This window comes from Manis javanica, chromosome 3 (genome assembly GCF_040802235.1).
Source record: "Manis javanica isolate MJ-LG chromosome 3, MJ_LKY, whole genome shotgun sequence".
NCBI classification, from domain to species: domain Eukaryota; kingdom Metazoa; phylum Chordata; class Mammalia; order Pholidota; family Manidae; genus Manis; species Manis javanica.
The window spans coordinates 101,034,077-101,095,024 of NC_133158.1; the positions used below are offsets into that span (position 1 = coordinate 101,034,077).

Below are 60,948 nucleotides of genomic sequence, written 5' to 3' on the forward strand. Positions count from 1 at the left end.
AAGTCTCCCAGAATCACATACTAGAGAGATGAAAAGCAGGAGCATTTATGCATCACCTCTCATTACTCATTGTTTGAGGGGGTATTAACTCCCAGGGATGTTGACTTCCTCACATTTACAAGCTGATGTACATGACCAAAGTGAGCCCCCAGAATTATCACTTCACTCCAGCCATGGCTAAATCATAGATGTGGCTGAGGAGGCATGAAATAGGCCACCAGATTCTCTCTCCTAGGGACATGGAATTGGAATTCAGAATCTATAATTGGTTGGTGGCACTAGAACAAGCAAGAATGGTAGGACTCTACAAAAGCCATATTAGAAACAAGATTTTGTCCTGAAGAAACACAACATACAACACTATGAATACAAATAAAGCATAATAAACAGACATACAGAAGATGCAAAGAGTAGAGAATATTTTTTCCCAGACCTGTAAGAGGAAGACAGGAGGTCTGCTTTATGGCCTTTCTCCTCTCAGTTGTCATGGTTGCCACAAAACCCAACTATCCACCTCTCTTGATATCTATAGGACAACTTTATATCCTCCCAATAAGTTCCTCTTTTTGGTTTGTAGCTCAGAAGAAACTGGAGTGTGTATATGCTGCCTAATTGATGGTAGCTAGGGAAATCCAGGACCATTACTGCCAGATTTTATAAGATGGGCAAGATAACTGAACCTTTATTAAAATCTCCCCAATTATAAGTCATGTCATACAACTGAAATGTTTTAAAGTACTCTTCAGGTTAATCACATCTGTGCAACAGATCTGGCCTTATGGCTCTAGGTTTAACCTGTGTCACATTCCTGGAGACGCCTCTGCCTCCAGGCTCCTGTGCTTTCTTCAAAATACAAAAATCCAACCATCTTGTTGTCCCTCATGTGAAATTCAGCCCTTTCATTGATTTCTACAACACAATCTCTGCAAGAATCTCTCACAAAAGAAAAAATATTGTATGACTCAATTTATATGAGGTTCCTAGAGTAGTCAAAAGCATACAGACAGAAAGTAGAATGGTATTGCAAGAGTTAGAGGGTAGGGGGTGTGAATGAGAATTTTGTGTTTAATGATTACAGACTTTCAGTTTGGGATGATGAAAAAATTCTAGAGTGGAATGATGGTGATGGTTGAACAACAATGTGAATGTACTTAATGCCACTGAACTGTACACTTTTAAATGGTTAAAATTGTAAACTTTATGTTATGTGTTATTTCACCACCATATTTAAAAAAATAAAATTAAATAAGATATAAATTATATGTGTATTTGTGGGAAAAATTGTAACATTTCCAGAATATCTCGCCTGGCTTTAGTACATCTGCATATCAGTAGGCATTCAGAGGTGGAGAGAAGTATGGCTTTAGTACATTTGCATCTTTCCTCAGGGGTGGAGAAGTTCATCTCCATATCAATGGGTAATTACCTGGATAAGGAGGGCTTATCTGAACCAGAGATGTGAGGGGACTGCTGGTTTTGCTGCTGCTGGAGCAGGAGAGAGAGATGGGTCAGACTGCAGTTTTGTAAGCAATAAATGGGTTTTAAATTTTATTTCTCCCTATGACTGATTTCAGTTTTTAGAGGTATTTTGCCCTGGGATTTCCTTTCCCCAGACTAACAGTATTATATATAAATATATATTCTATTTGTATATTGTATACTATAATTATATATTATATCATATTATATATCATATATTATTTCTCTATATAAATTTATATATTTATAAATTACATAAATTAAAATAAAAAAATCTAAGTTGTGAGTTCAGTGGAACTTATTGAAAGTTTTGGGAGATTTCAAGGAGGACTCACAATACACAAAAGGCAGTCTTCTACCCTCCTCTCCCCTTCTTTCCCCTTCTGTCCCACTCACCCTCTCCTCCCACTGCCCTGGGCATACCAAGTTATGCCTCTTTTATTACAAAGATCATTATTTTTCTAAATAAAGATACTTCTATGTAAAGAAAATTCTGGTGATTGCTAATTGAAAAATAAAAATTTCTCCTCCCTATTAAATATTAGGTTAGACTGATTAACTTTCTGATTCTTAGGGACAAAAATTATCTCTGACTAAAGCGTAAGTACTTACACACATATATTCTAGTAAGAGTGAGATGATCTTTCTTAAGACAAACTAAATCTATGCATGTGTGTATTATCCTAAAAAAGGTGTAGCATAGTGAATGGGACCTATCACACATTAAAATTTCCATGCCTCTGAACTATGTTATAGAGAGAAAAGGTGAGATGTTAGAGAGATATTAAAATAGAACTTTCATCTCTGGCTTCTAAATTGGCAGTGTATTAGAAAAACATGCCTGGATATCTGAAAACAGCAGAAAGGAGAGCTGCTGCCTCTCTAATTTAATACCAAACTCCCAGGAGTAGTTTACTGTCAAAGTTTTATCATGTATTATGAAGAGACGTATTGGCAGCCTTCCATGAGTTCCATATAAGCTTTTATCTCTTCCCTAGATCAGGTCATGTGACAAATAGCTAGATCCTTACATAGGTTTTTACTATCCTTTTAGCAATACACTTGGTGATTGAATAGAGACCCATAAATCTAGCCCAGAGTTACGACCCCACTGGGGTTTATCCTGTTGATCCCCAACCATCTACCACACATGTGCATTAACATTTTTTAAAAGCTCTACTTAAAGGTCTCTTAAAAGCTTTCTCACATATACACTAGAGTTTTTGAAGCCCTTTTTCTTTCTCAATAACTGAAAATAGTTGTTATCATTAATAATAATTAAAAAACAGAAGATGACTAACTTTTATTCTGCATCCAAATTCCATAATATATTATTCAAGCAGCAACAAATGCCAAAGTTATTAATAGGTGGTCCTGATTAATTCTAATTCTTACCTAGCCCTATAGAATCAGAAAATAATCAGTATTTGAAGACTGGTTAAAAATCAGCTAATCCAAGGGGATTACAAATTGTTCATCTTTAGAGCAGATCTGGTTTATAGAGAGGTGTTATTTAGAACACAAAATCTTTTTAAACCTCTGGAATCATTTACCAGTTTAAATCGTGAAGACTGCACGTCGATATTTAAGGGCTAGTGTTCCCATGTAGTGAGGACGGGCTGGAGCCTGGAAGCCCCTGTCGGCTGTGGACAGGACACATGATCTCCACTCTGCCAGTCTTCACCAGGCTGCGTGGCTCTCACCACATGCTTTACTCATCTAAGTATGCTGCTTGGACTTTCTGGGTATTTGAAATATTGACTTGTGTCATTTTAGAAATTAGAAAATATGAGATTGAGTACTGAAATGACTCCCTTAAGAGTGAATAGACAGTGAGTGACAAAGGTACCAGATGACAAATCTTGTGTCTACACAAATTTCTTGTGGATGCTAGACTTCAGTCTTTGTGAAATGCTATAGGACACAGTTTGAGGAAAGCTGTACTATATCACTTCTTTTAAAATGTTTTTGAAGTTTCAATAATTTGTTACCTCTGTTTATATCTAACCCAAGCTTCAATTTAATTAATGATGAAAAATAATTAGTTCTGAATATCTAAAATAACTAGTCTAAATCTTACTCAATATTATATTCCAGCAATCTTATAGGTTTTAGTTATGGTTTTGAATTTCTAAATGACAACCTTTGTTTAGAATTTTTAATCTAATAAACTTGACACTAAAAAAGAAAGCATTAATAAGCAGATGAACTGCACATCTTTTCTGTATCTTGAGCCATTTTAAATGATGACTGTATGTTTTTGTTTTATATATGTTTTTATAATGTGAAATTTGTGTCTATCTGCCCCATTGTGTTGGAAATACAAGCTTACCACCTAGACAAAGAAGAAAGAGACAGGAAGAAAAGAAAAAAAGTGAATGCTGAGGGGCCTGTGGTTGAACTAGACCAAAATTCTCCATTTTTCTCTGCAGATCTATTCTCTACTCCAGGGAGCTGACTTATATCAAGATTTCCAAGCCTTCTGTCTTCTAATTGGCTTCTACCAATGGAAATCCCTAGTAGGAGAGTTTATGGATGCCAAGAGAGTGAAACTAGTGCATTTATTTATCTAACTCTGCTTGCAAGATCACCTTAAGTTGGTTGTATCCTTCATCCAAAAGTTAATATCCCATCATGGTGATACTCCACACAACTTTTCCCTTCCAAGTTCTAAAAACCATTCCCTCTCTTGTTGCTTTAGACCTTGAGGGTGATGACATTTTGGTTTCTACTAAGCTCCAGACCAGTGAACATTCCTTATGGTTTCCCTTTCTACACTTTTACAAATAATCCCTTTGTAAAAAAAAAAAAAAAAAAAAAAACTCTTGAATTTCCTGTTTTGAAGGTACTGTTCTTGTTGAGATCCAGACTGCTAATAAAAGGCAAATTTTATTTGTATAATATTTTTAAAATTAAAATAAACAAAGCAAAATGCTAGACAAATGTAATATGAACAGTTACCAGAAGTCAAAGGAACTTAAGCTCTAAGCAATTTATCAAAAAAATTTTCTAAATAAACAGTTTCCTTTCTGAGGCAAATTATAAGACCTATTAATATAACTCTTTCACTTCAACCAAACCTGTTTTCGCTATTTCATCATCTCTTTTAAAGATTTTTTCTACTTCATTAAGTTAATGTGTGCACTGTTTCATCTTTTCTAATCTATAAACCCATTTCCTAGAAACAACTATTTCACCCCATACATGTTTGCTTGATTTTTACATCCACATCTTTTAAAAATACGCTTCTCATCCTACTTCCTGATTTATAAATTTTAAATACAATCCAATTTATTATAACAAATGAAGAATGGGCCAGTTTATCATCAACCACCTTCCAACCAGATATAATATTTTTATTTTGACCTCCTCATAGTTACTTTGTATCCATAGTGAAATATTGACATCTCTTCCTCATTTTGATAGCTGTTAACAGCATATTTTATAGCAGTAAAAACCAAATGCATACTTTGGCTAAATACCAAGGCAGACCCAAACACCCTGCCTCTGTACTTTTTCTTCCCAGTTAATATGATATAATGACCATAGTTTTCATTGCAGCATTACTCTGTTCTTTCCTCCTACAACTTCTATCATCCTTTTAATAACCTTTGCAATGTTAGATTACCAGTATTTATACATGATTAATTCTTCCATGCTTTACCTGTAATTTCATATGAAAGATGAAAGTCAGTAAGACTATTAAGAATGTAAATATGGTTTCCTGCAGACGCAAGCAGAGTAGATTGATTATTGTGATGTTTTTAACAGTCTTAGTCTTCAATTTTCTAATTGTACTGACTGTCTTGCCTTTATTCCGGTACCAGCCGATATAAAATTGTTGGCAGCCGCGCTCAGAAAATAGCGCCCAATGCAGGGCAGCCGGAAGGCCCCGAACTTCCTAATGACAAATCATCCCACACCACTAAACTACATGCTAATTGCGCCTTGGCATAAGGACCAATGAGACCCACCAAATGGTTATGCTAATAAGGCATATGGAGCCGCACCAACCAGGTCAGAGCATGAGAACTATATAAGCAAGCCTCTCCTTCCCCTCTGAGTCCTGCCCAACTCATTTGTTTCACAAAGAGCTGAAGAATAAAGCTTTCTGCAGAAGAATCCTGCTGTTGTTGCGTGCTGTTCTTGCCGGCGAGGACGGGGCGCGCGACAAGTGGTGCCGAATCCCGGGAACCAGAACATCACCGGCACAGGGAGGACCCTTCAGACATCTGGAGAGGATTCAGAACTGCAGGTCAGAAGAAAGCCCGGAGGGGTAAGTTCCGAGAGGCCCCTGCTTTTTAGGATGATGGTTGATGGTTCTCTGTAAATAAGGAGGCACCATGGGGAATGCACCGTCATTAGTCACGGCGCTGCAGACAGCTCTCAAAGAGCGAAACTTGAAGGTCTCCAGCAAAGTCTTAGGATCTTTTGTGAAGGAGATAGACCGTGTGGCCCCCTGGTTCATTTGTTCAGGGTCCCTCTCAATCCCGAGCTGGGACAAACTGGGGAAAGATCTTGATAGCCTGAGGGGAGGCACCAGGCCCCTCTGGAAACTGATTAGAGCTTGTCTGCAAGATGAGAGATGTGAAAAGGTAATAAAAGAAGGTCAGAGAGCATTGACAGATATCCAAGAGAGCATGTCAGAAACGGAACGGGAAACAGAGAGCGCGCGCGGCCGAAAAAAGGCCACAAAAACGAAGGTAAAGAAACCTCAGAGTGAGGGAGAAAGCCCGCCTAGGGCAAAAGCGAAAGAGCCCCGAGAAGCGAGTGACGATCGCCTCGGAGAAAATAGTAAATACCCCTGGAAAGAGTTGAGGGACCTCCAACTCTCCAATAGGGAATCTGAGGAGGAATTAACGTCCGCAGAGGAAGGGGAAGAAAATAAAACCGCACAGTGCAGAAGTAAGGGAACCAGCAAAGTTGAAAAGCAGACCAAGGAAAAAATGAAAGCAGGGTGTCCCCCGACGCCCGTTGCCCCGCCACCTTACGTGAGTGGCGCACTCTCCTTTTGCCACCCAGATACTCTTCAGGCAATTAGACAAATGTTTCCTGTATTTGAGGATAACGGTGTACGCTCTCACCAACCCCTGAGTCATAAACAAGTTAAAGACTTAGCGGAATCCGTCCGAGCGTATGGGGTCAGTGCCAACTATACCATAGCACAAGTTGAGAGATTAACAGAGACAGCCATGACACCCGCAGACTGGCAATATGTAACTAAGGCATGCCTTTCTAATATGGGGCAATACATAGAATGGAAGGCATTGTGGCATGATATCAGTATGACCCAGGCACGCGCAAACGCGGCCGAAGGACAGCCTGCGTGGTCATATGATATGCTGATGGGCCAAGGACAGTGGGTAGCCAACCAGACCGCCTTCCCCTTACAGGTATACGCACAAATAAACACGTGCGCCGCCAAGGCATGGAAAGCCCTCACCAACAAAGGAGAAGTATCAGGCAATTTGACAAAAATTATTCAGGGGCTGAGCGAGCCATTTTCTGACTTTGTCGCTCGTATGATGGAGGCCGCAGGCAGAATATTTGGAGATCAGGAACAAGCAATGCCCCTAGTGGAGCAATTAGTATTTGAACAATGTACCAAGGAATGCAGACAGGCGATAACACCCTGGAAACAAAAAGGGATACATGCCTGGTTGAAAGCCTGTAGAGAAATAGGAGGGCCACTCACCAATGCGGGCCTAGCCGCGGCCATATTACAGAGCCACAAACAAGCCAGGATCACTAACAGAAGTATTAAATGCTTTCACTAATCTGTCACGAGACCTGTCCCAGTATCTTTCAGGAAACTGGTCCCAGGACTTCGATGGGACACTAGAAGAGCTGCGGCGAGAAATTATCCACATCAACTCCACCCATCTAGATATCTCCGTAGCGGAAGGACTCTCTTCCTAGTTCCTCAGAGCTCTCTCCCACGTCAAGGAGTGGGCGGGCATGGCTGGGATGGGCGTGTTCCTGCTTGGAGGTCTCATGCTCTTACTCTGGTTGTTATGCAGACTCCGCAACCAACATAAGCAGGACAAGGTGATCCTTGCTCAAGCCCTAATGGCGATAGACATTGGTGCCTCTCCCCAAGTGTGGCTCAACATGCTTAAGAAGGAAGCTCGGCTTTAGCTTGAGGTAGCTCTTGCACCCTGAGCCCATGTGGCACTGCACCAGGCCCGAGTACCTCAATGCTTAATCACAGCTTTCTTTAAGAAGCTCATGGTGCAAGAGGGTTGAGAAAAAAGGTCCAAACCCTTTGTACCAAGCGGTCCCAACGCCAGCCAGAGGATGCGAGGCAAAGCACTGCAAGAGGTCTTGGACCCCTCTGAGAGGCATGCCTGACTGCATAGGGGTAGATGCCCAGAACCCCTCTCCAAAAAGGGGGCATCAGGAAGTATGATGGAGGTCAGGCCTCTGTCTCCGCCTCTGCTGGCAAGTTCCGCCTTGAGCTTCTGTTAGACAAAAAAGGGGGAGATGTTGGCAGCCGCGCTCAGAAAATAGCGCCCAATGCAGGGCAGCCGGAAGGCCCCGAACTTCCTAATGACAAATCATCCCACACCACTAAACTACATGCTAATTGCGCCTTGGCATAAGGACCAATGAGACCCACCAAATGGTTATGCTAATAAGGCATATGGAGCCGCACCAACCAGGTCAGAGCATGAGAACTATATAAGCAAGCCTCTCCTTCCCCTCTGAGTCCTGCCCAACTCATTTGTTTCACAAAGAGCTGAAGAATAAAGCTTTCTGCAGAAGAATCCTGCTGTTGTTGCGTGCTGTTCTTGCCGGCGAGGACGGGGCGCGCGACAATAAAGGTAAGTGTTCAGTTGAATCACCATTTCTCCTGCTGCCTCAGTTTGGACTGGCTGAACTCCAAGCCTGCCACATAACTGTACTTCTAGGTTTTCCCTTTCTTGTTCTCGTAGAGACAAATGCGCTCCGTTATTTCAAAGGATGCCAAGATGTTTTCCATCTTAATTTTCTTCTTCGTTTCGATATAGTCCAACCCCAAATAACTTCCCTTTAATGGGTACAGGAAATACTTTATGATTCTTGTGACATTATTCATTAATACTTTAAAGCTATTATTCATGGTCTTCTAACATTCAATACTGCTGATGGGAAATGTGATACCAGACTTGTCATTTTCCTGTAGGTAACATTTTTTTTTTTTCTGAAGAAAAATTTTAGAATCTTCTCTTTATCCTTAGTAATTTGAATTTTCACAATGCTGTGTCTAGGGATATGTCTTTATTCACTTTGCCAAGAACTCAGTGCAGTCTCTAAATGCAAGTTCCAGCTCTGGGAAATCACCTTGTTATTTTTTATTTGACAATGTTCTTCATTCCATTTTCTTTGTCCTTTCTTTCCAGAATTTCCACTGTCTCTCAAATGATGCATCTCTTTTAGTTTTGTTCTATTTTCTGTTACTCATCTACATCTTACACAGTTTCTATTAAATTTTTCTAGCAGTATTTTGGGACCCTCATGGGTAGTGCCTTGTAGTGATGTCATGGAGGGCACCAAGGGCATTGGAATGGTGAGGACAACAGACATCAACCTAGAGAAGGGGGACAGAGAGAAGGAACATAAAGTGGAATAGTGAAAGAACTATTTGTGAGATCAGGAGAGAATCTATAGACTCCCAGAACAACCATGAGGGAAGTGTGGGAAAAGAAGGAAATCAAATTTAGTGGCATCTATTAAATTATCTGTCCAGCACTGTTATCTTGGATTTTTCCACTAACATCCCAGCTCCCCTACATACACACAAACACAAACACATACACACATGACTATGGCTACAATTAGCTTGTTCCAGAGCTTGGCCTCATCACTGTTGGCCTTAGTTCATTGATTCAAGGTGGATATCTGAGCCATCAGTCCCTTCTCCAAGGATTTTTTAACATACTTTTTAGTTTAGAATAGTTTTAGATTTATAGAAAAGTTGTAAAGATAGTAATTGCACATCCACACCATTTCCCCTATTTTTAACATCTTACAATATGGTACGGTTTTTGCAAATAATGATACTGACACATTATATTAAGACTTTCTTTACTTTTGATGACCTTGACAGTTTTGAGATGTACTAGTGAGGTAATTTGTAAAATGTCACTCGAATTTATCTGATGTTTTCATCTGATGTCTAAAATTTATCTGATGTTTTTATAACAATAAGACTGGAGTTATGGGCTTTGAGGATAAAGACCACAGAGATAAATCTTCATTCTTACCACATCATACAAAGGGTATTATTATCAACATGACTTATCACTGTTGACATTAACCTCTTGATTACCCACACAAGGTAATGTTTGTCAGTTTTCTCCACTGTAAAGCCACACTTTTCTCCCTTTTCATACTGAAGAATTTAATTGGAAGTCACTATGTGAAACTCACACTTAAGGAGTGAGAAGTTTTGTTATACTATTTAAGGATGTAGTATCTACATAAATTATTTGGAATTTTTCTACAGAAGAGGTCTGTCTCTTTTTTCTTTCTATTGGCATGAATTCACAGATATTTACTTTATACTTTGATTTATAATTCAATACTACATTTTGGATTGCTCAAATTTTTCCAGCTTTGGCTATTAGCAGTTCTTCTTGTCCCAGAGATTTTTGACCTGCTAATAAGAAACTCTTTCTGGGTGGCTGAGTGTATTTTATATAAAATTCAAGAGTTGTTGGAAGCCAAATTTTTCTGCCAGAGTAGAGAAGTGATGGAATGAAGTGCGTGGAAAAAAAGGAAAGAATTAAATAAATATAGAATAAGAAATCAGAAATAAAAATTGAAAGCAGACACATTTATGCCCTCACTTGCTTTGTTAGGCCTAGATCCTGAGACCCTGCTATACCATAATGAGGTTTTGTGTGCCATTCCAGTTTCTGCAAATAAAAATCCCTCTTTTTGCTTAAATTAGATTGTTTCTTCCACCTAAAGAGTTAAAACAGTTGCCAGAAGAAGGTACAGCATTATTCAGGTGAGGGGTCCATTAAGAAATTCCAGGTAATGATTATTAATATAATTGTGTTGATGCCTATAGGCCCAGTGTTCAGTTGTGTTTCCCTCAGTTCTGTCCCCTTCTGCCATAGTCAGTCCTGCCCCATAGGCCTATGATGATGACTGGCACCAACAGGAACAACTTTTCCTGACCCTGGATTCAAGAAGACACAAACCAGGTGTCATGTCCTGAGTACTTCCTCTGTACACTGAATTCAGAGCTCCTGAGGTCTAAATAAGCCCATGGCAGAAGCCCAAGCTGACACTGGAAACCAGCACTGCCCAAAGGACTTGCTGCATGAGTCCCTCTCTTCCAGACATCTCAGGAATTTTGGTGCTAGTCTGGTAGAATTTGAGGTTGTTTCTGCACTTTGGTCTCGATCTCTGGCCTGTCAGCATCTCTTTGGCTGCTCAGTTCGTTTTCCAGCTGGAAATATTCCTACTTCGACCTTGTCTGCCCCACTCCACCCAACTTTTTCTTTTCTATACTTTTGGTCTCATTTGCTTCAATTCCTGGTGGAAAGTCCCAAAATATCAAATTGGTACTTAGTGTTTACACATAATACTATACATTAGAATGACATAAAATTTAAAGAGAAATTTCATCCTATTTTAAGAATAAACTTTTAAGATAGATGTTATTCTCATATCATAAATTATGAAACTGTCATTCAGAGAGATTCATTGACTTGTGTGACACAACATATGGTGAAGGTGGGATCCAACCAAGGTTTTCTGGTTCCAAGCACCATGCTCACTCCACAATACCATCTGCAGGCATTAAAAGATTGCTGAGTTAAGCTGAATTCTTATTCTTTGGTTGAAGTGAATATATAGTGACCTTATGTGTCAGCCTTCCTAGCATAGCCAAGAAAACCATCACATGTATTACCTGCATGTCTAACCAACATAGTATCCATCTAGATCATCATTTTACAGGAATTATTACAGAGTGAATTCTTCCTTTCACAAATATATTACAGTAAGTATGAGAAAGTTAAAGAATCTGATTTATTACAGTTAATGATTTGTAATAATTGACAACATGACTCCAATGTTATCTTCTTTAGTTAAACTATAACGCAACACAATGAAAGGCATTTTAGGAATTGGATTGGATTTTGTTTTTAATTAGAAGTGGCAAAAGCCAGCTCCACTAAAAGGCTTTAGTATGAACTTGTCTAGACTGGGAGATATGCTGAAGGCCATTTACTTAATAGATATGCATACTACAAATCAAGTTGCTGTATTAATTTTTCACTGCTTATACAAATTTAGTGGCTTAAAACAACACACATGTATTATCTTACAGTTCTGTAGGTCAGAAGCCTGACTCAAGTCTCACTGGCCTAAATCAAATGCTATGTTCCCGTCTGGAGTCTCTGGGAGAGGAACTGTTTTCCTTGCTCATTCAGGTTGTTAGCAGAATTCAGTTCCCTGAAGGACTGAAGTTCCCATTTCCTTGCCGGCTGTCAGCTGAGGGCTGTTCCCAGCTTCTAGAGGCCACTGCATTCCTTGACTCTTGGCCCCCTTCCTCTATCTTCAAAACTGGCAATGGTGGGTCAAGTCCTTCCCAAGCTTCAATTTTTCCTCTTCCCTCTGTCTCTTCTTTCTGATCCAGCCATGAAAGTTTCTTTACTTTTATGGATTCATATGATTAGATTGAGTCCACAAAGGTAATCCAGGATAATCTTTCCATTTTGAGGTCTTTTCCTTTAATCCCATCTGCAAAGTTCCTTGTGCCATGTTATAAGCTAATATATTCACAGTTTCCAGGTATTAAGGCATGGGAATATTTAGAGGGGAGAGGAGGAGGCTATTATTTTGTCTATTATAGCTGCCGAATCACTGTAACTTTTAGCCACATAGACTGTTACAGAAATTTAAACTCTTCACATCCATTTGCTGCATTACAATAAATAAAAATAGTTTTAACTTTTTTCTTTGTCTTGAATTTTTTCTTAATTTTTCTTCCCAAGAGAAATTTGTGCACTGCCAATAAAATTTCATTCATATTAAGTTTTCTAGCCATTTTCATGAACCACACATTTGACAAGTTCTGTTTGCCTTCCTTTCTTTTCCTTATACAAGCACCCACTGACTTGATTTCAGAGGAATTTAGGGCTACTTTCTCTCTTCTCAAATGTTGAGATTATTCTTTCAAGCAGATAGACTTCCTCAGAAATAAGAATCACTTATGCTCTTTTCTAAATGAGGAAATTAAAATTTTTAATTTTACCAGAGATTATTCCATCTTTGAACAATGACTAGTTAGCTTTCAATAACATCTGACTCTTATTCACCTTTAATAAAACATTTAAAGTACTGCTTAATTAACAATAAGCTGATTTTTCCAGTGACCAATTACCCAGCAAATGTGTCATACAAATTTCTAGTCCTCCTTTTCTCTGCCAGTTCTTAGCAACTTAGCTCCTATATTAAAAAGGACAGAAGAAGTGAGAGGTACAATTGAAAACCAGTTGATATTATAATTCCTTTTTTGTAGTTCTGGTAAAGAATGGATATTCAGCTATAACTATAATATGTGGTTTAAGTGAAATACCTATTTTTTTCCAGCTTTTTCTTCAACTACCTGAAAAAGTCAACTAAGTCTAATTCCCTGTGCCTAGCTTTTCTATCGCTTTTCCACAAGATCCTATGCCTAATCAGCTTCAAATATCTTGTCTATTCAGGTGATTTTCAAGTCTGTATTGCCAGAATGTCTGACGACCCATTTTTCCCATTCCTAGCAAAGCTGTATTTGAAAACTCCTTATTAACTTAAACTCAAAATACCCAAAATTTTGGTACTCAATTTCACTATAATTGTAATTACTTTATTTAAAGAGTTGAAGTGGTAGAAAACAAAAGAGGCAGGACACAAACTTGTTGGTGGAATATCTCAGATGTTAACGGAGGTGAAAAATTTGTTCATGTGATATAGAAAAGTGAACCACTTACTTAAGCACCGCTCAATGCTACACACAACTCAAGTGAGAGAGAACTGAGACAAGGTCATTAATAAATTGGCAAATGGCTCTTCTAAAGGTAATGACAATTTAACCTCCCAAAATATGTGAGGGAGTCTACTTTCTGGACTATTTGTAGAAAGATGGAAGGAATAATGGTTGTAGGGAACAGAGAATGCAACCAGTGTGATCTGTTGATGTTTTCAAAATGTAAATCTGATCATATTTCTATTCTCTATCTCTTTAGGGCTTTAGTTTACAAGGCAGTCTGTTACTATTGAGTCTTCCATATCCTGGGCAAAAGCTCAATACTCTATCTTTAGAGAAGCATGAAAATATCCTTGGTCTTGGTAATGCTTGATAAGTTCCCTGTATACCACAAGATCTTTAGGCCCCCAGCAGTGTCGGAATGCCTGAGGGCCCAGCATATGCCATGTCAGCATGAGTGCAGCATGGTAGCTGTTCTGCCTGTGAGCTCCCTAGGGAAGCAAACATACACAGCCAGCTTCATGGATTCTGATTCCCTGGTCCTGGCATCAAATCCAGGCAACAGATAGGAAACATAGGTAAGTAGTAAATCAGCCCCATATGCAATGATCTTGAAGTTTACAGAACCTGGGAACTCAGTTATTCTAGCAATTCATTGCACAGTGCCTTTCTCATCCTGGAATTTCTCATTTCATTTACCTCTGCTTGTATTTGTTATATATTGCTGTGTAACAAATAACCTGAAAATTTAAGGTCCAAAAACAAGCATTTATGTCAGTGTCTGTAAGTCAAGAATTTGAGAGCAGCTTAGTCAGGTGATTCTTAGGCTCTCCCATAAGATTGCAGTCAAGATGTCACCCAGAACTGCAGTCACCTGAAGAACTGACTGGAGATGGTGAATTAATTCCTAAGCTCACCCGTCATATAGCTGTTAGCCAGAAGCCTCAATTCCTTGCCAAATAATTATCTTCATCAGGCAACATGGTAGTTGGTCCAGAATAAGTAATAGGGCAGAGGTGAAAGAGAGAGAGAATGTGCATACAACTTTCCAAAAAAAAAGTGTTTAACAGTTTATTAAGTGACCCTTCACACTCTCTGAGAGGGCGAGAAGATCAGCCTTGAGGCTTTCACAGGCAAAAACAACACCCACACCAGTAGGGTCGTCCCCAGTCAAGATACCTTAGATGACATCATTGGGTACAGACACTTCAGTTCAAACCACTAATGCGAAACACCGAAAAACACAATCTTCACCACTGATTCACCTAAAAGCAAGATTTCATGCCAGAAAAGAGTAGATCCTCAAGTAGATTCCATGCCAAAATCTTAAACACATCAGTGGTAAAGCAAGTGCCTATGCCCTAAGACAGGGAAAATTAATTTCTGGTTTCTATACTAGGGGAGATAACTTTCCAATATAATATGAACATTTCCCAAACTAAAGTTGGGTATTCCGAAATGCTAGACAATAACAAAGCCTAAAAAGGGTTCACTCCATCACTCCCCTTCCCTTTGCAAAATCAACCAACACCCTCTTCTACATTTAAACTTGCAAACAGCATCAACAAAACATGATATATAATATAGTCTAACTTATAATTTATATTATAACTTATGATATTTATAATAATATAAACCATGGCCTACTTATAATATCCATGATTTATGGATATTATTTTTAGATCTATATCTTGATAATGTCCCCATCATGACCTGCTGTAATCTGTGGACTAAACTGTAAAGTTAAACACTACCAACAAACACGCCATATATATAACAGTAGAAAATCTGTTAATATAAGTAAGTGAGAGAGTAAGGGTGGAAACAAATAGATAATACAGTTCTGTAAGTGGTCATAAATAGTTGACAAGACTTACTCCCCCCATGACATCTTCCATGTTCCTTTGCTGTAAGGCAGCAGGGCAGCTCATTTGGGTATTTGGTGAAATAACCCAAACATCCTCCTGACTGGCAGGAGTCCTTAAGTGCTGAATATATGAGTTACTTCTGTCTATTATTAATCTCTACCCATGTCAGATGTGGTAATGAGAAAGTCTAGTTTGCTAAAGCTGTATATAACCTGAATCTTGGTTATGGTCACTATGCTAACTTACATATGAACCCATCAAGAAAGTACTAGGATAACTAGAAAGAAAACTAGAATAACAAGTCCTCTTGTCTACTTGACCACTGAGATTCTCTCATCAGTGGGTCACCTCTCCCTGCACACACATGGGGCATATACATTTTCACATCCAAAAGATGCATCTACCTACCACTTCCTCAGTGTCATAACCATTGACCCTATGGTATTATTCCATACAATTCTCTGAAAATATCCTGGATTTAGATCCATTTCCTCAAGCCATCTCTCCTTCCAGGCATATAAGACAATGAAATGTCCTGGCACAAGTTTTGTCAACTGGAAGTATTTCTCTTCCCCACTCTCTCATAGGGCCACCTCTAAGTCTATAATTGGGCCAGAATCCAGTTCTGGCTGGTGCTTAGCCATTGATAAATAGGCTTATTCTCTTCCTTCCCAACCAACTCATCTAAAGGAGACTCCCTCTGCTGTCAGAGGCAAGAGTTGAGAGGAGATGCAGCCATGCAGCAAGAGGAAGAATATTGGGAGTATGAACCATCTACTTATTCAATTTAACTTGGCTTTGGAACCTAAATACACCATTTCAGTTTGATGTTAAAGGACTGCTCAACCACCTACATGTATGGCTTAGGTTCAGACATCACCCAGTCCCTGAGGGGCAGTGCAGCTACTAGGAGCACATAGGGTGCCATGTCCAAGAATTTGTTCTCTATTAGGAATAAGGAGAACACCAAGAGCTGCTTCTACAAAAGAATAGTTGCCTGTCAAATACAGCATTACATTCCCCTAATAGGGACTGTCATGGACTTGATTCACACAGATCTGCCATGGGCCTTAAGATACACAGCAGCTCTGCTGGCCTACCTAAAGAAACTCCTCTTCTTCTGCAACATATTCCAGGCTATTTTGCTAAAAGTTTTATTTTAGTAGAACATGAAGCAGATCTCACAAATACTGAAAAACAAATAGAACCAGATGTTTTGCTCATATTTATACTCTTTTCAGGAAAGGATTTCACTCCACAGATCTGAAAAAAAAATCTGAGCCTAATGATACCTGTTCTGGGAGTTATTTTCCTCATTTATTAATTACTCAACTTTATTAATCTTTAATCACCCATACCTTTGAAAAATACAGAGATTATGAATAAGGTACCTGCAGAAAGATGACTCAAACTCATAAAACATTTCATATTTTTCCAGTATCTACCACAGTGCCTGGCTCTTTTTCTAGTCTTGACAAAGGTTTCTTTGGATGACTGATAGAATCATCATTAATGTGGTAGAGCAGAAATCATGTGAAATTTGGAGCCTAAAAACATCTAGATCCAAATTTCATCTCTAACATTTACCAACTCTGTGACCTGGAGGAAATTAGTTAGGCTGAATAATGGCCCCTCGAAAGATATCCACTTAGTCACCAGCACCTGTGACTATGTCACCTTACACAGCAAATGGGACTTTGTAGGTTAATTTAAGGTTCTTGAGATGGAGAGACTATCTTGGATTATCCAAGCAGGCCAAAAATTATAGTAATTTGATAACTAATATAGGCACTCAGAGCTTTAGTTTCCTTTTGGAGAAAACTGAAGCAATATTTGCCTTCTGAGATTAAAAATAATTTTCAAGCACTGAGCACATAGTAAGTACTCAACAAGGCAGCTATTATGGCACTTAATGTATCACAAGAAGTGCAGCTTAGCATATTGGTTAAAAGCCTGGACTCTAGAGTCAGACTGAAAGGTATTCCTTTCCTGTCTCCACTGTTTGTAAAATAGTGTCTTCATCTGTAAAATGGAGTTAAGGATAGTTTCATATCATATCACAAGACATATCAATCTTATCATAATCATGTAAGGATTAATTGGAATATTTCATATAAAATACTGAGCCTCCTGCCTGTCACCAGATGAGCACGTAATAAATGTTGGCTAAAACTACCATGGCTACTCCTACCACTGCTGTTTGTTTTCGCAATTTTCCCACTGAAGCATTCAAAAGCTATCTCTGTAATTTAAAAAGATGTCCCTGTAATTTCCTGTCCCAGATGACTTTATCTTGCCATGGTCACTCATCTTGAACTTCAAAGACTTTAGTTGGCCTGGGGCTTTAAATGGTAGCTCTATCCTGGACTCACCCAGATTTAACCTTAATCATTAATTCCCCCCATTCCACTTCAAAAAGAAAAAAAACTTTTTATTAAAATAACTAAGCTAGACTTCAGTAAACATTAACAAGGACTAAAACCAATAATGCTTTTAGCTTTAGTAAACCAAATACTTAAGATACAATTACATTTTCCTTTCTTGTTCTAAGCATGCCTTTATCAGCTTATTTTCAACTGGTCTTTATACACAAGCAGCTCTTCCTGATAGTTCTATAATTTAAAATATATATTCTATTATTCACACTTTGATAAATGATGAAAGGCGTTTTAAACAACTTCTTATATTTAAAATCTTTTAGTTATAAATTAAAGATAAAATATAACAGGGAATATAAATCAAATTGTTCATAGACATGACTTATTACTAACTTTAAAGGACTTAGAGAATGAGAAACTGAAAACATAGAGGGAATTGATTTATGATTTTCATGAAGTTTCTTCTGATAATATATTCATGAACATCACCATCACTGTAGCCATGAAAAACTAGAAAAAGGAAACAAACATTCAACTTACACGGAAACAACTCATTTTCTATTTTAGGTGGAAGGCTATTGTATGTGTATTCACAATATATATATTTGTGCTTAGTCAACATAGGAAATGTATTGTCAATAAATTGAATTAGAGTGCATGTACAATTTGTCAACATAGCCAGAAGATTTATGAGAGTAAAAGGCGGTGTTGTTAGTCATCATGTCAGGAAACATGTACATTGGAACTGCCCTGGATGACCAGAACATGCGGTCAGTGTGGTCCTCACTGTTTGAAGGGATAAGGTGTCACCTGGTAGGGAAAGCTGGAGGGAGATGATGGAAGGTGCTAACACTGCCCTATCTTAAAGCTAACTCCACCTCTGTATTTACCATTTCCCTAAGCTGGTGTCAAAGTGTCTTTCAAAGAGTTGCTTGGGTCTGGGTTTCAGACTAACTTAGAACAGAAACCCAAAGAAGAAAGAACTAGAAGCCTTGGGATACTCATTGTCACTCCTCCCACTCTCATGATTATCTTCTTTCACATTCTGCTTCTGATGTAATTTCACACACATTTATTATTCAACAAACTTTACTTGAGCATCTTTATATACTAAATACATTTAGGAATGAATAAGAATCCTTAAGGAGCAGCAAATCATATAGAAGAGAGAGACTGAAACATGAGGATTTACCATACTCTCAAATCAGTGTTGACCTTGCTTATAATATAAGTGGAGGTTTGGAAATGTATTTGCAAGGTTGAATGACACAGCATTCAGGACGGAGTATCTAAGAAAATCTCATGGAATAAGAGAAGCACTTATAGAAGGTGTACCCCAAAAATAAGAACCAATGGTCTAGGCATTCTAGGAAGAGGAAACAAAATTAAAAGGGCCAGAGACTTAAAACCTTGGTGCTGAAGAAAACTAGAGCATCTTGATGTAATAATATAGGGTGCTACTGATGGTACAGTGATGGTCAAAGTGGACAGAAAGGTTTTGGGAATCATGAAAGATTTTGTTTGCCCTTCCAAGGAGTTTAGATTTTAACCTATCTGGAAAGGAAGCCATGGAACTGTTTAAGCAAAATAGGCATGATTTGATTTATTTACCAGAAGACATGTATGTATGTATGTGTATATACATATATATATATATGTATATATGTATGTGTGTGTATACATATATACATATATATATTTCTAGGTTCAGTGCACTTTTAAGGTTGAGAATCACTGAGATAGGAAAGTTCTTAAATTAAAATTAGGAGGTAAATATGAGAGATTGGAGGAAAAAACCGCTGGAATATGGTGATAGATTGGAAGGTGAAGGAGTGAAGTACAGCGATGCATGAAGATACCATATATCTGAGTTTTCTGGCTTGGCTACTGGATTCTACCAGATTGATTTCAATGATATTAAACTGTACCAGACAATGTTTCAGAACAAGATATTTCTCAAAAATTTTTTTAAAAGATAGTTAAATAAATACTACTTTAACAAGACTGGACTTTATGTGGTGGTAGAACAGGAATTTGAAAGATGTTGACCTTGTCAGTTTTTGGTTCTAAGAATGCGTTTCCTTCACAGCCTCTCTTTGGCATGCGCAGGAGGACAGAGATGCCACTTTGGTGATGCACAGATAAAACAATTCCAAAACGCCCCTCTGAACAAGATACTGCAGACTGATATGTTATGCACTTATTGGTGGAATTTGTGACAGACTGTTTTTCTTTTTTATTTAGTAATGAGTTGTAAGAAGAGGATGCAGGATGCCAAATGGTGTCTTTTCTGTTTTCCAGATTTGGGAAACAGCTAATAACCACAACTGAGCACAACAGGTCTGATACTAAAAAAATACAATGCCTGTCTTTTCTGCTTACTACCAAATGTCTAATGATGTCTTTGACAAGGAGAACAGTGTTCTGTTTTCCCCTACACATCATTCTCTGATGTGAAGAGAGAAGCAGGAGAGAGAGAGTGGAGCTGAAGGAATACAGTAATAATTAGAAACAGATAATGTTTACTATATTCTACAAACCATTCAAAACACATCTAATTTTATTCTCCTAACAGCCCTTTAAAGTGAGAAATATTATTATCCTCCCTTTTCATAAGAAAGTGGAGGCATAGAGAACTTAAAAAGTTTTCTCAAGGCCACACAGCTTACAGTAATAGCAGAACTGGAATAGGGCAATGCATCTGTGCTCCAAAGTCAACACTTAACCAGTACCCAGGGGTGGCCTACATCCACACCGTTGGGCACAGCAGGGATTTATTTCCCTGGGACAAATGGACATTGCGTAAGTTGCCTGGGAGTTACACCAGTTTACAATGCCCAGGAAGAGGGTTGCTGGTAAAGCCCATCTCCATATGTTTAAGAGAAGAAGCCTGTGATGAGAGAAAGGTTGAGGATCACTGGAAAAGGATTCTGGAGAAGATCCTGGAGGAGGTGATTCCAGCTAAGGTTCTAGAAAAGGATGAAAGGATTTCCTTTTACCAGTAAAAAGGACAAGAGGTAAGGATGCAGATAACATTTCAGACACATGTTGGAAACTAAGGTTGGTTTACTTCTGGTGAAGCAGGAAGCAAAACCCGTGCTGAGTGAAAAGCCAGGAGTGGTTTGGGGTGGTGATAGCTGGGCTCCCCTCAAAGGCTGCTCAACAGGCTTAGCAGCAGAAGAGGCAGGACTGGCCACATGGCTAGTGGCTGCCTAGGTTAGGGTGATGGCCAAAATGAAAGCAGGATTCCTTTTCCAGAGATTGTTAAGAATTTCAAGCAACAATAGCCCAGCAATGAAACAAGCACAAGCACGAGGCCCTTCTGAGTAGGGGGCCCAGACAGACTGTGGAGGTCACACACCCTGATCACAGGTCACAAGGGAAAGGACTCTATACACATCTATGCTGCCATCAGCCTGAATCAACACAGACCAGACTTCTGACACCCTCCACTCCTTCTAAACAAAAATCTCTCTTCATGGTGAAGAACAGAGACAGGGGGTAAGTAAATTTCCTCTGGTCACAGGCAGTTTTCTATCTCTTTACTTTGTGGCTGAGTGAAATAATTACTTTCCTCTTTCTTTAACAGAGAATGTTGGTTTTTATTTGTGAGCAAGCCTTGTTAATTATACCAAAGTCTTTTCCTAAATTTCCCTATAGTAGTAACATCAGATGAATTATCATCTTAAAAAATAATTCTTTCTTAAAACAGAGATCACATTTTTTAATAATATAATTTATTTCATTTTAAGAGATTAGAGAATATCATCACTAGGAAACAAAAAAAAGGCATTTTTGTGAAAGAACTTTGAAACTAGTCCATTTCCTATATTCATGTACAGGTTAAGTGAATTACAAGTCATATAGTATAAACATTACATAGCAGGTTTCAAATTTTATTTAATTTCAGAAAATTGACATTTTATCTGGGAATTTCCTTCCACCATTAATCTCACCTCCTTATCAAAAAAAACGTGTTTTTCCAAATAGAAAATTTTTTCATCATTAGTTGGAAATATTTGTTTTAGAGATAATAAAATAATCAAATATTTGTTTAAATACTTGAGCAACCTGACTTGTATATATAATTCTTATAATTACTTCTGTTGCCATGACTCTCAAGATACTGAGCCCTGGTTACATTTTTCAAAATATTTGTTTTATCAGACTATCTGAAATTGTTTTAAATGTGGTTGTTGAGATTTTGTGGCAGCCAAAATGCACATGAAGAAACTTTTTCAAAATAAATAAAATTATAGAAGTAAAAAGAAACAAGTAGTAACTTTTGGTCCTCTCTCCTGTCTTAAGAAAATTTGCTAGTATAAATATATAATTTTCAAAAATCTTTAGGAATGTAAACTATAGCTGTTTGATTTTATATGTACCTCATAGAAAACGTCATGGAGTCAGGCACAGATCAAACCTTGAGCCTACTTATTATTATATTTATACTTTCAGAAGTTTGTCAAGGTCTATGACCCTATTTATTCATATGTGTAATAAATATTTCATTCCTGAAATGATTATAGAATCACCTTAGAAAGTGTAAACCATAGACAGAGACAAGCTATTTACATCACCCAATGTTCTAACCCTAACTTCAATACAGTAAAGGGAATTGGACATATGACCTCCCTGAGCCAGTCCATAAGCATTAAGCATATAATAATAATAACAACAACACCTGCAGGGTTTACATGAGGATTGGATGAGATTACATTATTTAAAATATGTTACTCAAGAGATTGGCTTAAAGATGGCAGCATGAGAGGTGAGACAGAAATCTACTCCCAAAACCACATACAATTTGAAAATATAGAAAATATAACTAATCCTGAAAGAGCAACAGGAAAGAAGGCTGCTGCAGACTGCCTACACCTGGGGAAAAGAGCAGACCTCACAGAAAAGGGTAAAATACCAAAGCCACAATCCAGTGGGATCTAAGCCCTTCCCAAACCCAGCTCACAGGCAGGAGGAAGAGAAATGCATTGGGGAGGGGGTGGAGGCCTAGGACTCCTGAACACCAAGCCCTAGAGATCTGTTCTGGGAGCACAAACCTACATTACATGGTGCTCTGGAGATTAGTGGAGTTGGAAAGCTAAGACAGGTGGAACACTTGGAGAGACAGAGATTCCAGCTGCTTGTGGAGAACAGGTACCCATAACAGCTGCTCTGGGACAAAAGAAAGGCAGGCACTCTGAGACTTCCTAGCAGTGAGAGGGCTGCTAAAGGGACAAGGATTGCACAGAGCTTGCCGCTCAGGAGAAAGGACAAGTGTACTCAGTTTAGAAGGTTGGGAACTTTCAGGAGCTTCAGGCACTACACCCTCTGTCTGGCAACACAGCTCCAAGGCCTCCCACTACAATACACAGCATGCCGCTCCTTCCTCCTGGCGAGCACTGGCTTGCAAATATGCTGCCCCTGCCATAAAGCCAGGCAAGCCAGATGGCGGCCCCACCTACAGCAGCTACAAGTGGATAGCATAGAGGCTTCTCCCTGTGCACTCAGCCCATGAGCATAAGCAGTGGAGACAGGCACAGCAGCCGGGAAGCAGGAAAGAGCTCTTTACTTCTTGGAAGGCACCAGCGCCGCTCACCTGTGTCCCCTGCCATCATTCCAGGTGCTGAGCAGCTCCAGAAAGTAGAGTTTCTGGGCACTAGAGGGCGCCACCTACAAATACAAAACGTCAAAGGAATCTAGTTCAAACCAAAATCCCACAAACACCAGAAAGAGGGCCAAGTGAAACTGAACTCACTCTTCCTGTTTTTATTTAGTCAAAATAAAACATGCTCATGGAGCTACAGAAAAATATTCAAGACCTCAGGGAGGAATTCAAGAAAGAGATAGGAACTTTGAAAAATACAGTATCCAAAATGAAACATAAAATGGAGGGATTTGAAAGCAGATTAGATGAAGTAGAGGAGATGGTAAAAGAAATGGAAATTAGAGAACAGGAATACAAAGAAGATGTGGCACAGAGAGAGAAAAGGATCTCTAGGAATGAAAGAATATTAAGAGAACTGCGTGACCAATCCAAACAGAACAATATTTGCATTATAGGGGTACCAGAAGAAGAGAGAGAAAAAAGGAATAGAAATTATCTTTCAGGAGGTAATTCCTGAAAAGTTCTACAATCTGGGGAGAGAGGTAGTCTCTCAGGCCATGGAAGTGCACAGATCTCCCAACACAAAGGAACCAAGGAGGATATAACACCAAAACATATAATAATTAAAATGGCAAAGATCAAGGATAAGAACAGACTATTAAAAGCAGCCAGAGAGAGAAAAAAGATCACATACAAAGGAAAACCCATCAGGCTATCATCAGACTTCTTAACAGAAACTTACAGGCCAGAAGGGAGTGGCATGATATATTTAATGCAATGAAACAGAAGGGCCTCCAACCAAGAATACTCTATGTTGCAAGACTATCATTTAAATTTGAAGGAGGGATTAAACAGTTTCCAGATGAGCAAAAGTTGAGAGAATTTACCTCCCACAGCCATCTACAGGGTATTTTGGAAGGCCTGCTATAGATGGAATTGTTTCTAAGGCTAAATAGCTGTCACCAGAGAAAATAAAACCATAGTAAAGGAAGTAGACCAATTAATTACTAAACAAATGCAAAATTAAATCAACTACCCCCAAAGTCATTCAAGGGATAGACAAAGAGTATAGAATATGATATCTAATATATAAAGAATGGAGGAGGAAGAAAAAGGAGGAAAAGAAAAAAGGAACTCTAGACTGTGTTTGTGATAGTGTACTAAGTGAGTTAAGTTAGACTGTTAGATAGCAAAGAAGCTACCCTTGAACCTTTGGTAACCATGAATCTAAAGCCTGCAATGGCAATAAGTACATCTCTATCAATGATCACCCTAAATGTAAATGGTCTGAATGGACCAATCAAAAGATATAGAGTTATTGAATTGCTAAAAAAAACCCAGACCCATCTATAAGCTGCCTGCAGGAGACTCACTTCAAACCCAAAGACATACACAGACTGAAAGTGAAGGGATGTAAAAAGGTATTTCATGCAACTAAGAGGGAGAAAAAAGCAGAAGTTGCAGTACTTATATCAACAAAATAGACTTCAAAACAAAGAAAGTAACAAAAAGAAGGACACTTCATAATGATTAAGTGATCAGTCCAACAAGAGGGTATAACCATTATAAATATCCATGCACCTAACATAGGAGCACATAAATATGTGTAACAAATTCTAACAAAATTAAAGGGGGAAAGAGAATGCACTGCATTCATTTTAGGTGTCTTCAACACACCATTCACTCCAAAGGAAAGATCTACCAGAGAGAAAATAAGTAAGGAGACAGAGGCACTGAGCAACACATTAAAACAGATGGACCTAATAGACATCTATAGAACTCTACACCCAAAAGCAGCAGGATACACATTCTTCTCAAGTGCACATAGAACATTTTCAAGAATAGATCATATATCAGTCCACAAAAAGAGCCTCAGTAAATTCAGAAGGACTGAAATTGTACCAACCAGCTTCTCAGACCACAAAGGTATGAAAATAGAAATAATTATGCAAAGAAAACAAAAAAGCTTAGAAACACATGGAGGCTTAACAATATGCTCCTAAATAATCAATTGATCAATGACCAAATAAAAACAGAGATTAAGCAATATATGGAGACAATGAAAACAATAACTCAACACCACAAAATCTATGGGAAGCAGAGAAGATCGTGCTAAGAGGGAAGTATATTGTAATATAGGCTTACCTCAGGACAGAAGAATAATCCCATATGATCAGCCTAAACTCACAATTAATGAAGCTAGAAAAAGAAGGACAAATGAGGCCCAAAGTCAGTAGAAGAAAGGATATAATAAAGATCAAAGCATAAATAAATATAATTGAGACAAATAAAACAATAGAAAGAATCAATGAAAGCAGAAGCTGGTTCCATAATGGTAATCACAATGTTTTTTCATGTGAAACCTTAATTTAAAAAATTAATGAATAATAAAATAAATTTTAAAAATGAAAAATAAAGTAACTGATAAGAATTCAAAAAATAAAATGTGTTGCTTAACTCTAAGCAGATATATAGATAGAAGATAGATGATAGATGATAGATAGATAGATAGATAGATAGATAGATAGATAGATAGATAGATAGATAATAGATAGATGAGAGATGATGGATTGACTGATGATAGATAGATAGATAGATAGATAGATAGATAGATAGATAGATAGATAGATAGATAGATAGATAGATAGATAGATAGATATGATAGATGGGGATATGATGCTATGGGCACACAATTTGTACTCTCAGGAATTCTCAGTGTAATATGGATTCACAATAACTATAGCATATGGGAAGACTACAACTGCCCAAACAGTAGTATATGGGAACAATGCAGACTGATAACTTGTTTTTCTAAAACACATGCCTGAACTAGCTAAGAAGAAATCAGGAACAAAGTTCAGCATCCTAATCTGATTAGCTCATGTTGTAGAAAAATAAATATTATCACTCAGCAAGTATTGTTAGGTCAAGCAGGACCATCTACACAATTTGTAGGGCCCATTACAAATTTAAAATGTAGGTTTCTTGGTTAAAATTATTCATAATTTCAAAACAGTGAGAGTTCAGCATTAAGCCAAGTGCAGGAGCCATTCTAAACTCAGAGTCCCATGTGACTGCACAGATCATAAACCGATAAACCCAATCTGAGTACTAGCAAGAAATTGACCCTGGATGATCCCAACAGCAATTATTACATGTCCAAGAATATTGCATACAAGCCTCAAAGCAGCACAGAAAGAACTATCATGCAAAATTCCAACCTTGTATTAGCCTACTGACGATACCATTGCCATGTGCTATAGCTATGCAGCTGCCCCCATAGACTGGAGAATTTAACTTTATTACAACCAATGTTAAGTAAAGGCAAAAATTCCCTATAGTCTCTGAATTTATGAGGGTCTCCACCTCCTGAGTCAGTTTCTGAGGTAGAAACATCCAATTGACAGAGCCTAATTCACTAATTACTGGGAATACTAGGAAAGCAAGTAATGCATTTTCCTCATATGGCAAGTGACCTATGTCTCCCAGCAGGTCACATAAAATAGGAAATTCCCCAAACATAAGGAGGAGGATGTGCTAGGCAGCTAAAAAAAAACAAAAGTCCATTAGAGAAATAAAATACTTTTCTCAGGCAGATAAAGTTATGAAGCTTGGTATACTTGTTTGTTTCACTCTGAAACTCACAAGTTTATCTTAGAAGGAAGACCCTGAGAGTAATATATATGTACAATACAAAATATATACACAGGCACTCTTTCTTTCCAACATCTTTCCATTAGAAACCACCATCCACAATTTGTTTTCAACATTTTCTGAAAAATAAGATTGATCTGAAGTCATTCCCTTCTTCTGAACAAACTCATCATTTGTCAGTTGCCGTGATAATGCACTGTTGTTCACTGTCCATCCTTACACTTTTTCCAGATTATATTCTCTTAGCCCAGTCATGTAATTCTGATGGAGCTGCCCATCACCCTCTCATACTTCTATATTCATTTTAATGGCAATGAGCCCCAAACCTAGCCAAGTGGTCCTAGCCACAGTGGTCTGATACGGACACTTTCAAACTTTAATGTAGACACCAACCAACCAGGAATTTTTAATAAGCAGATTCTGACTCAGTAGATGTGCGTACACCTGAGAGTCTGCATTACTAACAAACTGACAGATGATGCCTCTGCTGCTGATCTATGGACAATTCTGAGAGCATCAAGGACCTAGATATCTCCTGAGACCCAGGGCTGTGCACGCTAACAAAAGCAAGCCAGTAAGTCAGCCTATAGAAAGTCAAGGTAAGAGCAAGAATGACCATTTAGTTTCATCTTCCAGCTAACGGCACCTGGGGCCAGTTCCTCCTCACTCCAGACACACAGGCCAATAAATCCATGTTTTATTTAAATAATCCTGAGTTTGATATCTTCACTTGCAATTAAAAGAATACATAAACTATGAACTTTTTCAGATACAATTTTACATAGTCCAAGCTGTCCTGGACAAGTTAATCCTCATTTGCTGTATTTGCAACCTACCTACCTTAAAGAATTTTGAATTCTGATTCATGTTTATAAGAAACAACTATAAATAAATATATAATTGCTGAATTACATTTTACATGTTTGAAATTGACTTATTTTTGTTATATTAATAATTATCTAAGTAAAGCTAATACAGTATCTAAGGCTTCTCTTTGACTGATTGAGTAGACAAATGGTCTGCATTCAAAATTTCTATTCCCTCTCTGCTAGCTTACTGTAAGTGTTTCTCTACTGACTTCTTTGTAGGTGACTACATCTCTGGAACCAGGAAAAGGAGTACCATATAGCCCCAGTCTTTTGAGGGTACAGACATTTCTAAAGCAAAACTAGTATTTTAAATAATATGCTGATAGGTCCAAAAATTCCACCAAGTTCATATGTGTTTACAAACTACACTTATCCATAAAAATCTAACTTTACACTTTTAAAATTAGGTTCTCTATTAACTGCATTGTGGATTAAATCCGTCCTCCTCTGTCCACATGGCATATAATATCAATCACCATTGGAGAATTAGATGCATGGCAATTTTTAAGACAAGGTTAAGTAAACACTTGGAGAAGTCTTCCTAAAGAAAAAAGACTCATTGTTTAGAGAGGAGAAAATGTCACAGCTCTCTGAGACAAATGGAATAAACATTCCCATTACAAGTACAAATAGTAGAGTGATTAGCAAATTCACAAAGCATTGCTACTATGCTTTATTAAAGCAATTTATTTTTAGGCCAAGCAGCAGTTACTAGAAAAATCATTTTCTGAGGCTAACATTAAAACAAGACAGCAAAACAACTTCACCAGATAAGTCAGCCCTAATACAGAGCCTTTATACAGTTTTTCCTCATAGAGTCCTTGTCTGTTCCCTTGGGCCCCCATAAGGTGTTTCACATGGGCTCCCATAGCATTCCTTACTTCCCCCATCATCTACAGAGCCACACAACACTCATTCGCTTTGCTGAATCCCTCCCTGTCTCTCCCCACACCCCTCTGCACGGTTAAGTGTTTAGCAGAAAGTTAGTGTTTTAAATATTTTATTTACTACATTGACAAGAAAGTTGGAATATGCTTTATTACAACCAATTTAATTCAAATGTGAGAAGCACCTTCACTTTTAAGTTGCTTGCATAGTGCTAATGCAATCTGCTTTGAGTAAATTTCATACATCACCAAGTATGTATGAGCATGAAAAGTTTTATTTTTTTCTATAAAAAAATAAATCTACCCATGCTGTTGAATTTGGCTAAAAAAATCATGGGTGTTGTACTGGCCTTTAAAAACCTTCAAATCCAAAGTCATAACCAAATGTTTAATACTATCAAAGAAATAAAAAACAGGTAAAACCTTTTAAGCACTGTCCCAGGTAAAGAAACGTTTTCTCTGCTATGATATATCAACAACTACCACTAGGGGGTGCTTCATCTCTTCTTATTCCTAGTAAATGACTGCCGCAGTGAAGGCAAATACCCGTTGATTACTTCCATTCTTCATTGCATGTGAAAGTTTATCCTGAAGTATTTAACATCTACCAGCTAACGATTTTGTTTATTGAATACTAGTCAATCTACTCTAAAATGATGACTTTCCTTGATGGAAGTTAATTTTACACGTAACTTTCTTTTCCCATTTCCATTGTTCCACTGACATAAGAAAACATTATATTCAGAATCCAAAGTAATAGGATTTTCCATTCAAAAAACATAACAATTATTGCATATGCCTAAAGATATTAAGAAAAAAAAGATTTAGCTACTATCTTTAACTTGATGAGTTTAACTTTAACTCTCTTTAACTTTCCCAAACTTCATCAATGCATGGCAACCTTAGTGTCTCAGTAACTTTTTCATGATGTCACGGGACAAAAATAAATACCTGGAGTTTTGTTTGTTAAGTAGTTAGGTTTATCAAGTTAAAAAGTATTTAGGTTCTAACAACTTACTAGATGTTTGGGGGGAAAAATACACATAAACAGAAAGGAAAAACAGTATTTTATTTCATCATTCCACACCTACTCTATTAATTATCTATAGCTGCCTAACAAATCAGTGTTTTGAACATTTATTATTGCACCATTTCCATGTGTTGGAAATCCCAGAGGGGCTTAGCTGGGTATGTCTCAGAACCTCTCCTGAGGTGGTCGTCGGGGCCGGGATGCGCACTGAGGCTGGAGGAGCCACCACGGAGATGGCTCATTTACACAGCTACTGGCGGGAAGTCTCATTTCCCTGGTGGCTGTTGGAAAACAGGCTCAGTTCCAGGCCCCTCTGTAGAGCTGCTTGAATATCTTCACAACATGGCAACTGGCTCCCCCAAAAGTGAGTGATCCAAGGAAGAAAGCAAAGAGGAAGTTGCGGTGCCTTTCATGACTTTGATTGGTGATCACACACCACCATTTCTGCCATATTTTGTTTTTTAGAAGCTAGTTTCTAAGCTCAGTCCATACTCAAGGGAGAAGAATTAGGCTCCATCCCTTAAAAAATAATTATCAAGTAATTTTTGATACATTTTAAGACTTACTACACTTACTAGAGATGTGTGTAAACCTGTTGGGCACTGTAGTGGTTAATGTAAGTGTCAAGTTGACAAGGCTAAGGGATGCCCAGAGAAGTGGTAAAAGCATTATTTCTGGGTGTGTCTGTAAGATTGTTTCTGGAAGAGATTAGCATTTAAATCATAGACAAAGTAAAGAAGATAGCCCTCCCAATTAAGTGGACACCATCCAGTCTACTGAGAGCCTGAATAGATCACAAAGGTGCAGAAAAGACAAATTTGCTCCCTCGGTCAGATATCCATCTTCTCCTGCTCTCAGACATTAGTACCTATTGGTTCTTGGGCCTCTGGACTTGAACTGGGACTTAAACCATTGGATTCCTGGTTCTCAAGCCTTTAGGATAGGACTGGAATTATACCACAGGTTTTCCTGGGCCTCCAGTTTACAGACAGGCAGACCATGGAAATTTTCAGCCTCCATAATCATATAAGCCAATTCCTCCTAATAAATCTCTTTCAACATGTATATATATCCTATTAGTCCTGTTTCTACAGAGAACCCTAATATAGGCACTGTACTCTCAATCTTAGGAATCAGATTAGAAACCACCACCCTTATTTCCTGATACACACTGATTTTCATGTGCTATTTGCTTTTTATCACAGCAGCCACTGAACACTCAGCTTCAGAGTGATATGCCTTCTATAAAGCCATGTAGCACAATGTAGATTGAAACAGTAAACTCTCTTGAGCTATAAATTCATGCAGTGGCTGACAGATGCTGAGTTTCCCTCAAAATTTTAAAAAATATCATATGTCCACTTTAGCTCACTGAGGGCCCCAGGACTGCCTTAGTGTACAATTTGGAAAACACAGACTTAATAACCTTTTTCTCAGAGATGAAAATGAAGGTTGAGCATATGTTTCAAAAAGCCTTTCTAGGCATTTCAACAGTTTCCCTATTATTCACACCCAGGGAGATGATAAAAGGAAAATGAGGAGGCTGTTTCTATCCATGGTGTTGAAATAGAAAGTTTTGTGTTATTACAAATGGTTGTGGAATGCAAAACATTCAAAGGGCAGAATATTTTTCCTCTGTCTATTTTAGCCAAAATCAGCTGGATATGAAGAAAAAGCAATCCAAGAATGATAAACACAACTTTTGAAAAGTTGTTTGAAAAAAAATTAGTATTCAAGAAGTAATTCCTTCCTTTTCATTAAAAAAAAAAGAAAAACTTCTTATTCTCCTTTCCTGCTATAATGTTATATTACTGTAGGACTGGAGTCTGTGTCAAATGATTAGAGTACATCTACTTCCTTACTCATAGGAAGTTAGTCCTCACTAAAAGAAAGCTCAGATAATGAAAGGTCTTCCAATTAGCAGACAGAAAAACAAAACAAAAAACCATGTCTCTCAACTCCTTCCTAAAATATCACAAAAATAACAAAAAATAATTTTTTGAAGGAATAATCCCACAAAAACACAAAGAAAGAAGACATGATGATAATAACTAGTGATTATGGCCCACAAATACTGGAAGATGAAAGCTGTGGTATGTGGGGCGGGTTTCAGCTTCTCTGCTCTGCTAAGTACCTGAAGAAGAAAATGCCAACTATATGTCAGCTGAGTTATGCCACAGAAACTCTGAACATATCCATCAATAGAGGAACCATGGGCTTCTGAAGGCATTAGATTTGCACCTAAGGGTAAAAACAGAAGAATTTGTTAAAAGTCTGAATAAGAAATAGACTCATTAGTCCATGCAGGCAGGCACGTGCCTACACACCACAGAAGACAGTGGGTTCCCTGTGGATAACGGAGATGTTCACTGAGTTCACTGTCAGAAGTGAAATCTCTAGTCCCCTTCCACACACTGGACTCTGAGAAAGCTGACCATCAGGGTTACACTCCATCATGTGAGACAGTGGAGGAAGTTTTCTAAGGAAACTGTCTAGCCCTCTAAATATGGACAGCCAGATGTCCCACAAGACAGCCACCTCCCGCCTGATCACTCCACAATGAAATCTCACACTTGATAAGCTAGATGTGAATGCAGAACTGCCAACCAAAATTTTAATGCCCCACTCTATTTTGAAACAACTTACATAAAAATTTCAGACCACAAGACCTCCTGTTTCCCTTGTACTCAGATTGCCAAATATTAACATTTTACCAAATATACATGACAGCCAACCCTTTCTATTTCTCTGTCTTTCCCACTGTGTATGTGTGTGTCAGATGTAATATACCCACTATCATTAGTTGTATGCTGAACCTTTTAAAGGAAAACTTCAGATATGATGTCCCATCACCTCTAAAAAGTCCACTGTATATTTCCCAAATCAAGGACAGTTTTCCATTCAAATTTTGCTAACTATTCAAACAGATTCTTTTTCCTTTCTGGTCTAGGGTTGAGCCATGGAATATGTGTTGCATTTACTTATGATATCTCTCTAGATCCTTTCAACCTGAAACAGTATTTCCCAGTCTTTGATGTCCTTACCAGTTTTAAAGAGTATAGGTTTCATATTCTGTAGGATGACCCTTGCAGCATGTCTCAGGGTCAGATGCAGGTTATGTAACCTTGACAGGAACACCATGGAAATCATGGTGTGCTTTTCTCAGTGCATCTCATCAGGGGTTTCAAACATAGCATGAAAAAAACAAAAGCAGGAATTAAGTCTGAGAAATTTGTCAAGAGTACTGGGAAGGAAATGAAGCCAGTTTATGATTACAAAGAACTAATGAGAGTCTGAGACTTTGCCCTACTTGCAAGTCGACAAATTAGCCTGCCACAGTTTATGGATGCTGGTAAAAGACACAAGTCTCCTAGACCAGAGGCAAAGGATTTTATTACTCACAAAGCAGCAGGCAACATGAGCTTCACAGTCACCCTGGCTCCCTGTGCCCTCCATGTCTCATGAGGGTGACAAGTGTGGCCCAGGTGGATGCTGCACATGCAGCGGGTTTGCACCACAGGTGAGGAACACTGAGCTCAGGGAACCCCAGGCCTTTCTAATGGGCTGAAAGCAAGCCTGCATGACCTTTGCCCAGGAGGGAGACATTCTCTTTACCATACTGGACAGCAAACAAACGGGTCCTGTGCCCTAGAGGAAGAAACTACCGCTATCTTCCAAGGCTGTGCAGAATGTAAAAGACCCATGGAGAATTATCTCCCAACCACCATGTGATGCACTTCTGAAAATAATTACGTGATCATAATAAACTCTGAACATTGACTTAACCAAAAATTGTGATTTAAATATTTTGGGAAAGGGAGAATGTGTTGAGGAAAGTGGAATCACATAAATCCTAATATTCTACAATAGAAAATTATTAGATAACATCTAAATGAAAATCAAGAAAAGGAAGTGAAAGTGTGCTATTTTTTAAAAAGGAGAAATAACTAAAGGGTTCAATGTGGTATTACCTACAACACAGTTTTCATGAGATGGGAAATTTGAAACAAGTAACTGCTTTTCTTCATCATAGCCTATTTGACATTTTAAACTATGCACATGATTATTTTCATTAAAGTTAAAGTACAATTTAAACAGAAAGAAAGAGATCCTGAGTCAAAAAGTTTTATTCCAATCATTAGATTACAGCTTTAGGAAATTTAATCTGCTCCAAATGTCTCCAAGGACCCTGAAAGAAATTCAGGCACTTGGTTTTTTGCAACAAAGGCATCTCAAAGGCATAAGGCAGCACCCATATGTTAAGGACCAGATATCCACTGCAGATCTACAGGACAAGCCCCTCAGACGTGGTAGGTGTGGCTGGATTCCACTAGAACTTTCATGGTGCTCAGTGATTACACACCCTCCTCTAAGGAGAGAGAAAACAGCTTCATTGCTGGTGTGGTGTCTGTAATAATCTCTCCCAGATCTCTGGACTGTATTCACAACAAAAGAAGCTTGACTTTGTGCAGCCCTCCAAGCTGTTAACTCTGTTAACTCTCAGGAGTCCCTCCATCTATGCCAGAAAATATGGATGAGAGCAGGGGTGAAGTGACATGAAAAAAAGATAATGGATTAAGAAGGATGCTAGTATGTTGGAATTTGAAATTCTATAAAGAGTCAAATATTATATTACTTCATTTAGTCTTTTCTTCCACAAATTGGTTCCTTGCATTTAAAAATAAAAGTGATGGGAGTGCATAAGGTAAAAAACAGAAGCTCCCAGGCTGTTAAAAGGAGGGAATGAATCAAGAAGAAGGAAGATGCAGAATGCATGAAAAGAAGATCTACGTAAGAAAGGTCTGAGGGACTCAACCACATAATGCAAATAGCGATCCCAGAATATGACTGCTGTGTCCCAGCATAGAGGACAACTGGTTCCAACTTGAACAGTCCAAAGACTCTGAAAGAAGTTTCCTCAGGTACAATGTAATAGCTAGAATATCCCAGATAATTGACAAAGACTTTATATTGAATAGCATGCTTTCCAAACTGGGGCATACTGACAGTGAATGTGGCCATTATTATTATTAAAACAAACCAAGAGACATCAAGTGGGATGATGGCCCCAACGGTATGAACAAAGCAATATGCAAGAAAGAAAAAGTAACAATAATTTGCTACATGGCAAACCTGTGAATATTCCTTATAATAATGTGAACACTGATTACTTTTTCAAAAAAAGGATAATATAACCAGAGTGGAAAAATAAGTGCATGGAAAAGGTACACAGGTGTGGTGGGAATGAGGAACAAAGGGATCTAAATCCTCATCTTCTGTTCAAAGCCATAAGAACTGATAGATAATGTATAAAAGTGAAAAATCAAGAAATAACAAAGTGCATGTTATTTAGAAACATAAAAGGTAAATACAAAACTCAGCAGCTAAAATGGATGAATTCTTTTCCTTGGGGAAAAGAAAATGGACAGAGCAAGAAATTGCCATTTTTCATAATTATTTGCCTCTTTAGGCTTTAAGTATTTATATCATTGATATAAATAAAAAGTTTTAAAAGGGAAAGATGGAAGAAAGGAAGGAAATAAGGGACAGGGAAAGAGCAATGTACCTATTTACCATCTGATATAACTAAGAATATTAATAGAAATGTCAAGTCTAAACTACAGTTGATAGGATTTTCCAAGGTATATTTATTTCGTCTTGGAAAGTTACACACAAACTTTCCAAGTGGATAAAGTGTTTAAAAGAAGTAACACTCCTTAATATTTACAGGAACAGGGAAATAAGCTAAAACTGAAATGATGCTGCAACATGCCTCAGAAATATGTATTCAGAAATAACTTACTCAGCAGCATTTGTTTCAAAGCCATGAACAGTGTATATATATATATATATTTTTTAATTTTCTTAGCTGAGTTTTCAGTTACCAACAGACATTACTAAGCAACCTGGAAAAGGAAATTGTGAAAGTAAAGGGGAAAAATACCCATCTACTCATACCTTTTCTTTGCTGTATTCTTGTGGCCGCTCCAACTTCACCCTGACAGATACTGTCATTTATGAAGACACCAACTGCCTGACTGTAATTTGATTTTTCAGGAATAGTAACCAACATGTTCTGATTAGAGCTATGGAAAATGTGGTGTAGATGACACCTCCTCATCATTGACTTGTCCTTTACAGGAGTTCAGGAAAAAGTCACATTGTCATTTCCACCAATAACACATTTTGCTCAAGATTCTGTATGGAAACTATATTCAAAGGCTTCTTGGTAGATGTATATCTCTGGGGCCCAAAACCCTCTTGTTATGGGTACACATTTTCTCACCTTCTCTGAGTACATTTACTTATAAATCCATGAGAACTTGATAGGTACAAAGAACTTCAACTGGTACCAATGCCTAATAAGGATCTATTTTTTATAGGACTCCACTATAAAACATTAACTAATTCAACTCAAGTCTAGTCTCAAAACTAGAAAAACAGCTTAACTTCATGTCAACAATTGCTGTAGGCTATGGGCTCCTCAAAGTACCACCTCTGCTTCTACCAGCACACTGGAAGCAGCATAGTAGGACAGGAAAAGGAGATGCATATAGGACTGAATTCTTACTCTGTGAGTGTCTAGTTGTGTAATTTCTGAGATACATAACCACTCTGAACCTCAGTCTCTTCACTGTAAAATAAAGAAGGTAAGGCCTTCTTTACTATGCTGTACAATACATAGTAAGTAACTTATTCAAGGGGGACACCCAACAAACACTAGAGCTCCCTTTCCTCTTATTTCTGGGGGCATGGGGAATGGATGTACAGATGTCATGTCTACTTTTCCTTTTCATGACCACATTCCACCCTCCCTCACTTTATTTTGGATACAAGAATAAAGTGAGGAAATTAGCCTATGAAAGGCCACTTTGTGAGCTTGCCCCAACGATATGAACAAAGCAATATGCAAGAATGAAAAAGTAACAGTAATTTGCTACATGGCAAACCTGTGAATATTCACATTAGAGGATTTGAAAATTCTCACTAAAGGATGTAGGAAATCAGACCAACCCACTGAATTATGCTTTTTCACTCTTAAATCTGGACTTCGTTAAATAATTGGCAGGGATTTTTGTTTGTTTGTTTCTAGTGATATTGTCAAATCAAAGGCTAGCCAAAGCCAGCTAGATTACCCTCTTGGGGAAGGGTCTCTTAACAGAGGTTGCAAGATAACAGCAATTCATTGGTATCTCTTTTCTGGAAAGCTAGGAGGAAAAGCAGTGAAGAAAAATAAGAAATGACAAAAAGGGCATAGAAAGAGGTGAGGATAAAAAAGGTTTTCTAAATTAGCAGATTATAATCACTAATTTCTCATCTGTTCTACTGGGGTATCATCTAGCATATTTGTGTAGAATATCTTAGGACCTGAGAAATAGATCACCCTAATTTACAGATATAGATACTTTTCACAGAGGTCAGGAGCCTTAACCAACATGGTACTTAATTAGTAATGAATCCCCTTTCTATTCCTGCACTTTCTTCTTTAGTTTAGGTATACAAGTATGTATGAAAACTATTTTTGTGTGTTGTGGATTTATGTCACTGCATTGTTCTGCAATTTAGAAATTGGTTAATAGGCTCTTCACTCATTTTAAGGAACTCTCACCAAAAGTAATGCTTTCTATTTAGGTAAGACAATTTAAGGGGTGAGTGTTTTGAGAATACAAATAGAAAATGAGGAACTTGTCTGACACCTTGTGCTAACTCCAGAAATAAAAATAAGACTGTTGCTTCCCTCCTTTGTATTGTTCTAAGGTTCTCCTCTGAATGAACAAACATCAAAGATGCTTTATTAAAACCCAGAAAGTTGCTATGCCAGCTACATATGAAATAATTTCTCCCTACCTTTAGATCCCTACCTTTAGAAATAATTCTGCCATTTAAGAAACAAATATGTCATGTCAGATGGAAGGAGAATATAAGAGTAGACATCTGAATCAACTCCTCCAGCTTCTCATGGCTTCTTAGACACTGAGGAAATCTCACAAATGAATCTGATTTACCATAAAATATGCCCATTTTCCATTAATTCTTGCTCATTGCTTCACTGAGGCAACAAAGTTACCAACATTTCACTGGTTGACCCTGCAGGACCACCTCTTGATCTTATTAGTCCACAAAATAAACCATGCCTAAGAGAAGCCTTGAAGGAAGAAGTTTTATTGTTTTTATTCACATCACTTATTCTGCACATTGCTTAAACTAGAGATGGTAGCAGTTCATTGAAGACAGCTGCACTAGTCAGACCCTTGGAGAAAATACTGGGAAATGTTACTTCTCCTGTCACATGCTTGATAGGAAGATGTCAGTTTAAGACAGGCTTAGGGCAGGACATCAGAAATCTGTTTTCAGAGCCTTAGTGGAATAATGAAAGCATTAGAACCCTTCATAACTCAGTTAAAATTGCAGAGCTGCTAAGTACCCATTGTATGACCTTGATGAAGTTACTTAACCATCAAAATGTACTTTCCTCATACATAGAAAGGATATGATATGACTAAAGATAATCATCGGGGATGTTATTATCAGTGTGTACATAATAAATGCCAGCAATCTTGATTATGATGGTGATGATTAGTATTCTAATCCAAGCACTGTCATTTAGTAGCTGTAAGTCCTTGAATGGGGAATTTTGAGTTTCATTTTCTTCTGAAAATAGAATAAAATTTACCTTGCAGGGTTGGTTTGAGGACCGGAAATGGCGTACAGAATATGTCTAGTCACAGTCTTTAGCCTAGCACAAGTAGATTCTTAATAATTTACTAAGAATCTGTTTTCACTACCACCTATTAGTTATATAACAACCTGTTTAAACTTAAAAGAAGTCATCTTAACACATAAAGGGTTGCTTTTCTTGATGTGATAAATTTAATTTTCAGCCCATCTAATAAATGTTTACTTGAAGGGAGAGGGATTAAGGATGGCAACATGAGAAGTGAGACAGAGGCTTCCTCCTAATACCACATATAATAGGAAAATATAATCAATCTGACTAATCCTGAAAGAGCAATAGGAAAGAGGACTGTGCCAAACTGCATACACCTGGAGAAAATAATAAACCTCAAAGAACAGGGTAATGGACCAGAGCAATGGCCTGGGGGCACCCAAGCCCTTTCCCAACACCACCTCAACAGTGGGAGGAAGAGAAATGGAGAGGGGAGGGAGTGGAGGCCTGGGACTGCTGAATACCTAACTCCAGAGATCTGCTCTGGGAACATAAACCTGCATTTCATGGTGCTTTCATGGTACTCTCCTGATTGGGGAGTTAGAAAGCTAAGACAGGCAGGATACCTGGAGAGACTGAGATTCCAGCCGCTTGTGGAAAGCATGGGTCCATGGTTCTGGCTGCTCTGGGACAAAAGAAAGGTGGGCAGTTGAGAGACTTACTAACAGCAAGAGGGCTGCTAAAGGGGCAAGGATTACAGAGAGCTTACTGCTCAGGAGAAAGGACAGATAGACAAAATTGTCTAGGTGCACTCTGCCCAGCAGGTTGGGAACTTTCATAATCTTCAGATGCTCCAGCTCCCTGGATGGATACACAGCTCCAAGGACCCCCTCTATGATAGGCAGCCTACTGTGTCTTTCTCTCGGCCAGTCCCACCTGGCTTGCAAACCGGCAAACCCTACCCTGATGTTACACCAGCCAGAGGGAAGCCCCATCTACAGCAACTACAAACACAAAGCACAGAGGCTTATATCTGTGTGCTCAGCCCACTGGTTCTGGCAGTAGAGACAGGCATACCAGCCGGGAAGCAGGAAACAGCTCTTTCCTCCACCCAAGGACAAATACTGTTTCCCTGCTACCCCTGACATTGCTTCAGGGGCTAAGCAGCTCCAGAGAGCAGAGCATCTTGGCACTAGAGGGTGCCATTTACAAATATAAAACTCCAAAGGAATCTAGTTCAAAGTAAAATTATCAATACAACAACTGAGAAAGATTCAAATGAAATTGACCTCATGAATCTTCCTGAAAGGGATTTCAAAATAAAAATCATTACCATGCTCAAGGAGGTACGGAAAAATATTCAAGAACTCAGGAATGAATTTAGGATGGAGATCCAATCATTGAAGAGCACAATGGAGAGTATTAAAAGCAGATTATATATGGTGGAGGAGATGACAAATGAAGTAGAAATGAGAGAAGAGGAATACAGAGAGAAAAAAGGATCTCTAAGAATGAAAGAATATTTAAAGAACTGTGTGACCAAACCAAATGGAACAATATTCATATTATAAGAGTACCAGAAGAAGAAGAGAGAGGAAAGGGGATAGAAAGTGTCACTGAGGAGGTAATTGCTGAAAACTTCCCCAGTCTGGGGAAGGAGATAATCTCCCACGCTATGGAGGTGCACAGATTTCTAAACACAAGAGACCCAAGGAAGACAACCCCAAGGCATAGAGTAATCAAAAAACTACCTAAGAATAAAACTCCTGGACCAGATGGCTTTACCACTGAATTTTATCAAACATTTAGTGAAGAACTAATAACCATCCTCCTTAAAGTTTTCCAGACAGTAGAAGAAGAGGGAATACTTCCAAACTCATTCCATGAGGCCAACATCACTCTAATACCAAAACCAGGCAAAGACACCACAAAAAAAGAAAATTACAGACAAATATACCTGATGAACATAGATGCAAAAATACTCAACAAAATATTAGCAACAAGAAATGAAAATACATCAAAAAGATCATCCATCATAATCAAGTGGGATTCATTCCAGGGATGCAAGGATGGTACAACATTCGAAAATCTATCAACATCATTCACCACATAAACAAAAAGAAGGACAAAAACTACATGATCATCTCCATAGATGCTGAAAAAGCACTTGACAAAATTCAACATACATTTATGGTAAAAACTCTCAACAAAATGGGCATAGAGGGCAAGTACCTCAACATAATAAAGGCCATATATGACAAGCCACAGCGAACATTATACTTAACAGTGAGAAGCTGAAAGTTTTTCCTTTAAGATCAGCAACAACACAAGGATGCCTGCTCTCCCCACTTCTATTCAACTGGAGGTCCTAGCCAGAGCAATCAGAGAACACAAATAAAAGCCATCCAGATTAGCAAGGAAGAAGTGAAACTGTCCTTGTTTGCAGATGACATGATATTGTACATAAAAACCCTAAAGAATTCACTCCAAAACTACTAGATCTAATATCCAAATTCAGCAAAGTTGCAGGATACAAAATTAATATGCAGAAAACTGTGGCATTCCTATATACTAACAATAAACTAGCAGAAAGAGAAATCAGGAAAACAATTTCATTCACAGTTGCATCAAAAAGAATAAAATACCTAGGAATAAACCTAGCCAAGGAAGTGAAAGACCTATACTTGGAAAACTACAACACCCTCATGAGAGAAATTAAAGAAGAGACCAATAAATGGAAACACATCCCATGCTTGTGACTACAAAGAATTAGTATTGTCAAAATGGCCATCCTGCCTAAAGCAATCTACAGATTCAATGCAATTCCTATCAAAATACCAACAGCATCCTTCAATGAAATAGAGAAAATAGTTCTAAAATTCATATGGAACCACTAAAGACCCCGAATAGCCAAAGCAATCCTGAGAAGAAAGAATAAAGCTGGGGGGATTATGCACCCCAACTTCAAGCTCTACAACAAAGCCACAGTAATCAAGGCAATTTGGCACTGGCACAAGAACAGACCCATAGACCAATGGAACAGACTAGAGAGCCGTGATATAAACCCAACCATATGTGCTCAATTAATGTACAATAAAGGAGCCAAGGACATACAATGGGTAAATGACAGCCTCTTCAACAACTGGTGTTGGCAAAACTGAATAGCTACATACAAGAGAATGAAACTGGATTATTGTTTAACCCCATCCACAAAAGTAAACTCAAAATGGATCAAAGACCTGAATGTAAGTCATGAAACCATAAACTTTTAGAAGACAACATAGGCAAAAATCTCCTGAACATAAGCATGAGCAACTTCTTCCTGAATGCACCTCCTCGAGCAAGGAAAACAAAAGCAAAAATGAACACATGGAAATACATCAAACTAAAAAGTTTCTGTATGGCAAAGGATACCATTAACAGAACAAAAAGGCATCCTACAGCATGGGGGAATATATTTGTAAATGATATATCTGACAAGGGGTTCACATCCAAAATATATAAAGAACTCACATGCCTCAACACCCAAGAAGCAAATAACCTGATTAAAAAATGGGCAGATGATATGAAGAGACAATTCTCCAAAGAAGAAATTCAGATGGCCAACAGACACATGAATAGATGCTCCACATCACTAATTATCAGGGAAATGCAAATTAAAACCACAATGAGATATCACCTCACATGAGTTAGGATGGCCAGGATCGAAAAGACTAAAAACAACAAATGCTGGTGAGATTGTGGAGAAAGGGGAATCCTCCTACACAGATGGTGGAGATGTAAGCTACTGCCACCATTTTGGAAAGCAATATTGGGTTTCCTCAAAAAACTAAAAATATAAATACCATTTGACCCATGAATTCCACTCCTAGGAATTTATCCAAAGAATGCAAGATTCAAAAAGACATGTGCACCCCTACGTTTACTGCAGCACTATTTACAATAGCCAAGATATGGAAACAACCTAAGTGTCCATCCACAGATCAATGGATAAAGAAGAGGTGGTACATATACACAATGGAATATTATTCAGCCATAAGAAAAAACAAATCCTACCATTTCCAACAACATGGATGGAACTGGTGGATATTATACTCAATGAAATGAGCCAGGCATAGAAGGACAAGTACCAAATGATTTCCCTCATTTGTGTAGTATAACAATGAAGCAAAACTGAAGGAACAAAGCAGCAGCAGACTCACAGACTCCAAGTAGGGACTAGCAGTTACCAAAGGGGAGGGGTGGTGCAGGGCGGTTGGGGAGTGAGGGAGAAGGTGATTCAGGGGTATTATGATTGGTACACATGGTGTGGGAGGAATCATGGAGAAGGCAGTGTAGCACAGAGAAAGCAAATTGTCACTCTGTAGCATCTTACTAACTGATGGACACTGACTACAACGTTGTATGGGGGGAGGACTCAAAAATATGTGTGAATGGAATAATCACATTGTTTTTCATGTGAAACCTTAATTAAGAGTGTGTATCAATAATACCTTATAAAGAAATGTAATTAAAAAATTAAACTGCAATAGCATTTTGACAATGTTTTAAAAATTGTTAAATACATATTTTCAATCATTAAAAAATAATATGTATAAATAAATAAATAGATAAATAAATAGGAAAGTGTTGTAATATTTCAATGACATTCGACAAATTTCAGTAAAAGATTCTAGTTTCATTGATGTTTTCCTTTTCTTCTATGCTTCTCTATTTTATTTACTTCTGCTCTAATTTTTATTATGTTCCTCCTCTTCTACTGCCTTTGGGGTTCCTTTATTCCTCTTTACCTAAATTCTAAAATCACAATTCTTTTAATTGTGAGTTTAGACTGTTTATTTGGGATTCTTCTTGTTTGTTGATGTAAGGCTGTATTACTATGTACTTTGCTCTTAGAACTGTCTTTCCCACCTCTCACAGATTTTTGGGCTATTTTGTTTTTGCTTTCATTTTTCTAAGTGTATTGCTTGATTTCTGTTTTAATTTATTCACTGATCCATTGATTATTTAAAAGCATGTTGTTTAGCCTCCATGTGTTTGCAAGTCCTTTTCGTTTTCTTTTTAATTTATTTCTAGTTTTGTACCACTGTGGTCTGAGAAGTTGCTTGATACAATTTCAATCTTTTTGAATTTTCTGAGGCTCTTTTTGTAACCTAGTATGTGATCTATTCTGGAGAACATTCCATATACACTTGAGAAAAGTGTGTATCCTACTGCTTTTGGATGGAGTGTTCTGTAGATACATGTTAAGTCCCTTTGATCTAATGTATTGTTCAGTGCCTCTGTCTCCTTAAATTCTACCTGGTTGATCTGTCTATTGATGTGAGTGGTCTGTTAAAGTCTCCTAAAATGAATGTGTTGCTATCTATTTCCCCCTTTAATTCTGTTAGTATTTGTTTTACATATTTAGGTGCACCTATGTTGGGTGCACAGATATTTATAAAGGGTATATCCTCTGGTTGAACTGATCCCTTTAACAGTATGTAATGTCCTTGTCTTTTGTTACTTTCTTTGTTTTGAAATCTATTTTGTCTGTATAGGTTCTGCAACTCCTGGTTTTTTCTCCCTATTTTTTGCAAGGAATATCTTGTTACACCCCTTAAATTCTATTCAGAGCATTTCTTTGTGTCTGAAATGAGTCTCCTGTAAGCACTATATAGATGGATCTTGTTTCCTTATCCATTCTGCCACTCTGTCTTTTGATTGGTGCATTCAGTTCATTTACATTCAAGGTGATTATTGATAGGTATGTAGTTATTGCCATTTTATTAATTGTTTTCTTCTGTTTTTTTATATCTCCTATCTGTTCCTTTATTCCTCTTTTATATTCTTCTCTTCTTTTTGCTGGTTTTCTTTAGTGTTTTAATTGTGTTTCTCTTTTTAAAACAATTTTTTGTGTGTATTTATTATAGGCTTTAGTTTTATAGTTATCAAAGTTTCAAGGATAGTGTCTTTACTATATAATTATCTTAAATTGCTGTTTACTCTATTTTGAACACAATCTAAAGGTAATTTTTTCCTTCTTCTTCCCCATCATCATTTTTCAAATTAGATGTCAGAATCTACACATTTATGTATCCCTTAACTGATTTTGTGTATAATTGATTTGTCTTCTTTTGTTTAGTTGTAATTTTGTACTTGTTAGGTAATTTGTTGGTCTACTACCTTTACTGTGGGTTTATTTTCATTGGTGAAAGCAATTTAGCCTTAGGGTCATTATCATCAACAGCAATGCCTTTAACATATCATATAAGACTGTCTTAGTGGTGACAAATTCCTTCAACTTGTGTTTATCTGGAAATTGTTTAATCCCTGATTTAAATTTCCATGATAATCTCCCTGCATAGAAGATTGTTGGTTGGAGGTCCTTCTGTTTTAGTACATTAAATATTTCATGGTACTCCCTTCTGGCCTGAAGAATTTTTGATGAGAAGTCTGCTGATAACCTGATGGGACTTCCTTTATAAGTGATCCTTTTTTTCTCTCTGGCTGTTTTCAACACTCTCTCCTTATCCTTGATCTTTGCCATTTTAATTATTATATATCTTGGTGTTGTCTTGTTAAGGTTCCTTTTGTTAGGGACTCTCTGTACTTCCATTTCTTACCCAGACTGGGCTCATTTTCAACAAGTATTTCCTTAAATAGACTTTCTATCCCTTTGTCTTTCTCTTCTTCTTCTGGTACCCCTGTTATGTGAATATTGTTTTGTTTAGATTGGGCATATAGCTCTCTTATCATTCTTTCATTCCTAGAGATCCTTTTTTTCTCTCTGTTTCTCAGCTTCTTTGTTTTCCTGTTTGAGGGTAAAATTGTAACATTTCCAGATTACTTCACCTGGTTTTGGTGCATTTGCACATCCTCAGGGGTGGAGAGAAGTTAATCTCCATGTTAATGGGTAATTACCTGGGTAACCAAGGAGGTGTCTGAACCAGAGAGGGTAAAGGGAGAGGGATGGCTTGCTTGCTTGCTTCCTTCTGGAGCAGGTAAGAGAGAAGGCACGGGACTGCAGTTTATAAGGAATTAACAGGTTTTAAACTTTATTTCTCCCTTTGATTGATTTCAGTTTTTAGAGGTATTTTGCCCCAGGATTTCCTCTCCCCAGACTTACACTGTTCTTTAATTTTTATTTCATTCACCATCTCATCTATATGATCTAACCTACTTTCAAATCCCTCCATTGTATGTTTCATTTCAAATACTGTATTCTTCAGCTCTGAGTCGCTTTTTTCAGGTTTTCTATCTCTTTGTTGAAATGTTCCCTGAGATCTTGAATACTTTTCTGTAAATTCGTGAGCATGTTTGTGACTTCTATTTTGAAATCTTTATCAAGAAGATTGGTGATCTCTGTTTCATTTAGCCCTCTTTCTGGGGTTCTGTCTTGTAGTTTTGATTGTATCAAATTCCTCTTCCTGCTCTTTCTGTCAGGATTCTGTGTTTCATTTTTTGTATTAGATGTCTCTGATATGCTTTCTGGTCTACAGAGGGATAACTTTATGAAGAAGGTATGCTATGGTACCCAGAAGCTCAAGATTCTTTACTCTCTAGTTCCTGGTTCTATTTTGCTGGGTCTCCATAGTTTGGCATGCCATGGGTGGGATACCTTTCTGTCTGGCTTCTGTAGTGGTCTAAGTCTGGGTGGGAAGTTTGCTTGAGCTGCTGCCTTTGTGATCACCTCAGGTGTCTCTGTTGAGCTTGCTTTGGGTGGGGACGCACTCTTCCTGTCTTGCAGCAATGGCAGGGCTACAATGTTAATGGAGTGAGTTGACACTCCCAGCCAGATGTGTGCCCCAGCCAGATGCACAGCACCTGGTTTTTACACTCTTTTCTGTGTGGTCCTCTTCTTCCTCAGGTGTGGAGGGTCTGTTCTGCAGTCAGGTTTTTTTCAGTTCTAGCTGCAACTTCGCTGTATTTTCCTCTTTTAAGTGTTTTTGGTAGGAGGTTGGTTTCCATCTTGCCTTTCTATTCCACCATCTTAAATCTGATCTGTGCCAATTCCATATTGTTTTAATTACCATAGCTTTGTAATATCATTTGAAATCAGAGAGCATGATGCCTCCAGCTTTGTCTTTCTTTCCCAAGATTGCTTTGATTATTTGGGATATTTAATGGATCCATACAAATTTTAGGATTGCGTGTCCTATTTGTGTGAAAAATGCCATTGGTATTTTGGTAAGGATTGCACTGAATCTGTACATTGGTTTTGGCAGTATGGACATTTTAACAATATTAATTCTACCAATTCATGAGGATGGTATATCTTTCCATTCATTTGTGTCTTCTTCCATTTCTCTCAATAATGTCTTATAGTTTTAAAGATACAAGTCTTTCACCTCCTTGCTTAAATTTATTCCTAGATATTTTATTCTTTTTGATGCAATTATAAATGGTATTGTTTTATTTCTCTTTCTGATAGTTTGCTATTACTGTAAAGAACTGCAGTGTATTTTTCTGTACTGATTTTGTATCCTGCAACTTTGTTGGTATTGCTTATTAACAGTTCTAACATTTTGATAGAGTCTTTAGGGTTTTCTATAAATAATATCATGTCAACTGCAAATTTTTGTTCCTTTCCAGTTTGGATGACTTTTATTTCTTTTTCTTGCTAATTGCTCTGGTATGACCTCCAAAACTATGTTGAAAAAAAATTGTGAGAGTGGGCATCCTTGTATTATTCCTCATCTTAGGGGAAAAACTTTCAGCTTTACATCGTGTATGATGTTACCTATTGGCTTGTCATATATAACTTTTATATATTGAGGTACATTCCCTCTATACTTGCATTGTTCAGTTTTTACATAAACAGATGTTAGATTTCATCAAATGCCTTTAATGCATTTATTGAGATGATCATATGACTTTTATCCTTCATTTTGTTAATGTGGTGTATCATATTCATTGATTGGCATAGATTGAGCCATCCATGCATCCCTGGAATAAATCCTATATGATAATAGTGTATGACCCTTTTGAGGTATTGTTGAATTGCTTGCTAAGACTTTGTTCATAATTTTTGCATCTATGTTCATCAGAGATGTTGGTCTGTAATTTTCTTTTCTTGTAGCATCCTTGTCTGGTTTTGGTATCAGGGTAATGTTAGCCACATAAAATGAGTTTGGAAGCATTTGAGAATGATTGGTATTAATTCTTTGAATGTTTGGAAGGATTCACCAGTGAAGCTATCTGGTCCTGGACTTTTGTTTGTTCAGAGGTCTTTGATTACTGATTCAAGTTCTTTACTAGTAATCAGTTTGTTCAGATTTTCTACTTTATCATGATTCAATCTAGGAAGGTGTGTTTCTAGGAATTTATCCATTTCCTTTAGGCTGTACAATTTTTTTTGGCTTAGAATTTCTGTGTATTTGTGTTACCAGTTGTAACATCTCTTTCTTTCTTATTTTTTTTTTTTTTGTTTGACGTCTCTCTTTTTTTCTTGGTGACTCTAGCTGGAGGTTTATAAATTTTGTTTATCTTTTCAAAGAAGAAGCTGTTAGTGCCATTCATCTTTTCTATTGTGTTTTACTATTTCATTTATTTCTGCTCTAAATTTTGTTATTTCCTCTGTTCTAAATTTGGGTTTTGTTCTTCTTTTCTACTTCCTTGAGGTATAAAACTAGGCTGTATTATTTGAGACTTTTCTTATATCTTGAGTTAGGTCTTTATCACTATGAACTTCTCTCTTAGAACTGCTCTTGCTGCATGCCATGAGTTTTGATGTTTCCTTTCATCTTAAGGTATTTTTATCTCTATTTTGATTTCTTCTTTGACCCATTGATTATTCATTAACATGTTGTTCAATCTCCACATCTTTGTAAATTTCTTAACTTTTTGTGTATTTAATTTCTAGTTAGATACACTGTAGGCATAAAAGATTACTGATTTGAATTCCACTCTCTTAAAAATATTAAGATTTGTTCTTAGAAAAATGTATTTTCTGTTGCTTTTGGATGGAATGTTCTGTAAATATCTGTTAAGTACAACTGGTCTCATTTAAGGCCAATGTTTCCTTATTGATTTCTGTCTAGATGACCTATCTATTGATGTTTGTAGGACAGTAAATGCCCCTACTATTATTGTATTGTTGCTTCTCTCTTTAGGTCTGTTAATATTTGCTTCGTATATTAGGTGCTCTTATTTTGGGTGCATAAATATTTATAAATGTTACTTCTTCTTGCTGACTACATATCATTATGTAAATCCTTGTCTCCTATTACAGTCTTTGTTTTAAAGTCTAATTTGTCTGATGTAAGTATTGCTACTCATTTCCTTTTAGTTTCCACTTGCATGAAATATCTCTTTACATAACTTCAGTCTGTGTGTGTGTGTCCTTATATCTAAAGAGAGTCTCTTGTAGGCGACATATGAATGTGTCTTGTGTTTTCATCAATTCAACCACTCCATGTCTTTTGATTGGAGAATTTCGTCTATTTACATTTAAAGTAATATTGATAAGTGTTTATTGTCATATAGTTAATCATTTTCTGACTGTTTTGTAGTTCCTGTCTGTTCCTTTCTTCTTCTCTTATTCTCTTCCTTTATGGTTTGATGACTTTCTTTACTGGAATGCTTATATTCTTTTCTCTTTATCTGTACTATAGGTTTTAGCTTTGTGGTTACCATGAGTCTTACATGTAACAACATATCTATAACAGTCTATTTTAAGTTTATAAGACTTAAATTTGATCCCGTTGTAAAGTTCAACATTATTGAACTTGGCCCTCCCATGTTCTGTGCTTTCAATGTCACATTGTACATTTTTTATCTTGTTTATCCCTTAACTAATTATTGCAATCATAGCTATTTTTATTACTTTTGTCTTTTAATCTTTATACTAGTTATGTAAGTGATTAATCTACTACCTTTACTATATATTTACCTTCCCAGTGAAATTTATACTTTCATATGTGTCCTTATTACTCACTAGTGCCCTTTCTTTTCAGGTTAAAGAAGTCCTTTAACATTTTGTGTAAGACCATTTTAGCTGTGATGAACTATTTTAAGTTTTCTTTATCTGGAAAACTCCTTATCTCTTCTTCACTTCTGAATAATTTTGCCAGGTAGGATATTCTTGGTTAGAACGTTTAGGTTTTCTTTTTTCAGACTTTGAATGTATCATGCTACTCCCTGCAAAGTTTCTATTGAAAATTCCACTGATAATCTTAGGGAGGTTCTCTGAAGCTATCTTCACTTTTTAAATTCATTTCTTTCTTTTTGAGGTTCTGACTGGGTGAGTTCCATGTGGCCTTGTCTTCAAGTTGACTATTCCTTTCTTCTACTTCATCTAGTCTGTTGTTAAACCCTCTAGTGTATTATTCGATTCAGTTATTATATTCTTGAACTCTGTGACTTCTATTTGGCACTTTCTTATATTTTTCATCTCTTCATTGAAGTTCTCACTGTGTTCATCTATTCTTCTACTTAGTTCAGTGAGCACCCTCATGACCACTACTTTGAATCTTTTATCAGGTAAATTATTCATCTGCATTTTATTAGGGTTTTTTTCCTAAGCTTTTAACTTATTCTTTTATTTCAGAACATATTACTGTTTAATCATTTTCCTTGACTCTATACAGTGAATGAAACAACCTCTTCCTGTCTTGAAGGAATGGCCTCATGTCCCAAAGGGGATGATCTCAACATCTAGATTCAGGCTGATTGGAAGCCAGACCTTTAGGCATCAGCTTTTAAAAGTATGCAAATATATATATACTATGGACTATAAACATAAGCTCCATTAGACCACCAGAGCCAGACAGTCTACAGGTGTCCCCTGGGCAGTAGTTGTAAAATCAGGGCTCCAAACAAGTGTATAAGCCCTTTTCTGGGTGATACTAGCAAGCTGGAGTAAGGCCAAGGGAGAAGGCCAAGATGGCATCCACACTCCATGTTCCTTGAAAGCAGCTCTGTAGGCAGCAAATATGTGCCAAACCTGAAGCCTATCCCTAAGGCCAAAGCTTCAGGACAAGCAGAGGCATCCTTCACAGAATGAGTAAAGACTATATCTCAGTCCACTATCCTGCAGTGTGCAGGGAATGGCACCATGCCAAGAACAGTCCCTCAATTGCCACAGCCTCTATTTCGAGAGTTCTTCTAGGTTGGGTTGGGAAGGGCTGGGTTGATCTCAGGTGGGTTCATTCATGTGTCTACAGTCATCTTATAGATTGGTTGGGTCTGGATTCTTTGTGGTGGTGTTGTCAGGGATGAATAGGTTTCCTGTATTTCCTTTCCATATGGTTTCCCACCTACAGTATGTTAGTGAGGATTTTTTCCCCATGGTAACCTAAAAGTTCTGAGAAGGTGAGAAAAATTGTGAAAAACGTCTTTGAGTCCTCAGCTCAGAATTCATAACATGGACCTTTGGCCACAGTCTATTGCTACAAAATGTCACAAAGCTTGTCCAGATTCAAAGATTGGAGAAAGTTTCCACCTGATGAAAGGGAAAGAATCTGTGGTCATTTTTGCAATGTGTCATACTATTGTAAAAACTTAAAATATAAAAGAACGAATGGAAACTAATATGAGGTTATTATACAGAAACAACAGGCAAATTTGAAAAATGGAAACCCACTTAATTATCAAAGTAAAAGAAAAGGGATCCAAACATCTCATCCATGATTAAGCTCTTCCTTAAATTCAAAGCTCTCTCAGTCCCATTTTCCAGGATTATCCTCTCTTGCTTTTTTTCCATGTTTCAGTCAAAACATCTCATCCCAAATGGATAATTTTGCTTTCAAGATTCCTTCTGCCTAGAATTTCCTCCCTCCCTTTCTATCAAACTGCTTGATATTTCCTTTCAAAATACTATTTATTTCACATACTTCCTCTTCCATGGAAAGTAATAATAATGGTAATAATATTTATGATTCCTTATCATATGCCAGCCACTCACTGTTCTAAGTATCTCACTTATTCTTACAACATCTCTCCAAATAATATTAAAGAGCAAACCAACTCTCCCTGACCAAAAAAGAATGCTGCCAATCTTCACATTAACTGTTCTATAAAGTTTTGATTTTCCCAAATAGATTTGATTTCTCTCAGTTTTGCCTTATTTTTTAAAGCAGACTGACAATAGCAAGTATTGTTGAAGATGTAGAGCAATGAAAATACCCATGAACCGCTGGTGGGGATATAAATTGGTACAACCACTTTATAAACCACTTTATTATTCTTTCTAAAGTGTGTGTGTATATATATATAAACACACACACACACTCTATATATATAGGATATACTAAATGCATGACACATACACCAAGAAACAGATCTAAGAATGTCCACAGCATTATTTTTAATAATCCCAATCTTGAAAGAATACAAATTTCTATTAATAGAGAAAGAATAAGTTCATATATCATAAGATGGAGTATTATATTGCAATAAAATCTAAGAAACAATAAATACCTGATAATGAATGCATCTCAAGAACATAATGGGTGGAAGATGACAGACACAAAATACAGTGTATGATTCCATTTATACTAAGTTTAAAAATATACAAAATGAAAGTTTTGTTTGGGGATGCATGCTTAGGTGGGAAAACTATAAACAAACATAAGGAGGGCATTATCATAATAATAAATAGAGTAGTTTCTTTCATGTGGGAGAGAGGGAGGGAGTAATGTTTAGGAGGTAGCATTTGGGATCTTTTAGGTTCTAGATATGTCTTATTTCTACCTGAGAGTAACAGTTATAAGCTAGGAGACTTCTATTCCTAAAGCTCCTAGAAGCCTGTTGAGCACTTCTGTTAAAAATATCTAGCTTTGTATTTAAACACTTGTTGGCAGCCGCGCTCAGAAAATAGCGCCCAATGCAGGGCAGCCGGAAGGCCCCGAACTTCCTAATGACAAATCATCCCACACCACTAAACTACATGCTAATTGCGCCTTGGCATAAGGACCAATGAGACCCACCAAATGGTTATGCTAATAAGGTATATGGAGCCGCACCAACCAGGTCAGAGCATGAGAACTATATAAGCAAGCCTCTCCTTCCCCTCTGGGTCCTGCCCAACTCATTTGTTTCACAAAGAGCTGAAGAATAAAGCTTTCTGCAGAAGAATCCTGCTGTTGTTGCATGCTGTTCTTGCCGGCGAGGACAGGGCACGCGACAAGTGGTGCCGAAACCCGGGAACCAGAACATCACCGGCACAGGGAGGACCCTTCAGACATCTGGAGAGGATTCAGAACTGCAGGTCAGAAGAAAGCCCGGAGGGGTAAGTTCTGAGAGGCCCCTGCTTTTTAGGATAATGGTTGATGGTTCTCTGTAAATAAGGAGGCACCATGGGGAATGCACCGTCATTAGTCACGGCGCTGCAGACAGCTCTCAAAGAGCGAAACTTGAAAGTCTCCAGCAAAGTCTTAGGATCTTTTGTGAAGGAGATAGACCGTGTGGCCCCCTGGTTCATTTGTTCAGGGTCCCTCTCAATCCCGAGCTGGGACAAACTGGGGAAAGATCTTGATAGAGAGGAGGAGGAGGGTAGCCTGAGGGGAGGCACCAGGCCCCTCTGGAAACTGATTAGAGCTTGTCTGCAAGATGAGAGATGTGAAAAGGTAATAAAAGAAGGTCAGAGAGCATTGACAGATATCCAAGAGAGCATGTCAGAAACGGAACGGGAAACAGAGAGCGCGCGCGGCCGAAAAAAGGCCACAAAAACAAAGGTAAAGAAACCTCAGAGTGAGGGAGAAAGCCCGCCTAGGGCAAAAGCGAAAGAGCCCCGAGAAGCGAGTGACGATCGCCTCGGAGAAAATAGTAAATACCCCTGGAAAGAGTTGAGGGACCTCCAACTCTCCAATAGGGAATCTGAGGAGGAATTAACGTCCGCAGAGGAAGGGGAAGAAAATAAAACCGCAGAGTGTAGAAGTAAGGGAACCAGCAAAGTTGAAAAGCGGACCAAGGAAAAAATGAAAGCAGGGTGTCCCCCGACGCCCATTGCCCCACCACCTTACGTGAGTGGCACACTCTCCTTTTGCCACCCAGATACTCTTCAGGCAATTAGACAAATGTTTCCTGTATTTGAGGATAATGGCGTACGCTCTCACCAGCCCCTGAGCCATAAACAAGTTAAGGAGTTAGCAGAATCCGTTCGGGCTTATGGAGTCAGTGCTAACTATACCATAGCACAAGTTGAGAGATTAACAGAGACAGCCATGACACCCGCAGACTGGCAATATGTAACTAAGGCATGCCTTTCTAATATGGGGCAATACATAGAATGGAAGGCATTGTGGCATGATATCAGCATGACCCAGGCACGCGCAAACGCGGCTGAAGGACAGCCTGCGTGGTCATATGATATGCTGACGGGCCAAGGACAGTGGGTAGCTGACCAGACCGCCTTCCCCTTACAGGTATACGCACAAATAAACACGTGTGCCGCCAAGGCATGGAAAGCCCTCACCAACAAAAGAGAAGTATCAGGCAATTTGACAAAAATTATTCAGGGGCTGAGCGAGCCATTTTCTGACTTTGTCGCTCGTATGATGGAGGCCGCAGGCAGAATATTTGGAGATCAGGAACAAGCAATGCCCCTAGTGGAGCAATTAGTATTTGAACAATGTACCAAAGAATGCAGACAGGCGATAACACCCTGGAAACAAAAAGGGATACATGCCTGGTTGAAAGCCTGTAGAGAAATAGGAGGGCCACTCACCAATGCGGGCCTAGCCGCGGCCATATTACAGAGCCACAAACAAGCCAGGATCACTAACAGAAGTATCAAATGCTTTCAATGCGGGAAATTAGGACATATAAAGAGAGAGTGTAGGAGCCCAGCTTCAGAACAAACAACCCAAAAGACCCCTGGGTTGTGCCCTAAGTGTAAGAAAGGCAGGCATTGGGCCAATGAGTGCCGGTCTATTAAAGATATAGAAGGGAAACCCTTAGAACTGCCAAAAAACGCCCAGAGGGGCCCCCGTCACCAGGGCCCGCAAATATATGGGGCAACCAGCACGCAAGTGTCATTCGGGAACAACCAGGCCCCCCAAGGAGAGCCACTTCAGGTTCCGCGGGATTGGACATCCGTGCCACCACCAGAATAGTGTTGACTCCACAGATGGGAGTTCAGCCTATCCCTTCAGACTTTAAAGGCCTCCTACCACCAAATACCATTGGGTTACTCCTAGGGCGCTCTTCTGCTGCATTGAAAGGCCTGGTAGTTCATCCCGGAGTTATAGATCAAGATTATGAAGGACAGGTAAAAATCATGTGTTCGGCTCCCAGAGGAATCTACCCTATATCTCCGGGAGACCGCATAGCCCAGCTCTTAGTTTTACCTAGTCTCCACGCCAATTATCCTGCTACCAACATGGAGAGGGGAGAAAGGGGCTTCAGCTCCTCTGACTGGGATTCAGCCTTCATAGTATTAGATTTAGCAGACAGACCAAAATTAACTCTTCAAATAGAGGGAAAGAGCTTTGAGGGAATCCTAGACACTGGAGCAGATAAAAGTATTATCTCTGCAACCTGGTGGCCCTCCAAGTGGCCTGTGACCCAATCCTCACATTCATTACAAGGTTTAGGATATGAGTCAAGCCCTTCAATTAGTGCCAAACCATTGAAATGGCGAGCCCCTGAAGGACAAGAGGGTACAGTCACCCCTTATGTACTCCCTCTACCGGTCAATTTAGGGGGGAGGGATGTCATGAGAGACTTAGGCCTCAAACTCATTAATGAATACTCCACCCCCGCCCAAGGCATGATGATGGACATGGGATACATCCCTGGCAAGGGGCTGGGGAAACACCAACAGGGACACATAGAGCCCATCCTGCCCAAAGTAAAGAATGACCGTCACGGCCTGGGTTTTTCATAGGGGCCATTGAAGATGCCATGCCCATACCTTGGCTCACAGAGGAGGCCGTATGGGTTCCTCAGTGGCCCCTATCCTCTGAAAAATTAGAAGCAGCTCATTGCTTAGTGCAAGAGCAGCTCCAAGTGGGACACCTAGAACCCTCTGTGTCCCCATGGAACACACCCATATTTGTAATCAGGAAAAAGTCAAGATCATGGAGGTTGCTTCATGATCTGAGAGCAGTAAATGCTCAAATGAGAATGCTTAGACCCGTACAATGGGGACTGCCACTCCTCTCTGCCTTACCCAAAGAATGGGAAGTGCTCATAATAGATATTAAAGATTGTTTCTTTTCTATACCTCTAAGCTCCAAGGACAGGGAAAGATTTGCTTTTACTTTGCCAGCTATTAACCATGAACAACCCGATGCCAGATTTCAGTGAAAGGTCCTCCCTCAAGGAATGGCAAATAGCCCCACCATATGTCAACTGTACGTTCAGCGAGCGCTAGACCCAATTCGTAAGACCTATCCCACGCTAAAGATCATCCATTACATGGATGACATCCTTCTTTGCTCCCCACAACCAGCAGAAATAGAAGAAGCATATATAGATCTCACTAGATCCCTAGAAAATTGGAGACTGAATATAGCAAGCGAGAAGGTCCAAAAATCTAGTGTTAGCAAATTCCTAGGAGCAACCATTTACACAGATGTAATTTGCCCCCAAAAGCTTGAGATAAGACATAATCAATTGCGAAATTTGAATGACTTCCAAAAACTCCTAGGGGATATTAATTGGTTGCGCCCATACTTAAAGATACCCACCACTGAATTGACTCCACTATTTAAAACCCTAGAAGGAGACCCACAACTAACGTCACCGCGCTCCCTCACACCTGAGGCATTACAAGCCATTCGCAAAGTAGAACAGGCTTTGATGACAGCACAATTAAATAGAGTGCAATCGAATGAACCCTTTGAGTTGTGTGTGCTTCCCACCCCGGAGCTGCCAACAGCAGTCTTATGGCAGCACGGCCCACTGATCTGGATCCATCCCCAAGCCTCTCAGGCTAGGACAATAGAGTACTATCCAGCAGCCGTGGCCAAACTTGCTTTGAGAGGAGTAAAAACCTCCATGACACATTTCGGAGAGGCTCCAGCTAAAATTATAACCCCTTACAGCGTAGAACAGATACAAGTATTATGTGCTATGAACGATGATTGGGCCATACTTGCTTACAGTTTCTCAGGAACCTTTGATAATCATTTCCCTAAACATCCCCTCATCAACTTCGCCAAAAATCATCTCCTAGTATTCCCTCGGGTCACTAGCCTAACCCCGCTGCCTCATGGAAAAACAGTTTACACGGACGGGTCTAAGACAGGCACAGGTGCCTATGTCCATGATGGCAAAGTTGTGACAAAAGGCTACACGCCTGACACTCCACAAATAGTGGAATGTCGCATAGTCTTAGAAGTCCTACAAATCTTTCCTGAACCTTTAAATATTGTGTCTGACTCCTGTTATGTAGTTAATGCAGTCAAATCTCTAGAAGTGGCCGGGCTAATTAAAGCGTCCAGCCCAGTAGTCACTTTGTTCAAACAGATACAATCAGCACTACTTCATAGGCAATCTCCTTTGTATATAACTCATATCAGAGCACATTCAGGCCTTCCCGGGCCTATGACCCAAGGCAACCACCTGGCAGACCTTGCAACCAGAAGCATAGCCTTTCCCCTGCTAGACCCTGTCACCACAGCTTTAAAATTCCACACACAGTTTCATGTCACTGCCGAAACGCTGCGCAGGCAGTTTAGCATAACCAGGGCCGAAGCTAGGAACATTGTCCTTAGCTGCCAACACTGCTGCAGCTTCCTTCCCGCACCTCATGTGGAGATCAACCCCAGAGGTATTAAGCCTTTACAAGTTTGGCAAATGGATGTGACGCATATTTCGTCTTTTGGGAAACTGAAATATGTACATGTATCCGTGGATACTTGTTCAGGAGTCATCTTTGCCTCCCCATTGTCAGGAGAGAAAGCTTCCCATGTCATCCAGCACTGCCTTGAGGCTTGGAGCGCATGGGGGTTACCACAGATTCTGAAAACAGACAATGGCCCAGCCTATACCTCTACAAAATTTGCTCAATTTTGTCATCACATGGGGATAAAACATATCACTGGCCTTCCCTACAACCCACAGGGTCAAGGGATTGTGGAACGCGCGAACCGCACGCTCAAATCCTATTTACTTAAACAAAAAGGGGGAATTGAAGATATACCCCCCACACCAAAAACTGCCATAGCCCTAGCACTTTTCACTATAAATTTTTTGAATCTGGATGCTCAAGGCCATACAGCAGCGGATCGCCATAATCAGTGGCCAAAAGACCCACAAGAACTAGTAAAATGGAAGGACGTGTTATCTAACCAATGGAAGGGCCCGGATCCAATCATAATCAGATCCAGGGGAGCTGTGTGTGTTTTCCCCCTAGGGTGAAGAAAATCCCTTCTGGATCCCGGAGCGCCTAACGAGGAAAGTCCTAAACAAAGGAGATGACTTCGCTGTCCCTCCTGACCCTGCTCCTGACACTGGAGACCCCGACTCAGAGAGTATTGAGATGGGGAATCCTGTCTGCCTTTCCTAAGCCTATGCCTGTCCATTTCAATGCAGCCGTTTTTCCCCGCTTTTTCACCACCAACTCTAGTATGAACTTGCCCTACCTAGTTAAAGACACCCTAGTAGCTCCCCTGGGAGAAAACCGATCCTTCGTAACTAATAGGTCATTATGCTTCACCACTCAGAATCTAGCTGGCTGTATCTCCCTGAAATGGAGGAAATACGGATGGTTCAGTGACATAATTCTAGAGGCCAGTAGCCTCCCCGTTATGTCAGCTAAATTTGAAGGGCCTAATAAGGAAGGGAGCCCATCCTATAAGAACATGACTATCCACCAGATGGTTCTCTGGATCAATGGCACATTTGTACACTCTCCCAGGAACAATTCCACCGACAGGCCTCGTCAACCCAAATATGCCTCCCATTGTGTGGGTGACTATGAGGGAGAGCTGTGGCCCTAGACTGACTGTCAGTCAACTGTAGTAACGTGGGCAACTGAGAGGCAGGAGTTTACCATCTCCCCAGATATGGAGGGACGGCCAGCCAATGAGGCTTGGTGGCCAGTAAAGGTGCTCGAAGGCGAGTTTCGTCAGCAGCTGAGCATAAACCCCTTCCATAAATGGATGCTGTGTGGAGTCAATGGCTCGTGTACCGACCTCTCCCCCTTTTCCGCCCTCCAGGGTGGGGGAATCGGTGTAAAAAATATCACCTTTTAGTGCGAGAATAACCACATGCGCGCACACTAGAACATGATCATGACCCATAACAACGAGAACTACACGTGTTCAGCAAAATCAGGTCCAGAGTCACCTAATTCCCTTTTTCCACCTTCTCCAGTATGCGTATACCCCCCATTTCTGTTTATCTTATCCAATAGTAGCTTTGACTCCTGCTCCAATGAAACCTGCTTTCTGTCTCAGTGTTGGGATGCGCGTAACTTTACCAATGCTTTGGTAGTCCGCATCCCCCGTTGGGTCCCTGTTCCCGTAGACGCCCCTAACACCATGACTCTGTTTCGAGAAAGGCGCGATTTCGGCGTTACAGCCGCCATAGTGCTCCTGATCTCCGCGACCGCGGTTGCAGCCACCGCCGCTGGTATAGCTTTAGACACCTCCATCAAATCAGCTACAGAGCTCAATAACCTTGCAGCCTCAGTAGCTTCTGCCCTGGACCAACAGTCCACACTTGATGGCAAACTGAAAGGAGGAATAATGATCCTCAATCAACGCATAGATCTCGTAGAGGAACAAATAGAAGTGCTCTGGCAAATGGCCCAATTGGGATGTGAGCGGAAATATCGTGCCCTCTGCATCACTAGCATTCAATATAAAAATTTTACACGGGCAGCTAATCTGTCACGAGACCTGTCCCAGTATTTTTCAGGAAACTGGTCCCAAGACTTCAATGGGACACTAGAAGAGCTGCGGCGAGAAATTATCCACATCAACTCCACCCGTCTAGATATCTCCGTAGCGGAAGGACTCTCTTCCTGGTTCCTCAGAGCTCTCTCCCACGTCAAGGAGTGGGCGGGCATGGCTGGGATGGGCGTGTTCCTGCTTGGAGGTCTCATGCTCTTACTCCGGTTGTTATGCAGACTCCGCAACCAACATAAGCAGGACAAGGTGATCCTTGCTCAAGCCCTAATGGCGATAGACGTTGGCGCCTCTCCCCAAGTGTGGCTCAACATGCTTAAGAAGGAAGCTCAGCTTTAGCTTGAGGTAGCTCTTGCACCCTGAGCCCATGTGGCACTGCACCAGGCCCGAGTACCTCAATGCTTAATCACAGCTTTCTTTAAGAAGCTCATGGTGCAAGAGAGTTGAGAAAAAGGGTCCAAACCCTTTGTACCAAGCGGTCCCAACGCCAGCCAGAGGATGCGAGGCAAAGCACTGCAAGAGGTCTTGGACCCCTCTGAGAGGCATGCCTGACTGCATAGAGGTAGATGCCCAGAACCCCTCTCCAAAAAGGGGGCATCAGGAAGTGCGATGGAGGTCAGGCCTCTGTCTCCGCCTCTGCTGGCAAGTTCCGCCTTGAGCTTCTGTTAGACAAAAAAGGGGGAGATGTTGGCAGCCGCGCTCAGAAAATAGCGCCCAATGCAGGGCAGCCGGAAGGCCCCGAACTTCCTAATGACAAATCATCCCACACCACTAAACTACATGCTAATTGCGCCTTGGCATAAGGACCAATGAAACCCACCAAATGGTTATGCTAATAAGGCATATGGAGCCGCACCAACCAGGTCAGAGCATGAGAACTATATAAGCAAGCCTCTCCTTCCCCTCTGGGTCCTGCCCAACTCATTTGTTTCACAAAGAGCTGAAGAATAAAGCTTTCTGCAGAAGAATCCTGCTGTTGTTGCATGCTGTTCTTGCCGGCGAGGACAGGGCACGCGACAAACACTGATAACCAAGATGATAGAGAAAATTCTGGCAAGTGGGGATGTGTAAATCTTTATTGGTATCCTGGCTTAGAGTCTGAACAATCTAAGGAAAATGTCTTTTAATTAAAGGCATTTAACTTGAGCTTGCCACACTGTAATCGAAAATAAACAAACTACCAACCCAGTTCTGTGTGATTTAACAGTGATGATAAGAGTGTAAAGAAAATAATTGATTCTAACAATGTTTTCAGGAGTTCCTGGTCCCTTTGATAGAAGCAGAGGAAGAAAAGGGCAGGCATTCTTGTTTACCATTTAGAAGGTTTTTCTGAAATATTTTATCCTCTTAATGTGTTTTTCAAATCATAATTGTGCTATTTAGGATCCAGATTTAAGAGTAGATTAGGAACTGTCAACACATAAAGGAAGTCAACAGTGGAAGAGATTGAGAAAACTGGTGTGCTTGTTGATGGCCTGGTGCTTCACTATTTATATTCACAGAAACTTACTAATCCTTGGACTATCCCATGGTTTAACAGATGAAATATTCTTGCCTCAATGCTGAATTCCCCAAAAGCCTGGTGAAATAAAGAGGAAAACTGGTTGGAAATTAGATCAGAGGTACCTTATATTTTTTAAGTAAATATGCTGCTGCTTATTTATCATAATGGTCTAAATTTCTTAAGTTCATTTTCAGAGGCACTGGAGGAACTACCATTTTAAAATGTGGTTAGCTGTGTTATAAACAAAATGGT

General features: G+C 38.9%; 1 protein-coding gene and 1 long non-coding RNA gene across 2 annotated transcripts; one reads left to right on the forward strand and one right to left on the reverse strand.

The window, feature by feature from the left end:
• Positions 1 to 29,804: 29,804 nt before the first annotated feature.
• LOC118971404 (uncharacterized) lies at positions 29,805 to 35,075 on the reverse strand. The gene is made up of 3 exons (XR_005059820.2): positions 32,786 to 35,075; positions 31,876 to 31,982; positions 29,805 to 30,090 (listed from the first exon to the last, which is right to left on the reverse strand). It is a non-coding gene; the product is annotated as an uncharacterized lncRNA (long non-coding RNA).
• A 17,150-nt stretch (positions 35,076 to 52,225) lies between these two features.
• Positions 52,226 to 60,157, forward strand: LOC140848427 (endogenous retrovirus group K member 7 Env polyprotein-like). Its single transcript, XM_073231837.1, has 2 exons — positions 52,226 to 52,621; positions 57,695 to 60,157. The coding sequence occupies exon 2, from the start codon at positions 58,569 to 58,571 to the stop codon at positions 59,529 to 59,531; it is 963 nt and encodes a 320-aa protein (XP_073087938.1). The 5' UTR covers positions 52,226 to 52,621; positions 57,695 to 58,568; the 3' UTR covers positions 59,532 to 60,157.
• Positions 60,158 to 60,948: the final 791 nt, after the last annotated feature.

Bases quoted from the DNA above. Each gene is read 5' to 3' on its own strand.
- LOC140848427 (XM_073231837.1), top strand. From the start codon at position 58,569: ATGATCATGACCCATAACAACGAGAACTACACGTGTTCAGCAAAATCA.